At 44.3% G+C, this 72,089-nt stretch overlaps 4 protein-coding genes across 4 annotated transcripts in view; 2 read left to right on the top strand and 2 right to left on the bottom strand.

Moving 5' to 3' along the window:
• The window catches only part of LOC106600547 (solute carrier family 17 member 9), a 41,077-nt gene extending 36,527 nt beyond the window's left edge, over positions 1–4,550 (bottom strand). Inside the window, exons 1-2 of the mRNA XM_014191981.2 lie at positions 3,885–4,550; positions 2,874–3,071 (exon numbers count right to left, since the gene is read on the bottom strand). Of these exons, the coding sequence (XP_014047456.1) occupies positions 2,874–3,071; positions 3,885–4,018 (332 nt within the window). The 5' untranslated portion in view covers positions 4,019–4,550. The remainder of the gene's footprint in view (positions 1–2,873; positions 3,072–3,884) is intronic.
• Positions 4,551–11,480: 6,930 nt separating this feature from the next.
• On the bottom strand, positions 11,481–14,030 carry ct011 (CT011 protein). The gene is given in 5 exon segments (NM_001140653.1): positions 11,481–12,391; positions 12,556–12,753; positions 12,921–13,117; positions 13,349–13,477; positions 14,021–14,030. Coding segments are annotated over 4 exon segments (690 nt in total). The 5' UTR covers positions 13,470–13,477; positions 14,021–14,030; the 3' UTR covers positions 11,481–12,217.
• Positions 14,031–35,483: 21,453 nt separating this feature from the next.
• LOC106600548 (V-type proton ATPase subunit S1) lies at positions 35,484–56,343 on the top strand. Its single transcript, XM_045714896.1, has 6 exons — positions 35,484–35,713; positions 49,083–49,138; positions 49,350–49,426; positions 52,912–53,162; positions 54,559–54,853; positions 54,952–56,343. The coding sequence occupies exons 1-6, from the start codon at positions 35,613–35,615 to the stop codon at positions 55,216–55,218; spliced, it is 1,047 nt and encodes a 348-aa protein (XP_045570852.1). The 5' UTR covers positions 35,484–35,612; the 3' UTR covers positions 55,219–56,343.
• A 7,631-nt stretch (positions 56,344–63,974) lies between these two features.
• LOC106600550 (la-related protein 6) lies at positions 63,975–70,206 on the top strand. The gene is made up of 4 exons (XM_014191985.2): positions 63,975–67,064; positions 67,224–67,425; positions 68,539–68,888; positions 69,126–70,206. The coding sequence occupies exons 1-4, from the start codon at positions 66,940–66,942 to the stop codon at positions 69,916–69,918; spliced, it is 1,470 nt and encodes a 489-aa protein (XP_014047460.1). The 5' UTR covers positions 63,975–66,939; the 3' UTR covers positions 69,919–70,206.
• The last annotated feature ends 1,883 nt before the right edge of the window (positions 70,207–72,089 follow it).

Raw genomic sequence — 72,089 nt, 5'->3', positions numbered from 1 at the left:
GAAGCAACACTGATTGACAATACATTTCACATGCTGTTGTGCAAATGTAATAGACAACAGGTGGAAATTATAGGCAATTAGCAAGACACCGCCAATAAAGGAGTGGTTCTGCAGGTGGTGACCACAGACCACTTCTCAGTTCCTATGCTTCCTGGCTGATGTTTTGGTCACTTTTGAATGCTGGCGGTGCTTTCACTGTAGTGGTAGCATGAGACGGAGTCTACAACCCACACAAGTGGCTCAGGTAGTGCAGCTCATCCAGGATGGCACATCAATGCGAGCTGTGGCAAGAAGGTTTGCTGTGTCTGTCAGCGTAGTGTCCAGAGCATGGAGGCGCTACCAGGAGACAGGCCAGTACATCAGGAGACGTGGACGAGGCCAACAACCCAGCAGCAGGACCGCTACCTCCGCCTTTGTGGAAGGAGGAGCAGGAGGAGCACTGCCAGAGCCCTGCAAAATGACCTCCAGCAGGCCACAAATGTGCATGTGTCTGCTCAAACGGTCAGAAACAGACTCCATGAGGGCCCGACATCCACAGGTGGGGGTTGTGCTTACAGCCCAACACCGTGCAGGACGTTTGGCATTTGCCAGACAACACCAAGATTGGCAAATTCGCCACTGGCACCCTGTGCTCTTCACAGATGAAAGCAGGTTCACACTGAGCACGTGACAGACGTGACAGAGTCTGGAGACGCCGTGGAGAACGTTCTGCTGCCTGCAACATCCTCCAGCATGACCGGTTTGGCGGTGGGTCAGTCATGGTGTGGGATGGCATTTCTTTGGGGGGCCGCACAGCCCTCCATGTTCTCGCCAGAGGTAGCCTGACTGCCATTAGGTACCGAGATGAGATCCTCAGACCCCTTGTGAGACCATATGCTGGTGCGGTTGGCCCTGGGTTCCTCCTAATGCAAGACCTCATGTGGCTGGAGTGTGTCAGCAGTTCCTGCAAGAGGAAGACATTGATGCTATGGACTGGCCCGCCCGTTCCCCAGACCTGAATCCAATTGAGCACATCTGGGACATCATGTCTCGCTCCATCCACCAACGCCACGTTGCACCACAGACCATCCGCCACCTCATCAGGAGCATGCCCAGGCGTTGTAGGGAGGTCATACAGGCACGCGGAGGCCACACACACTACTGACCCTCATTTTGACTTGTTTTAAGGACATTACAAAGTTGGATCAGCCTGTAGTGTGGTTTTCCACTTTAATTTTGAGTGTGACTCTAAATCCAGACCTCCATGGGTTGATAAATTGGATTTCCATTGATTATTTTTGTGTGATTCTGTTGTCAGCACATTCAACTATGTAAAGAAAAAAGTATTTAATAAGATTATTTCATTCATTCAGATCTAAGATGTGTTATTTTAGTGTTCCCTTTATTTTTTTGAGCAGTGTATAATACATAGGAAAGTTGTGCTGGACTATGGTAGAAGAAGAATCAATATATATTTTTACACTGTTAAGAGAATTTATCTGGTCAATATGTCAGTGTATTATGTCTGTTTGTAACATTGTGTTATATGTGATCGTATTATAAATTGTATTTTAATGTTTAAGGACTCTTGGAAGATTAGTCCAAATGAGGACTAAAAGAGATTCTAATCAAATCAATGAGTGACCATGGGGTTCTTGGTCACCTCCCTGACCAAGTCCCTTCTCCCCCAATTGCTCAGTTTTGCCGGGCGGCCAGCTCTAGGATGGTTCTTGGTGGTTCCAAACTTCTTCCATTTAACAATGATGGATGCCATTATGTTCTTGGGGACCTTCAATGCTGCAGAAATAGTTTGGTACCCTTCCCCAGATCTGTACATCGACAAAATCCTGTCTCGGAGCTCCATGGACAATTCCTTCGACCTCATGGCTTGGTTTCTGCTCTGACATGCACTTTCAACTGTGGGACCTTATATAGACAGGTGTGTGCCTTTCCAAAGCATGTCCAATCAATTGAATTTACCACAGGTGGATTCCAATAAAGAATGATCAATGGAAACAGGATGCACCTGAACTCAATTTCAAGTCTCATAGCAAAGGGTCTGAATACTTATGTAAATAAGGTATTTCTGATTTTTATTTTTTATAAATTAGCAAAAATGTCTAACAACCTGTTTTCGCTTTGTCATTATGGGGTATTGTGTGTAGATTGATGAGGAATTGTAAATGAGAACTTGTTCTCAACTGGCCTACCTGGTTAAATAAAAGGTGAAATAAAATAACATTTGTTTCAATTTTAGAGTAAGGCTGAAACATAACTAAATCTTGAAAAAGTCAAGGGGTCTGAATACTTTCCGAATGCACTGTATTTATACATGCAAATAAGTGCTAAATAAGGGGCTGTTTGAAAGGGGGCCATATAAACACGGCCTTATAATTTTTTAAGGTCAAATACCCCATCTTTTGTCTGAAATGGGTATTGGCTTCTCAAGCTCCCTGAACTACACTCCCTTTATACTCTGTAGCATGTACAGTAGTATCTCTGCACCATGACATTCTATCACCATCCCCTCAGGTGTTCTTTTGCTTTTTGGGCTAATGGGTAATAGCATTGTAATGGGTGTTTTGAAATTAATATGAGTTTTATAAAATGTATTGTTTTATAGTCTATTGTACCAACGGAGCAGCTGTATGACGTAAAACAAATGTACGTGTAAAACAGACAAAGTATTAGGCTATTTCATTCTCAAATCGCAGGTCTCATATCATCCAATTGTCCATCTGTGTTTAAAGGTGAATAAATGTAATGCTATGTACACTGTTTATTCTAGCTATTGTGTGAAGTGAGCGCAGCTGCAGGTTGTGCAAACAGGCAATTTATGTGCAAATTTATGAGCAAACAGACAATAACTATAATCATCTCCTCTCGTTGCCCACCTGTCGCTGACGTAGCCTCCAAGGACCTGTGTGAAGCAGTAGCCCCAGAAGAAGCTGCCCAGCACCATGCCCTGTTCCCTCTTGGTCCAGTTAAACTTCTCGGCCATGCTGACAGCACAGATTGGCATGGCCACGCGGGCACAGTACAGCAGACATGTCCCCAGCAGTAGCACCACCGTCCATACCCGCGCCAGGGGTCTGCGTAGCGGGTACAGGGAATGATTGTGTAGCAAAAACAATGGTGTGTTTGTAAGCGAGAGTGGGTGTGATATTCTCAGTAAAACCAACATATGTACATTTAGTTTGTTTTTCTACATTTTAAAACGGCAAATGGAGCTCATAAGACATGTAGAATGTTAAACTTAACCAACTAGGCTTTTTCACTTTACTTAAAATGTATAAATTGTAACTAGCTAGGTTAAGCCTACATCTCATGGTATAAGTATTGGCTGAATCCTTAGTTAAGACAACGATAAGACTATGATGGATGTTAAGAAAATTATATTAAACACCTGACTATCAGACTTCCTAGTAGCTTGGAAGGTCCCAAAAGCTGTGTGTGCAGCTTAGTAAAATAACCTGGAGACCACCAGCTGACAGGCATCTGATTAAAAGTCAAGTATTTTGGGGGGGATGCCCCTCACAGCAGTGTTAGCTACATTTCATATGGTTACATTATGGCTTCATTTTAGGTCTACACTTTGTATCAACTTTTAGAGAAGACTCAAAAGTATCAAACACAAAGCTACATTTTGTATGAGTCATACTTTTTGTTCGCTTACGTCAAGGGAGAGAAAATATTCTGAAAATTCAATTTGCCAATGCCAATTACTTTCAGTAACCCACAGAAGAGCTCGAATATTAGTTTGCAAAATAAGGAACTAGCTAACACATCTCTCATATAGTGTTCTGTTATTAAAAACATAACAAGAAGACGTCCGTAATTTCAATATGGTAGTTTTAGTCTTTGGGGAAAATGATGGCTACTAAAATGTTCCTTCGTTAACTCACCTGGGCCAGTTCGTGTTATGTTCACTCCAATTCTTCTGGTGACCTCCGGCGTCACCGATTTTGTCTGAGGGGGTTTCTTTGAGGCAGGCCAAATCTGGACCAGAGATCTTTCCATGTTTTTGCAGAATTGCCATTCAACGAGAGATGTTAATGTTTGAGATGTGCTTTCTTCCTGCACGTCGCAGTTCAGTAGGCTATGGAATGAGTGAGGAAAGCCGACAAAAATAAACGCTTGGTCGATGTTCGCGCCGACGTATCATTTCCATTCGTTTAACGGGGATCCATAATTGTATTGCAGTGTGATGAGGTGAAGTGCACGGGAGAATAAGGACAGATAGCCACAGAGGGGCTGTTTTTTTTTTCTTCCGTGGCTCTTGCCTAGAGCTAGAGGAGCAATGATAATCCACGTGTCCGTTTTCTTTTCCAGACACGCAGTTCTTCCTGCTAACGGTATGTTACATCAGGAAGTAAGTTAAAGAAGTTACTCAGTCCCTATGAAAACCAGTTTAAATTTCGTTAGAAAGAAAATGCATTCTCTTTTCCACCCGGGGTATCGCTGCCTAGCATAGCCATCCAATATAGGCGTTCGCGCTCCATAATGACTGTGCAATATTCTTGAAATTCTATGCTACATAACCTGGGTGATAACTATGGAAGCCCGTTCACGCCACCGTCCCCCCAAAAAATCTGACTACGAGTTATGAGATAGTAAATCATAATTATGACATTGTAAATCATAATAAGATAGTAAATCATGATTATGAAATAATTCAAAATTATGAGATAGTAAGCCACAATTATGAGATAGTAAGTCAAACTAATGATATACGAAGTCATAATTAGGAGATATTATACAACGGGTGGGTCTAATCCTGAATGCTGATTGGTTAAACCCGCATTCCAGCAGGTGTCGAATCCAAAAATTACCACCGGTTAAATCTGAGGTTAAAATGCCTATTTACTCTGTTCCAACTGACTGCGCAATCCACTGTCTCATCAGCCCAGCCAGGCAATTTATAAACTTTATCTCCACTATAAAAAGCATCTACACATTTTCTCACATTTCTTTTAGAATAACATTGTTTCAACAGCAGAGATTTGTATAAACCTTGCTCTCTGTCTCTCCGACATTTGCAATATTGTTTCAATATTCAAATTCTCAGCCAGTCGAAATCATGAATCAGCATAATTTTTATGGGTATATAAAGAACTATCAATAAAAAACAGGTAAAATTAAACGAAGTGTAGCTTGTTTGCCTTATTTCCAGCTTCAGTTTGAAGTTATTGTATTAGCTGTGTTTTTGGCTAGCTCCTCTGAGCAACAGTGTCCTGACGAGAGAGCACATTTTCTATGCCAGGCGAAATCACACATCATTAGCTCAATGTTATGGATGTATCCAAATTAATGTCACTCGAAAACAGCTTAAATAAACACAAATGCAGCTACTTTGCTGTTTGTCTTATGTGACTAAGTTAGCTGTAGTTGGCTAGCTAGCAAGCAGGAACATTTAGAACGACTGGATCGCGTCCATAAATGTAGACCAAAAAGATTGAACGACTGGGTCCAGTCTCTGGCAACCAAACCGATAGAACAAACGACCAGCCGGCTTGGGTAGCAACCCTAGATTTGTGTCGAGACTATATCTTGTGGATGGATGAAATTGTATGAATAAATTAATCAAATGAAAGTTAAAAAAATAATGAAAATATGTAAATCATTACGGTTTGCTGGCCCTCGACTAACATTAACCATACCAATATATCCTCCAAACACCGGCTTCTCTGGAATTATCACTTAACTCATAATAATGAGATAGTACGTATGGATCATGGACTAGTTCTGCAGGTTGACCCCTTTTAAAGGGCAATCTGGGATTCAAACAATAATGCATTGTCCCCACCACTTTATTTGGCAAACAGCTGAGGAATGGGGCAGGAGAATTTTGTAACCACTCTCAATTCCATAGACACAGTGTTTGTTTACAATTAGATTATTTACAAACAATGGAGTAAAACGAGCTTATATTTTGGGTTGGAGTAAAACCGTTGTTCATGAGGTATTTCTAGGATACATTCTTCAAGAATCAATGGCTATATATTCATAATTTAAAAAATAAAATAAAAATGAATGTACCATTCCTAGATTGCCCGTTTAATGAATTTAATTGAGTTAATGAATTACCATAAAACTTCTATTAAACGCAGTCTCAAATAGCCACCTGTCTCTTAATAATAGCAGAGCAACAACACACATTTCAGAAAATAAACACTGGGTCTAAATTAATAATTTACAAGGTCAACATAAATTACCATGAATTGTTTACAAGGTTTAATGTTTTAATTTTTATTTTATTTAACCAGGTAGGCTAGTTGAGAACAAGTTCTCATTTACAACTGCGACCTGGCCAAGACAAAGCATAGCAATTACAACTGCGACCTGGCCAAGACAAAGCATAGCAATTCGACACATACAACACATGGAATAAACAAAACATAGTCAATAATACAGTAGAACAAAAGAAAACAAAAAGTATTATATACAGTGAGTGCAAATGAGGTAAGTTAAGGCAATAAATAGGCCATGGTGGCGAAGTAATTACAATATAGCAATTAAACACTGGAATGGTAGATGTGCAGAAGATGAATGTGCAAGTAGACATACTGGGGTGCAAAGGATCAAGATAAATAAATACAGTATGGGGATGAGGTAGGTAGATAGATGGGCTGTTTACAGATGGGCTATGTACAGGTGCAGTGATCTGTGAGCTGCTCTGACAGCTGGTGCTTAAAGCTAGTGAGGGAGATATGAGTCTCCAGCTTCAGAGATTTTTGCAGTTCGTTCCAGTCATTGGCAGCAGAGAACTGGAAGGAAAGACGACCAAAGGCGTTATTGGCTTTGGCGGTGACCAGTGAGATATACCTGCTGGAGCGCGTGCTACGGGTGGGTGTTGCTATGGTGACCAGTGAGCTGAGATAAGGCGGGGCTTTACCTAGCAGAGACTTGTAGATAACCTGTAGCCAGTGGGTTTGGCGACGAGTATGAAGCGAGGGCCAACCAACGAGAGCGTACAGGTCGCAATGGTGGGTAGTGTATGGGGCTTTGGTGACAAAACGGATGGCGCTGTGGTAGACGGCATCCAGTTTGTTGAGTAGAGTGTTGGAGGCTATTTTATAGATGACATCACCGAAGTCGAGGATCGGTAGGATGGTCAGTTTTACGAGGGTATGTTTGGCAGCATGAGTGAAGGATGCTTTGTTGCGAAATAGGAAGCCGATTCTAGATTTAATTTTGGATTGGAGATGCTTAATGTGAGTCTGGAAGGAGAGTTTACAGTCTAACCAGACACCCAGGTATTTGTAGTTGTCCACGTATTCTAAGTCAGAGCCGTCCAGAGTAGTGATGCTGGACGGGCGAGCAGGTGCGGGCAGTGATCGATTGAATAGCATGCATTTAGTTTTACTTGCATTTAAGAGCAGTTGGAGGCCACGGAAGGAGAGTTGTATGGCATTGAAGCTCGTCTGGAGGTTAGTTAACACAGTGTCCAAAGAGGGGCCAGAAGTATACAGAATGGTGTCGCCTGCGTAGAGGTGGATCAGAGAATCACCAGCAGCAAGAGCAACATCATTGATGTATACAGAGAAGAGAGTCGGCCCGAGAATTGAACCCTGTGGCACCCCCATAGAGACTGCCAGAGGTCCGGACAACAGGCCCTCCGATTTGACACACTGAACTCTCTCTGAGAAGTAGTTGGTGAACCAGGCGAGGCAATCATTTGAGAAACCAAGGCTGTCGAGTCTGCCAATAAGAATGTGGTGATTGACAGAGTCGAAAGCCTTGGCCAGGTCGATGAATACGGCTGCACAGTAATGTCTCTTATCAATGGCGGTTATGATGTCGTTTAGGACCTTGAGCGTGGCTGAGGTGCACCCATGACCAGCTCTGAAACCAGATTGCATAGCGGAGAAGGTACGGTGGGATCCGAAATGGTCGGTAATCTGTTTGTTAACTTGGCTTTCGAAGACCTTAGAAAGACAGGGTAGGATAGATATAGGTCTGTAGCAGTTTGGGTCTAGAGTGTCACCCCCTTTGAAGAGGGGGATGACCACGGCAGCTTTCCAATCTTTGGGAATCTCAGACGATACGAAAGAGAGGTTGAACAGGCTAGTAATGGGGGTTGCAACAATTTCAGCAGATCATTTTAGAAAGAGAGGGTCCAGATTGTCTAGCCCGGCTGATTTATATGGGTCCAGATTTTGCAGCTCTTTCAGAACATCAGCTATCTGGATTTGGGTGAAGGAGAAATGGTGGGGGCATTGGCGGGTTGCTGCGGAGGGTGCTGGGCAGTTGACCGCGGTAGGGGTAGCCAGGTGGAAAGCATGGCCAGCCATAGAGAAATGCTTATTGAAATTCTCAATTATAGTGGATTTATCGGTGGTAACAGTGTTTCCTAGCCTCAGAGCAGTGGGCAGCTGGGAGGAGGTGCTCTTATTCTCCATGGACTTTAGTGTCCCAGAACTTTTTTGAGTTAGTACTACAGGATGCAAATTTCTGTTTGAAAAAGCTAGCCGTAGCTTTTCTAACTGCCTGTGTATATTTGTTCCTAACTTCACTGAAAAGTTGCATATCACGGGGGCTATTCAATGCTAATGCAGAACACCACAGGATGTTTTTGTGCTGGTCAAGGGCAGACAGGTCTGGAGTGAACCAAGGACTATATCTATTCCTAGTTCTACATTTTTTGAGTGGGGCATGCTTATTTAAGATGGGGAGGAAGGCACTTTTAAAGAATAGCCAGGCATCATCTACTGACGGGATGAGGTCAATGTCATTCCAGGATACCCCGGCCAGGTCGATTAGAAAGGCCTGCTCGCAGAAGTGTTTTAGGGAGCGTTTCACAGTGATGAGGGGTGGTCGTTTGACCGCAGACCCATTACGGATGCAGGCAATGAGGCAGTGATCGCTGAGATCTTGGTTGAAAACATCAGAGGTGTATTTGGAGGGCGAGTTAGTTAGGATGACACCTACGAGGGTGCACAGTTTAGGATTTGGGGTTGTACCTAGTAGGTTCATTGCTAATTTGTGTGAGATTGAGGGTATCAAGCTTAGATTGTAGGATGGCTGGGGTGTTAAGCATGTCCCAGTTTAGATCACCTAGTAGCACGAGCTCAGAAGATAGATGGGGGGCAATCAATTCACATATGGTATCGAGGGCACAGCTGGGGGCAGAGGGAGGTCAATAGCAAGCGGCAACAGTGAGAGACTTGTTTCTGGAAAGGTGAATTTTTAAGCTCGAATTGTTTGGGTACAGACTTGGATAGTAATACAGAACTCTGCAGGCTATCTTTGCAGTAGATTGCAACACTGCCCCCTTTGGCAGTTCTATCTTGGCGGAAAATGTTATAGTTAGGGATGGAGATTTCAGGGTTTTCCTAAGCCAGGATTCAGACACGGCTAAGACATCCGGGTTGGCAGAGTGTGCTAAAGCAGTGAGTAAGACAAACTTAGGGAGTAGGCTTCTAATGTTAACATGCATGAAACCAAGGCTTTTATGGTTACAGAAGTCAACAAATGAGAGCACCTGGGGAGTGGGAGTGGAGCTAGGCACTGCAGGACCTGGATTAACCTCCACATCACCAGAGGAACAGAGGAGAAGTAGGATAAGGGTACGGCTAAAGGCTATACGAACTGGCTGTCTAGCACGTTTGGAACAGAGAGTAAAAGGAGCAGGTTTCTGGGCACGATAGCATAGATTCAAGGCATAGTGTACAGACAAAGGTGAGTACATTGGAGGTAAACCTAGGCATTGAGTAATGAGAGATATAGTCTCTAGAGACGTTTAAACCAGGTGATGTCATCGCATCGTTTGATTTGTTACATTAAATAATTCAGTAATGATTAAAAAAAATGGCAACCATCCGTTTTATTTACATTTAAGTCATTTAGCAGACGCTCTTATCCAGAGCGACTTACAAAATGGTACATTCACCTTATGATATCCAGTGGAACAACCACTTTACAATAGTGCATCTAAATCTTTTAAGGGGGGGGGTTAGAAGGATTACTTTATCCTATCCTAGGTATTCCTTAAAGAGGTGGGGTTTCAGGTGTCTCCGGAAGGTGGTGATTGACTCCGCTGTCCTGGCGTTGTGAGGGAGCTTGTTCCACCATTGGGGTGCCAGAGCAGCGAACAGTTTTGTTTTATCACCAGTAAGAGAAAGTGCTAGCCATTGGCTGCTAACAGGAGAGAAATCCTAGCAAGTAAAAAAACAGTCAACAATTTTGGGAGTAGAGACCCTAGAAATTGGCCAATCGCCCTCTAGTGGTAGAACTGCTGAAGATGCAGTCAAAGTGGAAAATAATTCTGTCCATGAAGTTTTTCTTACTTTTACAGGCATACTAAGACAAAAGAAACGTGACAGTGTGTAAATAATAACACAGTGCAGGCAATGTAGAAATTGATTAAAATGCTGGAAGTGAATGCTGGAATTAAACAATTAACTATGCAAATTAGCAAATTAGCAAAAGCTGTGTTCAGTGATTTAAGGAAATAAACGCCAGAGCTATTAATTGAAATTTTTACAGAAATTAATTAAATCTGATATCAACCAGATGTCATCATACAGGCACCAACTCACATCAACAAAACTCTCCAATCCATTAATATGGAACATTACCACCACAAACTCTCTCTCACATACACACACACAATGTGTGATTGGCTATAGGATATACATACAGTTATCCTTGAAAGTTGAGGCGGGCCTGATGCAAAGTGCACACTGGATTCATCTGATACAGATCACCTAAATGCATCTGGCTCCCGAGTGGCACAGTGGTCTAAGGCACTGCATCTCAGTGCAAGAGGTGTCACTACAGTCCCTGGTTTGAATCCAGGCTGTTTCACATCCAGCAGTGATTGGGAGTCCCATGGCTGGTGTAGGCTGTCATTGTAAATAAGAATTTGTCTGTAACTGTCTTGCATAGTTAAATAAAAAAGATCATAATGACTTACAATCTCATGACTTACTATTTCATAACACACAGTCAGATATAAAAAATTTTTTTTGGGGGGGGGGGGGACAAGCTTCCATAAGTACCTGACTGGATTGCACAGCAAAACTCAGCAGGGTCCATATGAGAAAACCCCACATCCCAGCCCAATATAGCCAGCTACTGCAGAATGTTAGTCTATAATAGCCATATCATCCTATATTTCGTAGGCCTACCACTTACGGGATGGATGCACTACCCTGCCCTTGGCAAAAGCATGTCTGATGGTCCTCTGTTGTGATGTAGTTGGTGTTGTCATCCTTCATAGGACAGCCAGGGACGCTGCAGAACATCTTCAACAAGTTGGCTCCTCTGCCTAGGCTGGATGACGTACCAAGCATAGGTACCATTATATAACCTGCAATCAGATGGGGAAAAAAGTGAGATTCCTGCACATTGGTGTATAAAACGATATTTCTTACTTGTTCCATCCTGTGAGAAAGTAAGCCATCAGTAACTAGCATACAGATGACAATAACACACACACAATATAATCATTAAATATTTTTTGTTGCAAATATAATGAACAACAACCTAGGCATATCAAGTGTTCCAAAAGAGTATTTTATTCCATACATGTAAATAATCCGATTGCAAAACAGCCACCGTGAACTGAGTGGATGTCTCTGTATGTATTCACATTATGTCTTGTTTGTTCAAGATAACACAGGATTAAAACTAAAGTTGCAATAAAACTCTGACAAAGATACAGGGCATTGGCAGCTTAGAAGCATTCACCATCAGTACCCAGAAGCTTTGGCCCCTCTCCTATAGCATTAAACTGAAATGTGCATGTTTTTGTTCAGAAAAATAAAACAATGTTGACAGTGGACCACAGCAATGGGAACCAATCGTTCTACCCAAACACCACACCTTCATTCCTGTTCTAGGTTGACACATTATAGTCCCGAGAGCCTAATTTAGGCTTTAAACACACCCTCCATATGCAAAGATTGCTAACTTTCCCTGCCAGTAGACAGAAAAAAAATAGTGTAACTGTGAAATATGTAACCATCTATCGGAGACATGAAACAAAAGTCTAATTTTACTTCATTAAAATACAAGGGTTTATATTTCAGATATTGAAGTTTCAGTCAGAAAGTCACTTTAAAAATACAAACCATCCAGTTTGCACAGTCCATGTTATCAAAGTCTCCCAAAAAGCAACCCACACAACAAATTAAAAAGTAGTATGAGTCGGTCTGTGTCGGAGCATAAATAGATAGGAGGAGAGTAGGTGAGTCCATTCAGTTTCCCACGGCACACATAGCCTGGTGTGCGGTCACTTTGGGTCCTCGATCGTGCCCTTGCTGAGGTCTGTCATTTTGGGGTACTTGACTTTCTTTTGGTCAAGTTCGTTCTGAGCCCACAGGAGCAGTTTGAGGAGCTTGGCCAGTTTGGGCGTTGACTCTCTGTTCTCGTAGTCAAGCACAGACTGGTTCACTTCACTCCATACCTTCAGGAAGCACACAGTGGACAGGAAAAACATGAAATCAGCAATAATGTAGTCAAAAGTTCAATTACTGAAGAAATAAAATGAAAAATGAAATAGTAGAAACGTGCAATTACAAAGCAATAAGTTATCCATTTCCAGATTATGATGTGACATTAAAGCCTCACCTTCTGCCTCTGCATCGTGTTGAGGAGGTCTCCGAAAGGCGACTCCTCAGGGTTGTCAAAGGCCAGCAGGGCCAGGGTTCTCTCCATCTCCGTCAGACACTCTCTGCTCTCCTCCCCCTGCTCTGCCAGCTGGGACTGAGCAAACTCTAGTGCTGCCTCAGTCTCTCTCAGACGGATCAGCTCAATCAGGTGCTGCTGCTGCAGAGGGCCAGATCAGTATGAGGGGGAGGTCAGAGGAGGAAGATGAGAGGGAGATGGACAAAAAAAAAGGATAGTGAGAGGAACAGATTGCATGGAATAAAGGGAACACTGCACATAAAATAAGACTGCCAGAAGAATAAAGGGAGAGGCAATCTGCTTTTTACCTGTAGGTGAAAGTACAGGTAGCGGTTTGTGTCGAGCAGTTCTGGGTGCAGGCTGTTGATGAGTGCGATGGCCTCCTGTATCTGTCCCTTCAGGATCATCTCCCGGATCTTTATCCTCTCGTCCAGAGAATCCAGGTCCACACTGGGCTCGATTCCAGACTCCATACGGAACTTCTCAGCTGCCTCCTTAAACCCCTCTGTTAATATCAAAGACATACAATTATCCGTTTAGAGAACCTTTTTGTGTACCTGGTTATTTCTTGGTATGCCTATGTTTGTGTGTGTGCATGGTATACTGTACTGTACCGGTCACCAGGTAGTTCATGGTATGTGTGTTTTTTAATGTACCGGTCACCAGGTAGTTCATGGTATGTGTGTTTTACTGTACCGGTCACCAGGTAGTTCATGGTATGTGTGTTTTACTGTACCTGTCACTAAGTAGTTCATGATGAGCCTGTTCATGTCGGCTCTCTGAATGTGGACATTGTTGAGCTTTTCCATCCACTCCTCTCTCGTTATCTCCTCCGGCTTTTCAGCATAACTCATCATGAATTGTCCTGCAAAAAAGTGTTTTTCCTGATGATCATTGCCATGTTCATTGTAATTTCACTAATAAAACTAAGGCTCGATGTTTAACGTTGCAGTTCGTGGGTGTGTCAGCTGTACTGTAACGTTACAGTGAGTTATTTAATTTAACTAGGCAAGTCAGTTAAGAACAAATTATTATTTACAATCACGGCCGGTTAAATGTATCATAGCACATAGAAGCCAGGTTAAACTAGAATAACTGCCATGCTGTAAAATTGTTGTATGAGATTGCCATGGACGTCATTTTAACGTCAATAACGTATTCGTAAATAAAGTTGGGGAACTGAGTGAGTGTCCTTTTGGTATAAGCCGGAAACGTAATACTGCGGCCTTCGATGAAAACCACAACATTGAAGCCTGGCCGCTATCAAGCAGAACAACGCCATCTATTTGCCCTCAATGAATTTGTATCAGACATAAATAAGCACAGGGTCAGTTTAGGAACGCGAATATCTATTTGTAGGAGTCAACATTGTTTTGGTAAAGAAAATATATTATTTTAAATACTGTACCTGATATTTTCCTCCTACTCTTCAGCGATAGCAATCAAGATCACACAAGAAACCTCGCGAGACTTCGTCATAAAGACCATCAACGTGGGATTTCATTGATTCCCCCAAAATGATTGGTACGGACTGCCATGACGCTTAGGTCATGTGATAACAATCGTGCGTGTGGGTTTTTTTGTATACGGAAGCAGACGCAATGAGTGAGTTGAAAATCACGTTAGAATTAACATTTATTTCATTGATCTAACATGCAAAAACTGCCTGACAATAGTCACAATATAATATGATGTGATCACACGATGCAGAGGTAATGATCTTGTATTTTCATTTACGAAGCCATAGTCGGCAGCACCTGCCACATGTAGCCAGCTGCCAATACTTGGAAATAAATGTATTATATGAGAATGGATAGCTAATGGGTTAGCGATATGCCAGCTTACCAAAGCTCTCTTTCAGAGTTCATGATTTTGTTGTAAGGTGTTCGTTTGGCTGCTGTCCTCTCTTCTTGGCAGCTTATTTCCCGCCACACCTATGTGATGCTGTGAGCACGCCGGATAATAATCATGCAGGCTACAGATTGTACAGTTTAGCTTATACAAAATGCTCACGAATTTTTTTTCCAATCGTTTCGATCTGAACAGAACCACTTTTTTTTCTGTTCCCGAAAAGCAAATAAAGTTCTGAACCGATTCAAAAAAGTCCGTTTATCATTCCTTTCTATTCCTTTTTTAACCTGTGAAATCAACATTCTGTTTACATTTAGCTCATGAAATTACTCCACCAATCAGTGTGGCACGGCTTGCTATAGACCGGGTAAGCAAATTGTTTAAATGCTTGATGTACAGACAAGTGCAGGGCGCAAGGTGCGACTGAAATGTTGCTGGTGGCAAGACAAGGTGCCAAATAAAATGTGATTGGTAACATACCCGTGTTTAGCAGATGTTATTGCGGATGTAGCAACATGCTTGTGTTCCTAGCTCCAACAGTGCATTAATATCTGACAAGTAATATCTAACAATGTCACAACAATAAACACAATACACACAAATCTAAGTAAAAGAATGGAATTAAAAATATATAAATATATGGACACGCAATGTCAGAGCGGCATAGACTAAGATACAGTAGAATATAATAGAATACAGTATATACATATAAGATGAGTAATGCAAAATATGTAAATATTATTAAAGTGACGAGTGTTCCATTTATTAAAGTGGCCAGGGATTTCAAGTCTGTGTGTTGGCAGCAACCTCTCTGTGTTAGATGGCTGTTTAGCAGTCTGATGGCCTTGAGATAGAAGCTGTTTTTCAGTGTCTCTGTCCCAGATTTGATGCACCTGTACTGACCTCGCCTTCTGGATGATAGCGGGGTGAACAGGCAGTGGCGCCGGTGGTTGTTGTCCTTGATGATCTTTTTGGCCTTCCTGTGACATCGGATGCTTTAGGTGTCCTGTAGGGCAGGTAGTTTGCCCCCGATGATGCGTTGGGCAAACCGAACCACCCTCTGGAGAGCCCAGCGGTTGCGGGCGGTGCAGTTGCCATACCAGGCAGTGATACAGCCCGACAGGATGCTTTAAATTGTGCACCTGTAAAAGTTTGAGTGTTTTAGGTGCCAAGACAACCTCAGGAGGCTGAAGAAATTTGAAGAGGCGCTGTTGTGTCTTCTTCACAACACTGTCCGTGTTGCAGGGGTTTCAATGCCATGACAAAGGGTATCACGTCTGCTGCAGACGCAGTTGAGATTTTTTCTCGAGTCTGTTGTTCGAATGGCGCTAGGAGTGTGTTCAAGTTTCAAACATGTTCTTAAATGCCATAGAAATGTCAGTATGAGAACCAGCACATTCTTGAGCATGCAATACGGCTTTCCTCAGTACGAAATCCTCGTCGACCCACTGTGACGTGAACTTATTTAGTTGTTGGAAGTGTGTGCTTAGTTTTTTTACTGCTTTTGTTCTAAGTAGTCACTGAACGTCTGGGGGTGATGCACTTTCAAATTAGGTTTGTGGTATTGAAAGATATCACTTTCTCCCCTCTGGAAATAATAGCAGCACAAATGTTGCATATGGGCTTTTTGTTATCTTCCTTTGAAACTTCAAAATGGATCCACACAGCAGACATTGTCGGCTAGGTTAGGAATGCTGTGTTGCACGTGTAGTGCTGTATTTTTCGTGGCGTCATTACGTCATCTACCTACGTTATATAGGTATGCACGTCAACTTTGATATCGGGTTTGCACATCGGGCCAATGCTGATGTTGGCATTTTGAGCCAATATCGACCGATCCGATATGGTTACCGATATATCGTGCATCCCTAATAGTTCAATCAAATGTATTTATAAAGCCCTTCTTACATCAGCTGATGTTACAAAGTGCTGTACAGAAACCCAGCCTCAAACCCCAAACAGCAAGCAATGCAGGTGTAGAAGCACGGTGGCTAGGAAAAACTCCCTAGCAAGGCCGGAACCTAGGAAGAAACCTAGAGAGGAACCAGGCTATGAAAGGTGGCCAGTCCTCTTCTGGCTGTGCCGGGTGGAGATTATAACAGAACATGCCCAAGATGTTCAAATGTTCATAGATGACCAGCAGGGTCAAATAATAATAATCACAGTGGTTGTAGAGGGTGCAACAGGTCAGCACCTCAGGAGTAAATGTCAGTTGGCTTTTTTTCATAGCCGATCATTCAGAGTACCTCTACCACTCCTGCTGTCTCTAGAGAGTTGAAAACAGCAGGTCTGGGACAGGTAGCACGTCCGGTGAACAGGTCAGGGTTCCATAGCCGCAGGCAGAACAGTTGAAACTGGAGCAGCAGCATGACCAGGTGACTGGAGACAGCAAGGAGTCATCAGGCCAGGTAGTCCTGAGGCATGGTCCTAGGGCTCAGGTCCTCTGAGAGAAAGAAAGAAAGAAAGAGAGAGAGAGAGAGAGAGAGAGAGAGAGAGAATTAAAGAGAGCATACTTCAATTCACACAGGACACCGGATAAGACAGGAGAAATACTCCAGATATAACAGACTGACCCTAGCCCCCTGACACACAAACTATTGCAGCATAAATACTGGAGGATGAGACAGGAGGGGTCGGGAAACACTGTGGCCCCATACGACGATACCCCGGGACAGGGCCAAACAGGCCGGATATAACCCCACCCACTTTGCCAAAGCACAGCCCCCACACCACTAGAGTGATATCTTCAACCACCAACTTACCATCCTTAGACAAGGCAGAGTATAGGCCATGAAGATCTCCCCCAAGGCACAAACCCAAGGGGGGACCAAACCCGGACAGGTAGATCACGTCAGTGACTCAACCCACTCAAGTAACGCACCCTTCCTAGGGACGGTATGGAAAAGCACCAGTAAGCCAGTGACTCAGCCCCTGTAATAGGGTTTAAGGCAGAGAATCCCAGTGGAGAGAGGGGAACCGGCCAGGCAGAGACAGCAAGGGCGGTTTGTTGCTCCAGTGCCTTTCCGTTCACCTTCACACTCCTGGGCCAGACTACACTCAATCATAGGACCTACTGAAGAGATGAGTCTTCAATAAAGACTTAAAGGTTGAGACCAAGTCTGCGTCTCTCACATGGATAGGCAGACCGTTCCATAAAAATGGAGCTCTATGGGAGAAAGCCCTGCCTCCAGCTGTTTGCTTAGAAATTCTAGGGACAGTAAGGAGGCCTGCGTCTTGTGACCATAGTGTACGTGTAGGTATGTACAGCAGGACCAAATCGGAAAGATAGGTAGGAGCAAGCCCATGTAATGTAAGCAGTAAAACCTTGAAATCAGCCCTTGCCTTAACAGAAAGCCAGTGTAGAGAGGCTAGGACTGGAGTAATATGATCGCATTTTTTGGTTCTAGTCAAGATTCTAGCAGCCGTGTTTAGCACTAACTGAAGTTTATTTAGTGCTTTATCCGGGTAGCCGGAAATTAGAGCATTGCAGTGGTCAGAGTTCCCAAGATGGCTTAGCAGTGCAGACGTGTTTTGTTCGTCCTCTCGTGTATTTATGTATTTTTCGTCCTTTTTTGTATATATTTCGATTTTTATTTTCAATCTCTTTCCATTTTAACTCAATTATACCTTCCGGTAACCTGCCTCACCCAATGTGATACAGAACCGCTATTATTTTACATTTTTAGACCTTATAGCAAGAGCCACCTAGCTATCAGAAGCTAACCAGCTAATTTAGCTACAAGCTATTTAGTCATTGTTAGCCACTGCTAGCGGCCTTTACCTTCTGCACAGATACCAGCCCTTTTTTTTTAGCTTGGATAATACTCACCAGCCTACCAGTATCGGACTGTCTCTCCACTACAACGCCGGATTCCTCCTGTAATCCCTGGACCATTACTTCTGATCTTCACAGCTAGCTAGCACCCACCGAGTTACCCAGTACCGAAGCTATCCCTGAGGCCCACCTCCCGGCCTACTCAGTTGTTCACCCGGACTCCACCCAAACACGGCTAGAACCCACTACTCCACCGGATCCTTGCCGTAAGCTCTGGACCTTGGCACCGGATCACCACTGCTACCGAGTGGCTATAGTGGCTAACGCCCCATGCCCTGAAGCTAGCACCAGGTCGCCGTGAGCCAGGCGCATCCCCCGGCTAGCAAACTAAATTACTACATCTACAATACCTCTTTCGCCATCTGGCTTGGATCCTTTGTCGACACGGCGCCCCGCCGCACCACCACGACTGGTCTGCCGACGAATACTCCATCCGCTGTGCCTCCGTCGGACGTCGGAGCAGACGCTGCTACTAGCCCCGGGCTACTAACTTTAAGTGCCGTGTCGCCCGCGTGCTAGCGTAGTAGCGACTACTCCGCGGCCTCCCTGTTCCATCTACCGCTGCCCCCTGGACCCTATGATCACTTGGCTACATAGCTGATGCCTGCTGAACTGTCCATTAATCACGGTACTCCATTCTGTTTATTATTTGTTTATCTGTCGGCCCCAGCCGCGAACTCAGGCCGTGTGTGTAGTTAACCGACCCTCTCTGTCCAGTCATCGCCATTTTACCTGTTGTTGTTGTTGTTGTTTTAGCTGATCAGCTGTTGTCTCACCCGTTGTTGTCTAGCTAGCTAGCTCTCCCAATCAACACCTGTGATTACTTTATGCCTCGCTGTATGTCTCTCTCAAATGTCAATATGCCTTGTATACTGTTGCTTAGGTTAGTTATTGTTTTAGTTTACAATGGAGCCCCTAGTTCCACTCATGATACCTCTGTTACCTCCTTTGTCCCACCTCCCACACATGCGATGACCTCACCCATTATAATCAGCATGTCCAGAGATACAACCTCTCTTATCATCACTCAGTGCCTGGGCTTACCTCCGCTGTACCCGCACCCCACCATACCCCTGTCTGCACATTATGCCCTGAATCTATTCTACCACGCCCAGAAATCCGCTCCTTTTATTCTTTGTCCCCAACGCTCTAGGCGACCAGTTTTGATAGCCTTTAGCCGTACCCTCATCCTACTCCTCCTCTGTTCCTCGGGTGATGTGGAGGTAAACCCAGGCCCTGCATGTCCCCAGGCACCCTCATTTGTTGACTTCTGTGATCAAAAAAGCCTTGGTTTCATGCATGTCAACATCAGAAGCGTCCTCCCTAAGTTTGTTTTACTCACTGCTTTAGCACACTCCGTCAACCCTGATGTCCTTGCCGTGGCTGAATCCTGGCTTAGGAAGGCCACCAAAAATTCGGAGATTTCCATACCCAACTACAACATTTTTTGTCAAGATAGAACTGCCAAAGGGGGAGGAGTTAGCCAGCAAAGTTCAGTCATACTGTCCAGGTCTATACCCAAACAGTTCGAACTTCTAATTTTAAAAATGTATCTCCCCAGAAATAAGTCTCTCACTGTTGCCGCCTGCTATCGACCCCCCCTCCGCTCCCAGCTGTGCCCTGGACACCATTTGTGAATTGATCGCCCCCCATCTAGCCTCAGAGTTCGTTCTGTTAGGTGACCTAAACTGGGATATGCTTAACACCCTGGCAGTCCTACAATTTAAGCTAGATGCCCTCAATCTCACACAAATCATCAAGGAACCCACCAGGTACCACCCCAAATCCGTAAACATGGGCACCCTCATAGACGTTATCCTGACCAACTTGCCCTCCAAATACGCCTCCGCTGTTTTCAATCAGGATCTCAGCGATCACTGCCTCATTGCCTGTATCCGCTATGGGTCCGTGGTCAAACGACCACCCCTCATCACTGTCAATCGCTCCCTAAAACACTTCTGCGAGCAGGCCTTTCTAATCGACCTGGCCCGGATATCCTGGAAGGATATTGACCTCATCCCGTCAGTCGAGGATGCCTGGTCATTCTTTAAAAGTATTTTCCTCACCATCTTAGATAAGCATGCCCCGTTCAAAAAATGCAGAACTAACAACAGATATAGCCCTTGGTTCACTCCAGACCTGACTGCCCTTGACCAGCACCAAAACATCCTGTGGCGGACTGCAATAGCATCGAATAGTCCCCGTGATATGCAACTGTTCAGGGAAGTCAGGAACCAATACACGCAGTCAGTCAGGAAAGCAAAGGCTAACTTTTTCAAGCAGAAATTTGCATCCTGTAGCTCTAACTCCAAAAAGTTTTGGGACACTGTAAAGTCCATGGAGAACAAGAGCACCTCCTCCCAGCTGCCCACTGCACTGAGGCTAGGTAACACGGTCACCACCGATAAATCCATGATAATCGAAAATTTCAATAAGCATTTCTCTACGGCTGGCCATGCTTTCCTCCTGGCTACTCCAACCCCGGCCAACAGCTCCGCCCCCCCTGCAGCTACTCGCCCAAGCCTCCCCAGCTTCTCCTTCACCCAAATCCAGATGGCAGATGTTCTGAAAGAGCTGCAAAACCTGGACCCGTACAAATCAGCTGGGTTAGACAATCTGGACCCTCTCTTTCTAAAACTATCCGCTGCCATTGTTTCAACCCCTATTACCAGTCTGTTCAACCTCTCTTTCGTATTAGAGGTCGACCGATTATGATTTTTCAACGCCGATGCCGATTATTGGCTGGTCAAAAAAGCCGATACCGATTAATCGGCCGATTATTGTTGTGGTTTTTTTATGTATATACACACACACACACACACACACACACACACACACACACACACACACAGCTCTGAAGTTACAACGATACTGAAGAGTCTGCTTAGGAGACAAATACTCTCAACTGTTTGAATAATAAAAATAGAGTTTAAGTTACCTGTGATGAATGCTGAAAACAAAAACTGTAATTTCTATATGCAGGAAATCCTATTTTAATAATGGGCATGGTAAGAATTGACTACCAAAGTGCGAGTCATAATTCCCATGACACCTTCTAGCAAAATCTGAAAAGCGGTTCCTTCATTTATTCCATAGGATATTTTTAGATTAACTTAAAATAAGGTCTGTGTTTGGTTTAGGCTTACACCACCTTGCCAATTTTATAACTGTGTAGATATCCATAGGATATAACTCTGATCAATATAAGCGAAGATACATTTTTTTGTAGAGTGGATTTATGAAAATATGTTGACAAACGTTACCTAGTGAGATTTACACGGGTATCAAAACAGCGAGGCGGTTTAAGCACAAAACACAGACCTTATTTGAAGTAGATCAAGACATTCTCTATGGAAGACATGAACGGTAAAATAACGAAGGAACCCCTTTCAAGTTCAGCCGCAAGTTATTACAGGAATTTTGACGCGTCGACTATTTCTCTCTAAACCATATACCTTTGACTATTACAAGCCTGCTGCTGCCTACCACCGCTCAGTCAGACTGCTCTATCAAATATCAAATCATAGACTTAACTATAATATAATAAACCTTAGGTCATTAATATGGTCAAATCTGGAAACTATCATCTCGAAAACATTATTCTTTCAGTGAGATACGGAACCGTTCCGTATTTTATCTAACGGGTGGCATCCATAAGTCTAAATATTCATGTTACATCGCACAACCTACAATGTTATTTCATAGTTCCGTAAAATTCAGGCAAATTAGTTCGCAACGGGCCAGATTCTGTATACCCTGATTCTGCGTGCAACGAACGCAAGAGAACTGACACAATTTCACCTGGTTAATATTGCCTGCTAACCTGGATTTCTTTTAGCTAAATATGCAGGTTTAAAAATATATACTTCTGTGTATTGATTTTAAGAAAGGCATTGATGTTTTTGGTTAGGTACAGTCGTGCAACGATTGCTTTTTTTCGCAAATGCGCTTTTGTTAAATCATCCCCGTTTGGCGAAGTCTGCTGTCTTTGTTAGGAAGAATAGTCTTCACAGTTCGCAACGAGCCAGGCAGCCCAAACTGCTGCATATACCCTGACTCTGTTTGCAAGAGAAGTGACACATTTTCCCTAGCTAAAATAAATTCTTGTTAGCAGGCAATATTAACTAAATATGCAGGTTTAAAAATATATACTTGTGTATTGATTTTAAGAAAGACATTGATGTTTATGCTTAGGTACACATCAACCATGTGTAGTTAACTAGTGTTTATGATTGATTGATTGTTTTTTTATAAGATAAGTTTAATCCTAGCTAGCAACTTACCTTGGCAACGTAAAGCAGGTAGTTAGAGCGTTGGGCTAGTTAACGTAAGGTTGCATCCCCAAGCTGACAAGGTAAAAATCTGTCGTTCTGCCCCTGAACAAGGCAGTTAACCCACCGTTCCTAGGCCGTCATTGAAAATTAGAATGTGTTCTTTAACTGACTTGCCTAGTTAAATAAAGGTTTAAAAAATATATATATAAAAAAAAGTAATCGGCAAATCGGTGGCCAAAAATACCGATTACCGATTGTTATGAAAACTTGAAATCAGCCCTAATTAATCGGCCATTCCGATGAATCAGTCGACCTCTATTTCGTATCGTTCGAGATCCCTAAAGATTGGAAAGCTGCCGCGGTCATCCCCCTCTTCAAAGGGGGTGACACCCTAGACCCAAACTGTTACAGACCTATTTCCATCCTGCCCTGCCTATCCAAAGTCTTCGAAAGCCAAGTTAATAAACAGATCACTGACCATTTAGAATCCCACCGTACCTTCTCCGCTATGCAATCCGGTTTCCGATCCGGTCACGGGTGCACCTCAGCCACACTCAAGGTACTAAATGATATCATAACCGCCAACAATAAAAGACAGTACTGTGCAGCCGTCTTCATCGACCTGGCCAAGGCTTTCGACTCTGTCAATCACCGTATTCTTATCGGCAGACTCAATAGCCTTGGTTTTTCTAACGACTGCCTCCCCTGGTTCACCAACTACTTTGCAGACAGACTTCAGTGTGTCAAATCGGAGGGCATGTTGACCGGACCTCTGGCAGTCTCTATGGGGGTACCACAGGGTTCAATTCTTGGGCCGACTCTTTTCTCTGTATATATCAATGATGTCGCTCTTGCTGCGGGTGATTCCCTGATCCACCTCTATGCAGACGACACCATTCTGTATACTTCTGGCCCTTCTTTGGACACTGTGTTAACTAACCTCCAGACGAGCTTCAATGCCATACAACTCTCCTTCCGTCGCCTCCGACTGCTCTTAAATGCAAGTAAAACTAAATGCATGCTCTTCAACCGATCACTGCCCGCACCTGCCCGCCCGTCCAGCATCACTACTCTGGACGGTTCTTACTTAGAATATGTGGACAACTACAAATACCTAGGTGTCTGGTTAGACTGTAAACTCTCCTTCCAGACTCACATTAAGCATCTCCAATCCAAAATTAAATCTAGAATCGGCTTCATATTTCGCAAAAAAGCTAATTTCACTCAAGCTGCCAAACATACGCTCATAAAACTGACTATCCTACCAATCCTTGACTTCGGTGATGTCATTTACAAAATAGCCTCCAATACTCTACTCAGAAAATTGGACGCAGTCTATCACAGTGCCATCCGTTTTGTCACCAAAGCCCCATATACTACCCCCCACTGTGTCCTGTATGCTCTTGTTGGCTGGCCCTCGCTTCATATTCGTCGCCAAACCCACTGGCTCCAGGTCATCTTTAAGTCTTTGCTAGGTAAAGCCCCGCCTTATATCAGCTCACTGGTCACCATAGCAGCACCCACCCGTAGCATGCGCTCCAGCAGGTATATTTCTCTGGTCACCCCCAAAGCCAATTCCTCCTTTTGCCGCTTTTCCTTCCAGTTCTCTGCTGCCAATGACTGGAACGAACTGCAAAAATCACTGAAGCTGGAGACTCATATCTCCCTCTCTAACTTTAAGCACCAGTTGTCAGAGCAGCTCACAGATCACTGCACCTGTACATAGCCCATCTGTGCATAGCCCATCCAACTACCTCATTTCCATATATATATTTTTTTTTGCTCCTTTGCACCTCAGTATCGCTACTTGCACATTCATCTTCTGCACATCTATCACTCCAGTGTTTAATTGCTAAATTGTAATTATTTCGCCACTATGGCCTTTTTATTGCCTTACCTCCCTTATCTTACCTCATTTGCACACACAGTATATAGACTTTTCTATTGTGTTATTGATTATGTTTGTTTATTCCATGTGTAACTCTGTGTTGTTTGTGTCGCACTGCTTTGCTTTATCTTGGCCAGGTCACAGTTGTAAATGAGAACTTGTTCTCAACTGGCCTACCTGGTTAAATAAAGGTAAAATAAAAATATTACTGCCACTTTTAGTGAGTTTGGATAGAGAGCTGTTTATTGTGTTCAACATAGGAGGGCCAAACACAGGAAGCAGCTCTTTCAGTAGTTTAGTTGGAATAGGGTCCAGTATGCAGCTTGAAGGTTTAGAGGCCATGATTATTTTCATCAATGTGTCACGAGATATAGTATTAAAAAACTTGAGTGTCTCCCTTGATCCTAGGTCCTGGCAGAGTTGTGCAGACTCAGGACAACTGAACTTTGAAGGAATATGCAGATTTAAAGAGGAGTCCGTAATTTGCTTTCTAATGATCATGATCTTTTCGTCAAAGAAGTTCATGAATTTATCACTGCTGAAGTGAAAGCCTTGTGGAATGCTGCTTTGTGACAGTATCAAAAATACATTTTGGATTGTTCTTATTTTCCTCAATTAAGTTGGAAAAATAGGATGATCGAGCATCAGTGAGGGCTCTTCGGTACTGTCTTTCCAAGACTTACTGTTTGGTGTAGCGCCATTTCCGTTCCAATTTTCTGGAAGCTTGCTTCAGAGCTCGGGTATTTTCTGTATACCAGGGAGCTAGTTTCTCATGACAAATTATTTTTTTTGTGCTTCTTCATCTGCATTGCTTGCTGTTTGGGGTTTTAGGCTGGGTTTCTGTACAGCACTTTGAGATATCAGCTGATGTAAGAAGGGCTATATAAATACATTTGATTTGATTTTGTTTTTAGGGTTGCGACTGCATCTAATGTATTACGCAAGGTTAAATTGAGTTCCTCAGTTAGGTGGTTAACTGATTTTTGTACTCTGACGTCCTTGGGTAGGTGGAGGGAGTCTGGAAGGCCATCTAGGAATTTTTGGGTTGTCCGAGAATTTATAGCACGGCTTTTGATGATCTTTTGATGATCCTTGGTTGGGGTTTGAGCAGATTATTTGTTGCGATTGCAAACGTAATAAAATGGTGGTCCGATAGTCCAGGATTAGAGATCATCACTCCCCCTAACTGGGAGGGGGCCAGAGACAATTACTCGATGCCGACACATCTTTCTAGCTGATTTACACGCTGAAGCTATGTTGTGTTTGGTGACGTCTGACTGTTTCATCCTAACATCGTTGGTGCCGACGTGGATAACAATATCTCTATACTCTCTACACTCGCCAGTTTTAGCCTTAGCCAGCATCATCTTCAGATTATGCTTAAAGACGGTAGCCCTGCCCCCTGGTAAACAGTATATGATCGCTGGATGATTCGTTTTAAGTCTAATACTGCGGGTAGTGGAGTCGCCAATGACTAGGGTTTTCAATTTGTCAGAGCTAACGGTGGGAGGCTTTGGTGTCTCAGACCCCGTAACGGGTGGAGACCAGAGAAGGCTCGTCCTCTGACTCCGACCCGTTGCTTAATGGGGAGAACCGATTGAAAGGTTGAAAGTTTCTGTCGTCTGAATGAGCGACAACGGTTGAGCATTCCTACAGCATTTCCTTCCAGAAGCCGTGAGAAAATTGTCCAGCTGCGGGGACTGTGCTAGGGGATTTATACTACTATCTGTACTTATTGGTGGCACAGACGCTGTTTCATCCTTTCCTACACTTAAATGACCTTGCCTAACGATTGCGTCTGAAGCAGGGCTTGCAGCACAGCTATCCTCGCCATAAGGCGATCGTTCTCCTGTATATTATGAGTACAGTGACTGCGATTAGAAGGCATAATGTTAATATTACTACTTAGTTATCAAATATCTCACATTTATAGCGTATCTATATCTACAGATTATGTCCCAGCTTTTATTATTGTGTGTGACAGAAGGGAGATGGTAAAATATTATACTTGGATATGTTATATTCTGTGCTTGACTTGGACTGAAATATTTGCCGGGCAGCACTTATTTTGAGTGATGGTGCTGTTTATATTATATGCAGGAACTCTGCAATACTTTTGAGCTAATGTTCTGTGGTCCAATCCCAGATCGCCCCCTAAACCCTGCACCCTATGCACTTTAGGAGATCTGAGAGGATTTGACAGGTGTAATCAATCTGGTAATAGTTTCACCATATTGCTTATACCAATCAAATCTTCTCAGTGCATAGGGCTTAGGGAACAATTTGGGATTGGCCCTAAAAGAGGTGCAGGAACTCAAGCAGTTGAACATTTGAGGTGCTGGATTGGTGATACTGTAGTCTGGGTGCCAGTCTGTTTTGTCTAATTAATCAAACTTTTATACCAATACTTGATATATAGTCTGAAACATGACAATGCAAGATTATTGAAGTTTTCCTTACGTGTCAGAACGTTGAATTAAATTACACTTGAATTTACTGTACCGGTTGGTCCTTCAGCCGCTTGAAATTTTCGATAACATATTTTGTCTAATATGCGCACCTGTACAATCATTGAAATGTATCATCAGGCACATGCGCAAAACCATGTAAACACCTGCAGACTTCGGTTACATGCATGTGTTGTGTGCATGTACTTCCATCTAGTGCACGTGCCTTTGGTCACAAAGAAACTAGGCTTGTTTGCCACACACAGACCCGCGTTTTGAAGTTTGGTTTATAACACTTTCCTGTGGATATTTAGTCTAAAATTTAGACCAACTGAAGGACCAACACCACAGACAATCAGCAGAGTTCAAATGAAGTTTATTACATTTATTTATACATTTCAATTTATTACATTCGGACTTCTAAAGGGACCATTTGGATATTTTATTACATACATGTGTGTGGTTTTGCCTACATACAGTGCATTCGGAAAGTATTCAGACACCTTGACTTTTTACACATTTTGTTACGTTACAGCGTTACAGCAATACCTTGCTACACACAATAATCTTGCTTCTCATGGTCAGAGTCCTTTAGGTGCCTTTTGGCAAACTCCAAGCGGGCTGCCATGTGCCTTTCACTGAGGGTATGGCTTCCATCTGGCCACTCTACCATAAAGTCCTGATTGGTGGAATGCTGCAGAGATTGTTGTCCTTCTAGAAGGTTCTCCCATCTCGACAGAGGAACTCTGGAGCTCTGTCTGAGTGACCATCAGGTTCTTGGTCACCTCCCTGACCAAGGCCCTTCTCCCCTCCGAGTCTTGGTGGTTCTAAACTTATTCCATTTAAGAATGATGGAGGCCACTGTTCTTGGGGACCTTCAATGCTGCTGACATTTTTTGGTACCCTTCCCCAGATCTGTGCCTCGACACAATCCTGTCTCTGAGCTCTACGAACAATTTCTTCAACCTCATGGCTTGGTTTTTGCTCTGACATGCACTGTCAACTGTGGGACGTTATATAGACAGGTGTGTGCCTTTCCAATCACGTCCAATCAATTGGATTAACCACAGGTGGACTCCAATCAAGTTGTAGATAAATCGCAATGGAAACAGGATGCACCTTAGCTCAATTTCGAGTCTCATAGCAAAGGGATATTTTTAATAAATTAGCAAAAATCTCAAATCTGTTTTCGCTTTGTCATTATGGGGTATTATATGTATGTGTTTATACAGTACCAGTCAAAAGTTTGGAAACACTCATTCATGGGTTTTTCTTTATTTTTACTATTTTCTACAATGTAGAATAATAGTGAAGACCTCAAAACTATGAAATAACACAATGGAATTATGTAGTAACCAAAAAAGTGTTAAACAAATGAAAATATATTTGAGATACTTCAAAGGAGCCCCCTTTGCCTTGATGACAGCTTTGCACACTTGGCATTCTCTCAACCAGCTTCATGAGGTAGTCACCTGGAACGCATTTCAATTAACATGTGTGCCTTGTTGCATTTGAGCCAATCAGTTGTGTTGTGACAAGGTTGGGGAAGAAGATAGCCCTATTTGGTAAAAGACCAGGTCCATATTATTGCAGGAACAGCTCAAATAAGCAAAGAGAAATGACCATCCATCGTTACTTTAAGACCTTTTAAAGATTCTTCAAGTGCAGTCGCAAAAACCATCAAGCGCTATATAAAAAAATCGGGCTCTCATTAGGGCAACCACAGGAAAGGAAGACCCAGAGGAACTCCTTTAAGACTGTTGGAAAAGCATTCAAGGTGAAGCTGGTTAAGAGAATGCCAAGAATGTGCAAAGCTGTCATCTAGCCAAAGGGTAGCTACTTTGAAGAATCTCAAATCTCAAATATAAAAAACACTTTTTTTGGCTACTACATGATTCCATATGTGTTGTTTCGTAGGTTTGATGTCTTCACTATGATTCTACAATGTAGAAAATAGTAAAAATAAAGAAAAACCCTTGAATGTGTAGGTGTGTCCAAACTTTTGACTGTGTTTACACACACACGGTTGAAGTCAGAAGTTTACATACACTTAGGTTGGAGTCATTAAAACTCGTTTTTCAACCACTCCACAAATCTCTTGTTAACAAACTATAGTTTTGGCAAGTCGGTTAGGACATCTACTTTGTGCATGACACAAGTAATTTTTCCCACAATTCTTTACAAATTATTTCACTTATAATTCACTGTATCACAATTTCAGTGCATCAGAAGTTTACATACACTAAGTTGACTGTGCCTTTAAACAGCTTGGAAAATTCCAGAAAATGATGTCATGGCTTTTGAAGCTTCTGATTGACATCATTTGAGTCAATTGGAGGTGTACCTATGGCTGTATTTCAAGGCGTACCTTCAAACTCAGTGCCTCTTTGCTTGACATCATGGGAAAATCAAAATAAATCTGCCAAGACCTCAAAAAAAAAATGTAGACCTCCACAAGTCTGGTTCATCCTTGAGGGCAATTTCCAAACTCCTTAAGGTACCACGTTCATCTGTACAAATAGTAGAACGCAAGTTTAAAAACCATGGGACCACACAGCCGTCATACCACTCAGGAAGGAGACGCGTTCTGTCTCCTAGAGATGAACGTACTTTGGTACGAAAAGCGCAAATCAATCCCAGAACAACAGCAAACGACATTGTGAAGATGCTGGAAGAAACAAGTACAAAAGTATCTATATCCACAGTAAAACGAGTCCTATATCGACATAACCTGAAAGCCCGCTCAGCAAGGAAGAAGCCACTGCTCCAAAACCGCCATTAAAAAGCCAGACTACGGTTTGCAACTGCACATGGGGACAAAGATCGTACTTTTTGGAGAAATGTCCTCTGGTCTGATGAAACAAAAATAGAACTGTTTGGCCATAATGACCATCGTTATGTTTGGAGGAAAAGGGGGAGGCTTGCAAGCCGAATAACACCATCCCAACCGTGAAGCACGGGGGTGGCAACATCATGTTGTGGGGGTGCTTTGCTGCAGGAGGGACTGGTGTACTTCACAAAATACATGGCATCATAAGAAATTAAAATGATGTAGATATAGTGAACCAACATATCAAGACATCAGTCAGGAAGTTAAAGCTTGGTCGCAAATGGGTCTAACAAATGGACAATGACCCCAAGAATACTTCCAAAGTTGTGGCAAAATGGCTTAAGGACAATGAAGTCAAGGTATTGGAGTGGCCATCACAAAGCACAGACCTCAATCCCATAGAAAATGTGTGGGCAGAACTGAAAAAGTGTGTGCGAGCAAGCAGGCCTACAAACCTGACTCAGTTACACCAGCTCTGTCAGCAGGAATGGGCCAACATTCACCCAACTTATTGTGGGAAGCTTCTGGAAGGCTACCCAAAATGTTTGACCCAAATTAAACAATTTAAAGGCAATGCTAATAAATACTAATTGAGTGTATGTAAACTTCTGAACCACTGGGAATTTGATGAAAGAAATAAAATCTGAAATAAATCATTTTCTCTACCATTATTCTGACATTTCACATTGTTAAAATAAAGTGGTGATCCTAACTGACCTAAAACAAGGATTTTTTACTAGGATTAAATGTCAGGAATTGTGAAAAACTGAGTTTAAATGTATTTGGCTAAGGTGTACGTAAACTAACGTCTTCAACAATATAAACTCAGCAAAAAAAGAAGTGTCCTCTCACTGTCAACTGTGTTTATTTTCAGCAAACTTAACATGTAAATATTTGTATGAACATAAGATTTAACAACTGAGACATAAACTGAACAAGTTCCACAGACATGTAACTAACATAAATGGAATAATGTGTCCCTTAACAAAGGGGTGCTCAACATCAACAGTCAGTATCTGGTGTGGCCACCAGCTGCATTAAGTACTGCAGTGCATCTCCTCCTCGTGGACTGCACCAGATTTGCCATTTCTTGCTGTGAGCTGTTACCTCACTCTTCCACCAAGGCACCTGCAAGTTCCCGGACATTGCTGAGAGGGAATGGCCCCACCCTCCGATCCAACAGGTCCCAGACGTGCTGAATGGGATTGAGATCCAGGCTCTTCGCTGGCCATGGCAGAGCCTGCAGGAAGGATACCACATGAGGGAGGAGGATGTCTTCCCTGTAACGCACAGCATTGAGATTGCCTGCAATGATAACAAGCTCAGTCCGATGATGCTGTGACATACCGCCCCAGACCATGACGGACCCTCCACCTCCAAATAAATCCCGCTCCAGATTACAAGGCCCCGGTGTAACACTCATTCCTTCGACAATAAACACAAATCCGATCATCACTCCTGGTGAGACAAAACCACAAACTCGTCAGTGAAGAGCACTTTTTGCCAGTCCTGTCTGGTTCAGCGACAGTGGGTTTGTGCCCATAGGCGCCATTGTTGCCGGTGATGTCTGGTGAGGACCTGCCTTACAACAGGCCTACAAGCCCTCAGTCCAGCCTCTCTCAGCCTATTGCGGACAGTCTAAGCACTGATGGAGGGATTGTGCGTTCCTGGTGTAACTCGGGCAGTTGTTGTTGCCATCCTGTACCTGTCCCGCAGGTGTGATGTTCGGATGTACCGGTCCTGTGCAGGTGTTGTTATCAGCTGTCCGTCCTGTCTCCCTGTATTACTGTCTTAGGCGTCTCACAGTACGGACATTGCAATTTATTGCCCTGGCCACATCTGCAGTCCTCGTGCCTCCTTGCAGCATGCCTAAGGCACATTCACACAGATGAGCAGGGACCCTGGGCATCTTTCTTTTGGTGTTTTTCATAACTATGACCTTATTTGCCTACTGTCTGTAAGCTGTTAGTGTCTTAACGACCGTTCCACAGGTGCATGTTCATTAATTGTTTATGATTCATTGAACAAGCATGGGAAACAGTGTTTAAACCCTTTACAATGAAGATCTGTGAAGTTATTTGGATTTTTACGAATTATCTTTGAAAGACAGGGTCCTGAAAAAGGAACGTTTCTTTTTTTGCTGAGTTTATATATATATTATTATTTTATCAATTTTAGAATAAGGCTTTAATGTAACAAAATGTGGAAAAAGGAAAGGGGTCTGAATACTTTCCTAAAGCACTGTGACTTGACGTTATCACCATGTTTCGTGCCTACTGTCTTTTTAGCTATCATTCCACTCCTTGCTATGGTAAACATATAGCGTGGAATGTTTGCTAAACAGACTGTACCCAGGCTAATGATGGTTTCTCGAACTGATTGCTTCTATGGTTGTGGCTAGATGAGTATAGCTACGGACCAAAAGTTGCGTGTTTGAGTACATTGGGGACAACTTGCATTTTATCTAAGCCCTAACCCTTTTGCTAATTCTCCTTACCTGCTACTTTAATTCGCCTAACCTGTTCTGACACTTCAGTTCTCCTAACCTGCTAATGTAAAGTCACAACCATAGACACCATCAGTTCCGAGAAACAATCAGTGTCACCACACCGGTAGTTCTGTCTCCTTCCCAAGTCAAGCACTGGTCACATTATGTTGATACTAACAGCTACAATCTGTTGAAACTCAAACAGAATCTTTCTTCTAGTCTACATCTATGTAGGTAGAGTTGTTAAAGTGACTGCATAGATTATAACAGAAAGTAGCAGTGACGTAAAAGAGGGGGGTGGGCAATGCAATTAGTCTGGGTAGCCCTTTGATTAGATGTTCAGGAGTCTTATGGCATGGGGTAGAAGCTGTTTCGAAGCCTCTTGGACCTAGACTTGGTGCTCCGGGACCGCTTGCCGTGCAGTAGCAGAGAAAACAGTCTATGACTAGGGTGGCTGGAGTCTGACAATTTTTAGGGCCTTCCTCTGACACTGCCTGGTATAGAGGTCCTGGATGGCAGGAAGCTTGGTCCCAGTGATGTACTGAGCCGTATGCACTACCCTCTGTAGTGCCTTGCGATCTGAGGCCGAGCAGTTGAGAATGGGGGTGTGCTCGGTCCTCCTTTTCCTGTAGTCCACAATCATCTCCTTTGTCTTGATCACGTTGAGGGGGGAAGTTTTTGTCCTGGCACCACACGACCAGGTCTCTGACCTCCTCCCTATAGGCTGTCTCGTCATTGTCGGTGATCAGGCCTACCACTGTTGTCATTGGCAAACTTAATGATGGTGTTGGAGTCGTGCCTGGCCGACTCCAACCCTAACCCTTTTGTCCAGGTGGGAAAGGGCAGTGTGGAGTTCAATCGAGATTGCATCATCTGTGGATCTGTTACGGCAGTGTGCAAATTGGAGTGGGTCTAGGGTTTCTGGGATAATGATGATGATGTGAGCCATGACCAGCCTTTCAAAGCACTTCATGGCTACAGATGTGAGTGCTATGGGTCGGTAGTCATTTAGGCAGGTTACCTTAGTGTTCTTGGGCACAGGGACTATGGTGGTCTGCTTAAAACATGTTGGTATTACAGATTCGGGCAGGGAGAGGTTAAATATCAGTGAAGACACTTGCCAGTTGGTCAGCGCATGCTCGAAGTACACATCCTGGTAATCCGTCTGGCCCTGCGACCTTGTGAATGTTGACCTGTTTGAAGGTCTTACTCAAATCGGCTGCGGAGAGCATGATCACACAGTCGTCCGGAACAGCTGGTGCTCTCATGCATGTTTTAGTGTTATTTGCCTCGAAGCGAGCATAGAAGTAGTTTAGCTCGTCTGGTAGGCTCGTGTCACTGGGCAGCTCTCGGCTGTGCTTCCCTTTGTAGTCTGTAATGGCCTGCAAGCCCTGCCACATCCGATGAGCATTGGAGCTGGTGTAGTACGATTCGATCTTAGTCCTTTATTGACGCTTTGCCTGTTTGAAGGTTCATCGGAGGGCATAGTGGGATTTCTTATAAACTTCCGGGTTAGAGTCCCGCTCCTTGAAAGCGGCAGCTCTAGCCTTTAGCTCAGTGCGGATGTTGCATGTAATCCATGGCTTCTGGTTGGGGTATGTACAGTCGTGGCCAAAAGTTTTGAGAATAACACAAATATTAATTTTGACAAAGTCTGCTGCCTCAGTTTGTATGATGGCAATTTGCATATACTCCAGAATGTTATGAAGAGTGATCAAATGAATTGCAATTAATTGTAAAGTCCCTCTTTGCCATGCAAATGAACTGAATCCCCCAAAAAACATTTCCACTGCGTTTCAGCCCTGCCACAAAAGGACCAGCTGACATCATGTCAGTGATTGTCTCGTTAACACAGGTGTGAGTGTTGATGAGGACAAGGCTGGGGATCACTCTGTCATGCTGATTGAGTTCAAATAACAGACTGGAAGTTTCAAAAAGAGGGTGGTGCTTGGAATCATTGTTCTTCCTCTGTCAACCATGGTTACCTGCAAGGACACACATGCCGTCATCATTGCTTTGCACAAAAAGGACTTCACAGGCAAGGATATTGCTGGCAGTAAGATTGCACCTAAATCAACCATTTATCGGATCATCAAGAACTTCAAGGAGAGCGGTTCAATTGTTGTGAAGAAGGCTTTAGGGCGCCCAAGAAAGTCCAGCAAGCGCCAGGACCGTCTCCTAAAGTTGATTCAGCTGCAGGATCAGGGCACCACCAGTACAAAGCTTGCTCAGGAATGTCAGCAGGCAGGTGTGAGTGCATCTGCACGCACAGTGAGGCGAAGACTTTTGGAGGATGGCCTGGTGTCAAGAAGGGCAGCAAAGAAGCCACTTCTCTCCAGGAAAAACACTGAGCTCTTCAGTAAGGCCATTTTACTGCCAATGTTTGTCTATGGAGATTGCATGGCGATGTGCTCGATTTTATACACCTGTCAGCAACGTGTGTGGCTGAAATAGCCGAATCCACAAATTTGAAGGGGTGTCCACATACCGTTGTATATATAATGTATTTATATATCTGCTGTTTACTTATTTCACTCACCTCTACATCATCATCGCTTTCAAAGTATCAGAATTCATATCACCAATACAGCCTCTTGCACAGTGAAACCTCTTCATTTGAGTAATGAAATAATGGGTTAAAAAAAAAGGATGGTGGTTGATCGGGGTGGATGGGTAGGCGTATAGCACGAACATCTAGCAACCCAAAAGTTGTGTGTTCAATAGGATTTTTTTTTTGAATATAATATGGTTTACTCTGAGACCAGGTTGGCCAAGTGGGTTAGCTGTTCAGCTGTTTCTATCATACACATATTCAGCCTCAGTGGACAATTTCCTCTGCCCCGGGCCTCCTGTGCTCACAACAACACTTAGATCAAGTGAACAAATGCAGCTATTGTGGCAGCACACTCACTGTGGATCTAGGTCATGCATTCATGGCTTTTTTTCGCTCCCTGTAAAATAATGTCAACATTAATCCAAACTTGATATTCCCATGTGATTTTTTTCTGTGTGTTTGTGTGCGTGCGTGCGTGCGTGCGTGTGTGTGTGGCTTTTGTGTGTTTATATACGTTTTATGTACATTATTGGGCTAGAATAGGTATAATGAGATGAGCGGTGAAAAATAATAAGCCACTGTCTATACTTAGGGTTTGCCTGAAGCTATGCTTACATGAGAGACGGAGAAAGATAGAGGGAGGACGATCAGAGAAGGGAGAAGGGAGGAAGAGGTGGAGGGAGGGGCTGTATGAGTATGATGCAAACTCATCCCCTATTCCACAGTGTGACTGGCTTCTGAGGCTGTCTGTCAGTGAGCTCAGCGGCTGACGATGCAGGGAGAGCAGATTATGAAGGGGAGCTCACCAGCGGCATTCTCCTCTCATTGTCTCAATGGCTGCACACGCATTCCTCTTGCTCTCCTCTGCCTTGCTGTCTGCCCTCAGCCTGCCCACCCTGTCCTTAGATCAAGTGCCTGCACTCCTGGAGAGAAGGTAAATAAATACCCTGTGTGTGTGTGTGTGTGTGTGTGTGTGTGTGTGTGTGTGTGTGTGTGTGTGTGTGTGTGTGTGTGTGTGTGTGTGTGTGTGTGTGTGTGTGTGTGTGTGTGTGTGTGTGTGTGTGTGTTGGTGTCTGTGTGATGGTGGAGAGGAGGGGGGTGTACGAATCCAGGGATGCTGGTAGGCTGATCTCTTTTGCTCTCCCTGGAACTCTCCCTACCTTTCTCTCTATCTCTCTTGCTATCGCTATGTAAATACACAAGGCATCAAATCTGATACAGATGCTCTAAAAAAGTTGGTGAATCTGTGGCCGGGGATTCTATGGTTATCTGTAATTTAGTGTTAATCAGACATTTCTCATTGATCACACAGCTGTTGTCTGTACAGGACAGCACTCGCTCTCTCTGTCTGACAGAGAGCAGGTAAATGAGGCCAGGACAATGGAGTGGAGAAGAGAGGAGGAACAAAATAGAGAGATGGGATAGAGGAGAGGAGGAACAAAATAGAGGGATGGGATGGAGGAGAGGAGGGGAGAAGAGAGGAGGAACAAAATAAAGGGATGGGATAGAGGAGAGGGGGGAGAAGAGAGGAGGAACAAAATAGAGGGATGGGATAGAGGAGAGGAGGGGAGGAATCGGTGCTGGTCTGTTGGGCTCTGTTTACAGATGCAGAGAAAGAGAGAGTGTGAGAGAGAGAGTGTGAGAGAGAGATGGAGAGAGAGAGATCATTGATTGACGAGAAGGATTTTTCATTCTCAGCAACACAAAGTGAGGCAATGTTGAGGCAATGCCTTCCCTGTAGCTCAGTTGGTAGAGCATGGTGTTTGCAACGCATGGTGTTTGCAACGCCAGGGTTGTGGGTTCGATTCCCACGGGGGGCCAGTACGGGAAAAAAAAAATGTATGAAATTAAATGTTTGCATTCACTACTGTAAGTCGCTCTGGATAAGAGCGTCTGCTAAATGACTAAAATGTAAAATGTTGAGGCTTTATACTTGCTCTATGGGAAAGGTACATAATAACTTTACAGTTGTATTCACTATATAACAATTACAGTCAATACTTTTGGTTGTTATGAGGATTCTAGTGGTTTTCTGTTAATTTTCAGATTTCAAAAGCTTGAGACTGCTCTTTCTTCTCTCTGAGCTCACTGACGTGTGAATGTGTTTTCCTTTTCTGCACTCTGAGCTCACTGACGTGAAGAATGTGTTTTCCTTTTCTGCTCTTTGAGCTCACTGACATGTGAATGTGTTTTCCTTTTCTGCTCACTGACGTGTGAATGTGTTTTCTTTTTCTGCTCTCTGAGCTCACTGACATGTGAATGTGTTTTCCTTTTCTGCTCTCTTAACTCACTGACATGTGAATGTGTTTTCCTTTTCTGCTCTCTGAACTCACTGACGTGTGAATGTGTTTTCCTTTTCTGCTCACTGACATGTGAATATGTTTTACTTTTCTTCTCTTTGAGCTCACTGACATGTGAATGTGTTTTCCTTTTCTGCTCACTGACGTGTGAATGTGTTTTCCTTTTCTGCTCTCTGAGCTCACTGACGTGTGAATGTGTTTTCCTTTTCTGCTCTCTGAGCTCACTGACGTGTGAATGTGTTTTCCTTTTCTGCTCTCTGAGCTCACTGACGTGTGAATGTGTTTTCCTTTTCTTCTCTCTGAGCTCACTGACATGTGAATGTGTTTTCCTTTTCTGCTCTCTGAGCTCACTGACGTGTGAATGTGTTTTCCTTTTGTGCTCTCTGAGCTCACTGACGTGTGAATGTGTTTTCCTTTTTTGCTTGGCTCTTCAGGTGCAACTAAAGGATAGTAGAGAGCGATCATACAAAAGGTAGAATGGTAGCTTTTAGAGTTTCAAGAGGAACGATATTAGCTAGAGATTACCTAGGGAAGGGCAAAATCAAATCAACCCTTTATTTAAATGGTATACAGAAGCCATGGATTACAGGCAACATCCGTACTGAGCTAAAGGCTAGAGCTGCCACTTTCAAGGAGCAGGACACTAATCCGGACGCTTATAAGGAGGCAAAGGTAACCTGCCTAAATGATTACTGCCCCGTAGCGCTCACGTTGGTAGCCATGAAGTGCTTTGAAAGGCTGGTCTTGGCTCACATCAACATCATCATGTCGGAAACCCTAGACCCACTCCAATTCGCATACCGCCCCAACAGATCCACAGATGATGCAATCTCTATTGCACTCCACACTGCCCTTTCACACCTGGACAAAAGGAACACCTACGTGAGAATGCAGTTCATTGACTACAGCTCAGCGTTCCACACCATAGTGCCCTCAAAGCTCATCACTAAGCTAAGGACCCTGGGACTAAACACCTCCCGCTGCAACTGGATCCTGGACTTCCTGACAGCCACCCCCAGGTTGTAAGGGTAGGCAACAACACTTCTGTCACACTGAGCCTCTACACTGGGGCCCCTCAGGAGTGCATGCTTAGTCCCCTCCTGTACTCCCTCTTCACCCACAACTGCATGGCCAAGCACAACTCTAACACCATCATTAAGTTTGCTGACGACACAACAGCGGTATGCCTGATCACCGACAACGATGAGACAGCCTGTGGGTCAGTGGTCAGAGACCTGGCAATGTTGTGCCAGAACAACAGCATCTCCCTCAAATGTGAGCAAGACAAAGGAGCTGATCGTGGACTATAGGAAAAGGAGGGCTGAATAGGCCCCCGTTAACATCAATGGAGCTGAAGTGGAGCGGATTGAGAGTTTCAAGTTCCTTGGTGTCAGCATCACCAACAAACTATCATGGTCTAAACACACCAAGACAGTTGTGAAGAGGGCACGAAAACACATTTTTCCCCTCAGGAGACAGAAAAGGTTTGGCATGGGTCTCCAGATCCTCAAAAAGTTCTACAGCTGCACCATCAAGAGTAACCTGACCAGTTGCAGCAACGCCTGGTATGGCAGCAGCTCGGCATCTGAAAGTAAGGCGCTACAGAGGGTAGTGCGTACGGCTCAGTACATTGCTGGGGCCAAGCTTCCTGACATCCAGGACCTATATAATAGGCAGTGTCAGAGGAAGGCCCAAAAAATGGTCAAATTCTCCAGTCACCCAAGTCATAGACTGTTCTCTCTGCTACTGCACGGCAAGCGGTACCGGAGCGCCAAGTCTAGGACCAAAAGGCTCCTTAACAGCTTCTACCTACAAGCCATAAGACTGCTGAACAGTTAATCAAATAGCCACCCGGACTATTTACATTGTTATTTCCACTGTTGCTACTCGCTGTTTATTATCTATGCATAGTCACTTTACAAATTACCTCGACAAACCTGTACCCCATTGACTCGGTACCGGTACCCCCTGTCTATAGCCTTGTTATTGTTATGTAATTTTCTTGTGTTACTTTTAAAAGGTTTAAAAAAATTAACTTTAGTTTATTTAGTAAATATTTTCTTAACTCTATATCTTGAACTGCATTGTTGTAAGTAAGTATTTCACAGTAAGGTCTACACCTGTTGCATTCGACGCATGTGACGATTTGATTTGATTTGAAATTAGATGGGGAGCATGGCTGCACAGATATTTTTAGGTCTCTCCAGAGATGTTAGACCTGGTTGAAGTCCAGGCTCTGGATGGGCCACTCAAGGACAGGTTTTCATCAAGGATCTCTCTGTACTTTTCTCCGTTCATCTTTGCCTCAATCCTGACTAGTCTCCCAGTCCCTGCCACTGAAAAACATCCCCATAGCATGATGCTGCCACCACCATGCTTCACATTAGGGATGCTAGGTTTCCTCTAGATGTGACGCTTGGCGTTCAGTCCAAAGAGTTCAATCTTTGTTTCATCAGACCAGAGAATCTTGTTTCTCATGGTCTGAGAGTCGTTAGGTGCCGTTTGGCAAACTCCAAGCGGCCTTTTATGTGCCTTTTTACTGAGGTGTGGCTTCGGTTTGGCCACTCTACCATAAAAGCCTGATTGGTGGAATGCTGCAGAGACGGTTGTCCTTCTGGAAGGTTCTCCCATCTCCACAGAGGAACTCTGGAGCTCTGTCAGAGTGACCATCAAGTTCTTGGTCACCTCCCTGACCAAGGCCCTTCTCCCACGACTGCTCAATTTGGCCAGGCAGCCAGCTCTAGGAAGAGTCTTGGTGGTTCTAAACTTCTTCCATTTTTAGAATGAAGGAGGATACTGTGTTCTTGGGGACCCTGGACTCCGGACCGTAGATCGCCACAGAAGGTTCCGGACTGGGAACCCCCGTTGGAGGCTCCGGACCGCCGACCGTCGCTGGAGGCTCCGGACCGTCGCTGGAGGATCCGGACCGCCGACCGTCGCTGGAGGCTCCGGACCGTCGCTGGAGGCTCGGGACCGCCTACCGTCGCTGGAGGCTCTGGACTGCCTACCGTCGCTGCAGGCTCCGGGCCGCTGATCGTCGCTGCAGGCTCCGGGCCGTGGACCGTCTCGGGAGTTTCCGGCCCGTGGACCGTCTCGGGAGTTTCCGGCCCGTGGACCGTCTCGGGAGGTTCCGGACCGTGGGCCGTCTCGGGAGGTTCCGGACCGTGGGTCGTCTCGGGAGGCACAATCCGTCCTGGCTGGATGCTCACTTTAGCCCGGCAAGTACGGAGAGTTGGCAAAGGACGTACTGGGCTGTGAAGGCGCACTGGAGACCTGGTGCGCATAGCCGGCCTCATTTGTACCGGAACTTTAACACACTTCTCGGGACGAGTACGGGGAGCTGACTCAGGTGGCATCTGACGGCTAACACGCTCCTCAGGGAAAATGCTGTACATACTACGCCAAACCAACAGCTCTCTCTCATCACCCCCCTCAACTATCTCACAGTACTCCTCGCTCAGTCTCTCCCAATATTCCTCTTCGCTCTCAGACTCACCCCTCGGCTTCGCCGACCAACCCGTGTGCCCCCCCCCCCCCGACCAACCCGTAGTCGCCAACCCTGGCGTCGCAGATTTACCTCCCTCGCTGCTTCCGCCTGCTTCCATGGCTTCCTGCCATTATTTCATCCCAAGTCCAGGATGTCCTCCACTCCTGGCTTTCCTCCCATGCCCAGGATCCCTGCTCCTCCTGGGCACGCTGCTTGGTCCGTGGGTGGGATATTCTGTCACGTACGTTTGTAGAGAAGGACCAAGGCGCAGCGTGAGTATCGTTCCACATCTTTATTAATATGTGAAACTTAGCAAGACATACTATAAACAAAACAACAAACCGTGATGACAGAGGTGCAACATGCACTAACTCAAAATAATATCCCACAAAAACAGGTGGGAAAAACAACTACTTAAATATGATCCCCAATTAGAGACAACGATGACCAGCTGCCTCTAATTGGGAATCATACAAAAAAAACCAACATAGAAACTAGAACCCAACATAGAAATAAATAAACTAGATAAACCCCCCCAGTCACTCCCTGACCTACTCTACCATAGAAAATAAGAGCTCTCTATGGTCAGGACGTGACAAATATAAAACATATTTTGATTTGTTTAACACTTTTTTGGTTATTACCTGATTCCTTATGTGTTTTTCATAGCTTTGATGTCTTCACTATTATTCTACAATGTAGAAAATAGTAAAAATAAAGAAAAACCCTTGAATGAGTAGGTGTCCAAACTTTTGACTGGTACTGTGTGGGCTGCAGTAGGCCTATGTGCAAATAGACCATTGCCATATATGGATCTGTGCCATTCACTTAGAAGTAGACTGTGTTTACAGCATGAGCGGTCATGAGTAGATGTACTTGTTTTGAGATCACAGCGAGAGCTGCATGTAGCCACGTGTTCACATTTGTTCATGTTCTTTGCTAGTTAGTGAGTTATAGATCATTTGTAGTCAGCAATGGGGAAGTGATTGCTTCCTACAAAAGCACAACACGTGTACATTTCTAGACATCTTTTTTGTGTCTAAAAGGGTATTGTATTTTGAAACAGTTTTGAAAAAGCTAAGTAGCCAATAGCCAGCAGCATAATTTGTCGGATTCTCTGTAATAAAATGGTATGGAAATAATAATGCAATTTATTTTGTAAAGTGTTTCTTGCTTCAAATAAAACTTTCAGTCACCTCCTTATCTGAAGGACAAGTGGATCAACAGGTTAATGTCAAGCCCTGCATGTTTGTTTCAGAAGTCTCATGGAATGTAGGCCTACATTGAACACCACACATTGGCTGCTACTGTAGGCTGAATCCATGTTATGAGACACATTTTCTCCATTGTTTTTGATGGTAGGCCTACATTATGATCAAATAGCCACAGAAGCCTACTTGACCACTGTCTGAAACTGTAACTTAAAGTGGATACATCCACAGTGTTCACAGTAAACACGTACTGGAAGTTCCAAATTTTCACAACATTCAAGTTTGCACTCAGAAGACCTAACGTTTGCTCAGTGACAAAACATTTTTGAGGGAACATTGCTGATGGATGGGTTAATGAAATTGTGAGTGTTTACGGTTTCTGTTGGAATCACTTTTATAGATAACTTTGACACCTTTTGGAAACAGAAGATACTCTACAGGAATGACAGAGTCCATCCAAATCATCTTGACTCCTGGACTCTGTCCACGCAATTTCAAGGCTGCGTTAAGACAATGACTTATCAATGACCCAAGACCAGCTCTGTTAATCCATACCATTATGACAATGAGTCGTCATAATGCTGCAGCAAATGTACATTATCCTAGGGACATTGGAAGACACAATGTAAATAACCAAATTTATGTCCCCCTAACTGCCCTGAATGCCTCTGCTGATCCTACAGTTACTGTATGCAGTAATCACGAGCCTATGAACCAGAGTTATACTGTTACCGGGTCACTGAGGTGGTGTGCCCTAGTAGCAAGACCACTTTATGCAGCTCACCCTGCAATATCAGCTCCAATATGAATAACATGAGCAAGTCTACTTCTGATAAGCTTCCCAGTAAATCATTAAAATCAATCAAGAATCACAGAAAAGTGCAAAAAATAGCCCATATTAACATATGTAGCTTAAGAAACAAGGTCCATGAAGTCAATAACTTGCTATTAACAGATGACATTCATATTCTGACTATCTGTGAAACTCACTTAGATAATACCTTACTTAGATGATACAGTGGTAGCAATACATGGTTATAACATCTACCGAAAAGACAGAAATGCCAACGGAGGCGGCGTTGCGGTCTATATTCAGAACCACATTCCTGTAAAGCTTAGAGACGATCTAATGTTAAATACTGTTGAAGTAATATAGCTACAGGTTCATCTGCCTCACCTAAAGCCCATTCTGGTGGGAAGCTGCTACAGACCACCAAGTGCTAACAGCCAGTATCTGGATAATATGTGTGAAATGCTTGATAATGTATGTGATTTCAACAGAGAAGTATATTTTCTGTGTGATTTTCTGTGTGATTTAAACAGACGCTGCACTTGACACATTTATGAAATAGCTTTTTCCAGTTACTAATAATCATGCACCCATTTAAAACAATGACTGTAAAAACTGTTAAACCTCCCTGGATTGATGAGGAACTGAAAAATGGTATGGTTGAGAGGGTTGAGACAAAAGGTATGGCAAATAAATCTGGCAGCCCAACTGATTGGCAAACATTGTGCAAACTGAGAAATCATGTGACTAAATAAAAATAAACTATACTATGAAACAAAAATAAATTATAGAAAGAATGATAGAAAAAGGCAAACTCCGCTCCATCATTCATTGAATCAGGTGGCTCATTCATCACAAAACCAACTGATATAATATAACTACTTGAATGACTTTTTCATTGGCAAGATTAGCAAATTTAGGCATGACATGCCAGCAAAAAAAACACCAAGTATATCTGACCAAATTATGAAAGACAAGCATTGTACTTTTGAATTCCATAAAGTGAGTGTGGAAGAGGTGATTTTTCATTGTTGTTGTCTATTAACAATGACAAGCCACCGGAGTCTGACAATCTGGATAATCTGAATTACTGAGGATAATAGCGGACGTTATTGCCACTCCTATTTGTCATATCTTCAATTTAAGCCTACTAGAAAGTGTGGGGGGGGGGCACCGATCCTGTAGAGGTTAACTTCATCACTACTAGTTTTTGTAAGAAGTGTTGACAAGCTGAAAGTACTGAGCTGTCTGTTTAAACTACTTGCACACAGCTGGGACACCCATGCATACCCCACAAGACATGCCACCAGAGGTCTCTTCAAAGTCCCCAAGTCAAGAACAGACTATGAGAGGCACACAGTACTACATAGAGCCATGACTACATGGATCTCTATTCCACATCAGCAACTGATGCAAGCAGTAGAATCAGATAAAACAAATGTTAAAAATACACCTTATGGATCAGCGGGCACTGTGAAGAGAAACACACAAAGGTACAGACACATGTATACGCATACATTGTAATATTGTTGTATGGTGGTATTATACATCTTGTTTTGTAGATATGTAGTGGTGTAATAATGTTATATGATGTACTGTTTTATCTTTTGCTTTATATGTAACGTAAGTGCTTTAATGTGTTTGGACCCCAGGAAGATTAGCTGCCGCATTGGCACCAGCTAACGGGGATCCCTAATAAATACAAATGATTAGTTTCCCGTTTATTCTTGGGCTAGCTAGCCTACGGGCAGCGGAGACATCGCATTTGTAAAATTATACATGGTTGCACAGGTTGTAGAGGTAGACATGTAGGTTTATATAACCCCCAACTGTTGCAAACCAAATAGTAGCATGGAAAAATTATCTGTATATGCTTTTCTTCCCACAGGGAGATTAAGTTGATGAATTTCCTGCCCAGGCTTTAGGACAGTGGAATTATTACATTAACACGCATATCAACCAATCAGCATCCAGGATCCAAACAACCCATTTTATATAAATGATCAATTCAAAAGGCACTCGCACATCTAAGCTATCTTTGGTAACAGTTGAAAAAGATGAGAAAAAAGAAGAAACCCACACACTGCTCTTTAATAAGGTTTACGTATCGGCCTCAAGGCCTTCATAAGAGCTTTTGTGAGTAAAAAAAAAAAAATAGCACTCTTATGTAGACATAGCTCCACCCACATCCATTTGAGGGAAAACAAGTGTTACCAAATATAACAATGTAACAATGTGCAACTCTCTGTTGTTTCCTGAATTCCACAATCATCTCCTTTGTTTTGTTGACGTTGAGTGTGAGGTTATTTTCCTGACACCACACTCTGAGGGCCCTCACCTCCTCCCTGTAGGCCGTCTCTTTGTTGTTGGTAATCAAGCCTACCACTGTAGTGTCGTCTGCAAACATGATGATTTAGTTGGAAGTGTGCATGGCCACGCAGTCATGGGTGAACAGGGAGTACAGGAGAGGGCTGAGAACGCACCCTTGTGTGGCCCCAGTGTTGAGGAGATGTTGTTTCCTACCTTCACCACCTGGGGGCGGCGCATCAGAAAGTCCAGGACCGAGTTTCACAGGGCGGGGTCGAGACCCAGGGTCTCGAGCTTAATGACGAGTTTGGAGGGTACTATGGTATTAAATGCTGAGCTGTAATCGATGAACAACATTCTTACATAGGTATTCCTCTTGTCCAGATGGGATAGGGCGGTGTGCAGTGTGATGGCGATTGCATTGTCAGTGGACCTATTGGGGCGGTATGCAAATTGAAGTGGGTCTAGGGTGTCAGGTAGGGTGGAGGTGATATGATCCTTGACTAGTCTCTCAAAGCCCTTCATGATGACAGAAGTGGGTACAACGGGGCGATAGCCATTTAGTTCAGTTACCTTTGCCTTCTTGGGTACAGGAACAATGGTGGCCATCTCGAAGCAGGTGGGGACAGCAGACTAGGATAGGGAGAGATTGAATATGTCCGTAAACACACCAGCCAGCTGGTCTGCGCATGCTCTGAGGACGCGGCTAGGGATGCTGTCTGGGCCGTCAGCCTTGCGAGGGTTAACACGTTTAAACATTAAAGCACTTACATTACATATAAAACAAAATATAAAACAGTACATCATATAACATTATTACACCGCTCCATATCTACAATACAAGATGTATAATACCACCATACAACAATATTACAATGTAAGTGTGTGCATGTGTCTGTACCTTTGTGTGTCTCTTCACAGTGCCCGCTGTTCCATAAGCTGTATTATATAAATAATACAATTGTGTAACATTGAGGTTATAGAAAATTACAATGAAGTGCTTGAAAAAGTCCCTGAAAGTCCTTGAATTTGACTTGACATTGTCTGTATGAACCCTGCTTAAAGGATGTATAGTCCTAGTCCTATGCTGTTTTGTAGGTGGAGTTATGGGTCAATTTGCATATATTCTCATTTATTCCTTTAAATACACATGTGGAACTGCCTGAAAATCATTTTTATTTTTGTTTCAAACCATTTTGAAATGTTGATCCCAATGCCACACACTGGCCCCATAATTTATAGAAAAACCGATGTATCCTCTGGTTTCTGTCCCTTTGTGTGGGTGCGTTTGTGCTAATTTTTTATTTCTCCTTTATTTAACCAGGTAGGCCAGTTGAGAACAAGTTCTCATTTACAACTGTGACCTGGCCAAGATAAAGCAAAGCAGTGCAACAAAAACAAGACAGAGTTACACATGAGATAAACAAATGTACAGTCAATAACACAATAGAAAAGAAAAATAGAAAGATCTACGTACAGTGTGTGCAAATGTAGAAGAGTAGGGAGGAAGGGCAATAAATAGGCCATAGAAGCAAAAATAATTACAATTTAGCATTAGTACTGGAATTATAGATGTGCAGATGATGAATGTGCAAGTAGAGATACTGGGGTGTAAAAAAGCAAGAGGGTAAGTAATAATATGGGGATGATGTAGTCGGGTGTGCTATTTACAGATTGGCTGTGTACAGGTACAGTGAGTAAGCTGCTCTGACAGCTGATGCTTAAAATTGGAGAGGGAGATATGAGATTTTTGCAATTCGTTCCAGTCATTGGCAGCAGATAACTGGAAGGAAAAACAGCCTAAGTAAGTGTTGGCTTTCGGGATGACCAGTGCAATATACCTGCTGGAGCGCGTGCTATGGGTGGGTGTTGCTATGGTGACCAGTGAGCTGAGATAACGTGGTGTTTTACCTAGCAACGACTTATAGATGACCTGGAGCCAGTGGGTTTGGCGACGGATATGTAGTGCGGGCCAGCCAACGAGAGCATACAGGTCACAGTGGTGGGTAGTATATTGGGCTTTGGTGATAAAACTGATGACACTGTGATAGACTACATCCAATTTGCTGAGTAGAGTGTTGGAGGCTATTTTGTAAATGACATCGCCGAAGTCAAGGATCGGTAGGATAGTCAGTTTTACGAGGGTATGTTTGGCGGCATGAGTGAAGGAGGCTTTGTTGCGAAATAGGAAGCCGATTCTAGATTTCATTTTAGATTGGAGATGCTTAATGTGAGTCTGGAAGGAGAGTTTACAGTCTAACCAGACACCTAGGTATTTGTAGTTGTCCCAATATTCTAGGTCAGAACTGTCCAGAGTAGTGATGCTAGTCGGGCGGGATGGTGCGGGCAGCAATCGGTTGAAGAGCATGCACTTAGTTTAACTAGCATTTAAAAGCAGTTGGAGGCCACAGAAGGAGTGTTGTATGGCGTTGAAGCTTGTTTGGAGGTTTGTTAGCACAGTGTCCAAAGAAGGGCCAGATGTATACAGAATGGTGTCGTCTGCGTAGAGGTGGAGCAGAGAATCACCAGCAGCAAGAGCAACATCATTGATACATACAGAGAAAAGAGTAATGTACATGTGTGTGTGTCCATTTGTCTTTGTGAGTATGTGAACACGCTTGTGTACATACGTATGTGTCCCTGTGTCTGTCTGTGAGGTGAGCCAAGGATGGCTTTGATTATATAAAGGGACTGTTCAACACCCCGGCCCCATGTGACAGGCTCACCATCCCTGTGTTGCTGACCTCGCTAAACTGGCACAGGAACAAACGGCTGGGCTTAGTGTGCACACAGCCCAGCAATGATCTATGCCAGGCCAAGGCTACCTTAACCTGGGTAGCAGCACCAGAGATAACCGCCCCAGACCCATCAACTACCCCTGAACAACAGTTACTGTTCCAGCTCACTAGGACTAGGGTTGGTGACCACTGAACCATGTGTGCCTCTCTGGCAGTCTCTTTCTGAATCCCAATCCTATGGCCTTGAGCCAGGTGGACAAACACAAATTGGCAGGTTACACTCTGATAACAGCAGGTGAGTACAACACAAAAATGCCCCAGACTGGGGTATTAAATGCCCCAGATGGATACCGACCCCAGAGGAAATAATTAAGATCATTTTTATCAAAGCTAGCTGATCGGGGTATTATCAAACAGCGTGTCTGTCTGATACCTGTTAGGTAGGTGTTAAGACGGGGAATTCTATCAGTGTTGGCCTATATAAATTAACCCACATCCCAGGCACTGCTCCACAATATAAAGTAGGCCTAATTCAAACCACAGATAAAAGCAAACCAAGCAAGTTCACTCACAATGTTTACTTTACGCTGAGTTGTGAACTAGGTTAAAGACAATGCACCCCGTGAGCAATTCCTCTCACAGACATTGTCATTAAATATTGACGCAAAACCACACATGGCATGTGCTTAAAATAAGGGGAAAACCATTACAGTGAATCTGTATAGAGGTTTTTCTTTATCTAGGCCTATATTTCATGGAATTGGGTGCCTTAGTGTGGTTCACCAGCCCGATCAGTTCTCAGAGTGAAGGTGTTCCGACTCATAATGGAACCCAATTCCCACACACACAGAGATACACGCCACTTCTGTAGCATAACTCTCGTGGCTTATCAGATGTAGAGGGATCAGGTGTGTGTGAGGGGAGAGACAGGGTGGAGGTAGTGTAGTGGGTAATATTTGATACATTTCCACCCCTACAATGGTGGGGTTAGTCATAGTCTCAGTAAGCCCATGATGGTGATTTAGATGGTTAAAGGGACCTGGTTGAGATGAACCACAAGGGATCTAAGCTACTAATGCCACAGACAATCTGCATGGTCAGCCTACACAGGACGATATAAGATGACCAGCCACAACTATAGGCCACTGCTTGATAGAAAATAAAGTAAGCTTTGTTTTGTATTGGGGAGATTTACCACCAAGCCCATCCATTACCAATGTGTAGCTGCCACCTGCATGACATCCTTTTGGCGCAGAAAGCTCACCATACATGGGCTATGATGATCTGGTTAGGATCAGAAGGTGAACTGTTGAAAGGATAGTATCGTATGTGGACGTAGAACATATGTTGGCCACTGTTAGTATAGCTTGCCTATATAGACAGATGTGTACTGTTTTGGAACCTGTTCTGGCAACTCTGAGGAAATGACATGTAGCTGCATCTTTTAACCTTTTCCTCTTCTCTCTACAGCACAGAAGAGGACTATGTTACAGAGGTTCCATACCCAGCTGGGAGAATCAGAGCGGGTAAGCAACAAACCATGTCTCACATTTAACATGACTATGGGCCTGATGCAATCAAACCTATTTTAGCCATGTGTATGCAGTATCTTTTTACAAACTACTGCCCACACTTAAAGCTTGAAGAATCAATGTAAAATTTAAATTTAGGGAGTATATTTCTAAGCAAATATATTTGAGCCAAATAGTATCTGACTGTTTTATTTGTGTGTGTCAGGTGGTCTTGATGGAATGAGCTTGGAGACTCAGGGTTATGTGCCCACTAAAGAAACCCCATTCAGAAGATTACTGAAGGTAGATCTCTCTCTCCCTCTCTTCTTGCTCACTTTCTAAATAGCTCTCTCTCTGATCCTGTGCATCTTAGTATCATATCGCCCCCAAGAGGACACTGTTCAGATTCACTAGTCTACAGTTTTTTACGGTAGTCCTATGGTGAATCCCAAACCAGCCTCTCGCTCGCAGGGCCCTCCGTTTTCACGTGTTGCTGACGAAACTCAGGGGGTGGCTTCCAGAGAGTGGCGAGGGGCTCAATAAACCCAACAACTTCCGGACACACTCGTGACTTGAATGATAGATAGATTTATTTGAAAATGTAAAACAATACAACCACACATGTGGACAATGAATTCATCGAATTCATCAGTATTTCATCTGTTACATGCATCAAGTCTTGAAATCAGACAAAATAATACATGTGGCATATATTTATGCACCCCCGCAACAGTGAAATTGACTACTTCTACAGTGCATTCAGAAAGTACACAGACCCCTTCCATTTTTCCACATTTTGTTACATTACAGCCTTATACAAAAAAAATTTAACTCAGAAATCTACACACAATACCCCATAATGACAAAGCGAAAACAGGTTTGTAGAAATGTTTACAAATGTGGTACCTGTGGTAAATTCAATTGATTGGACATGATTTGGAAAGGCACACACCTGTCTATATAAGGTCCCACATTTGACAGTGCATGTCAGAGCAAAAACCAAGCCATGAGGTAGAAGGAATTGTCCGTAGAGCTGCAAGACAGGATTATGTTGAGGTACAGATCTGGGGAGGGGTGCCAAAAAAGTTATTCAGCATTGAAGGTCCCCAAGAATACAGTGGCCTCCATCATTCTTAAAGGGAAGAAGTTTGGAACCACCAAGACTCGCCTGGCCAAACTGAGCAATCAGGGGAGAAGGGCCTTGGTCAAGGAGGTGACCAAGAACCCGATTGTCACTGACATCGGAGTTCCTCTGTTCAGATGGGATAATCTTCCAGAAGGACAACCATCTCTGCAGCACTCCACCAATCAGGCCTTGGTAGAGTGGCCAGACGGAAGCGTCTCCTCAGTAAATGGCAGATGACAGCCAGCTTGGAGTTGGCCAAAAGGCACATCAGACAAGATTCTCTTGTCTGATGAAACCAATATTGAACTATTTCGCCTGAATGCCAAGCATCATGTCTGTAGGAAACCAGGCACCATCTCTAAAGTGAAGCATGGTCGTGGCCGCATCACGCTGTGGCGATTTATTTCAGCGCCAGGGACTGGGAGACTAGTCAGGATCGAGGGAAAGATGAATGGAGCAAATATACAAGAGAGATCCTTGATGAAAACCTGCTCCAGAGCACTCAGGACCTCAGACTTTTTTATTTTTTTATTTCGCCTTTATTTAACCATGTAGGCCAGTTGAGAACAAGTTCTCATTTATAACTGCGACCTGGCAGACTGGGGTGACGGTTCACCTTCCAACAGGACAACGACCCTAAACACACAGTCAAGACAATGCAAGAGTGGCTTTTGGGACAAGTCTCTGAATGTCCTTGAGTGAAATTATTTGAAATTGACAAGTTGAAGCATAGCCGAGATTTAATTAGCAGGCAGCGTGCCTTGGTTTGAGGACAGCGCAGGTTAATTTTTCAATTGCATAACAATCACATTTTGGAACTGTGAGTGAATTTGTAGATCACTCGTATAAATAAACTCATGCTAGTGCGACCGTTAGAGATATTTGGAACTCATGGGTGAAACAGTTAAACGCACTGAAGTCGGAGGTCGAACATTTCCGAGTTGTCTTGAACTAGGTTCTAATTGGAGTTCAACTCACGCAATATTGACTTTAACCCTTTAAATACACATCAAATAGCAAACCCACAAGTGGCCACTAGGTTTCGTAATAAGAAAATAAAGGCAAATTCCAAACCTGTAAAAGCCTTAAGACCCGGATCAGTGAGCATCGCAGCAATATTCGTACAGGTGTAACAAAAAACCCAGTTGCTGTTTATTTTCTACAAGCTGGACATCCTACTACTTCTCTGGGATTCACTGGAATAGAAACACTCAGGGGAGGGGACATTGAGAGGAAACTTCTTCAAAGGGAATCTTTCTGGATCCACAAGCTCAACATACTGTCTCCTCTTGGCCTTAACGAGGAGTTTGACTTAAAACCATTTTTATAGTTCCAAAATGTTCAAATGATTGTATTTTTTATCTTAATTGGATATTGTGTATATGTATTACTGTAAATATTGATCACATTCCTTGTGTATGGTCATATATTTAGATACAATGAATGTTGATATTTTGAACCTATGTTATATATTTTCACCACCTGTTTCAGGAAGTGATTTCACTGAGTACTGCCCATATATATAGGGCCTTCCACCACTACCTGGGATATGGATTTCTGATGAAGACCTAGGGTCAAAACATTGTTATAATAAAATTACCTGGAGCAGCAGTGTGCGGCATTTTCCTTTTTATTTTCCATGAGTTCACCTACAACACCAGCACCTGCAGAAAGTACCTGGACGTGCATATGTTCTTCATCTTTTGTACTGAAATAAAAGATCCCAGAAATGTTCCATAACCACAAAAAGCTTATTTCTCTCAAATTTTGTGTGCAAATTGGTTTACATCCCTATGAGCTTTTCTCCTTTGCTAAAATAATCCATCCACCTGACAGATGTGGCACATCAAGAAGCTGATTGAACAGCGTGATCATTACACAAGTGTATCTTGTCCTAGGGAAATTAAGGCCAATCTAAAATGGGCAGTTTTGTCACACAACACAACGCCACAGATGTTTCAAGTTTTGAGGGAGCGTGCAATTGGAGGGCTCACTGCAGGAATGTTCACCAGAGCTGTTGCCATGGAATTTAATGTTAATAGACTCTACCATAAGCCGCCTCCATCGTCATTTTAGAGAATTTGGCATTACGTCCAACCGGCCTCACAACCGCAGACCACTTGTAACCACGTCAGCGCAGGACCTCCACATCCGGCTTCTTCACCTGCGGTATCGTCTGAGACCAGCCACCTGGCCAGCTGATGAAACCGAGGAGTATTTCTGTCTGTAGTAAAGCCCTTTTGTGGGGAAAAACTTATTCTGATTGGCTGGGCCTTGCTCACCAGTGTGTGGGCCTATGCCCTCCCAGGCCCACTCATAGCTGCCCAGTCATTTGAAATCCGTAGATTAGGGCCTAATGAATTTATTTCAATTGACTGATGAACTGTAACTCAGTAAAATCATTGAAATTGTTGCATGTTGTGTTTTTATTTTTGTTCAGTATCGGCTATTAAATTGACCAAAATAAGTTATATTCGTTTAACAATTACTATCTGGATAACAGGATATACAGACAGCCCAATTCTGATATTTTGCCCAATTAAAGACCAATTAGTGAAAAAATATCTGAATTAGGCTGCTTCTGTAGGCACAGTCAAAGTTTGTGACATTTCCAATCAATTATATAATTGATCAATATCCCTTCCATCCTTCCTCTCTGCAGCTGCATGGCTGGCACCACCTCAACCAGCATGGCCATGGCAAGGGCAAGAGAAAGCTACTCCAGTCCCCCATCCACGGGCCCTACTCTCCCATGAGCGTGGCCTACAATGGCAAGACCTGCATCCTTTTCAAGGCCAAGCGTCTGGCCATCCGCTACCAGAACCATACATTCGTAGATCTGACGGAGAAGACCTTTGGACCCAACGCCCCTGTGGACACCAAGGGTTCCATCTGCACCAAGGAGAAGGCTACGTAAGTACTGTAAATCATGTACTTGAGATGTATACGATGTGCAACTGACACGTATATTTTATTTATGTATTCCATTTTATTTATGTATTCATGAAAACGTGGCCATTTAAGATACTGTATATTAAATTATATACGTGTTTCTGGGTGAAATAACATACAATATGCGGTTTTTCAATGTATTTGACGGCCAAGAAAAAGCAAAAAAAGCCAAAAAGTTACATCTGTTTCAGTAGAACTACACACATGAACTACAAATATTTTCACAGCTCGCCGGTCTACAAACGAACTATTTTCTCCATTTAAAAAAAGTACTAGGCTCTGTCACAGCCGGCCGCGACCGGGAGGCCCATGGGGTGGCGCACAATTGGCCCAGCGTTGTCCGGGTTAGGGAGGGTTTGCCCGGCAGGGATATCCTTGTCTCATTGCGCACTAGCGACTCCTGTGGCGGGCCGGGTGCAGTGCACGCTGACCAGGTCACCAGGTGAGCGGTGTTTCCTCCGACACATTGGTGCGGCTGGCTTCCGGGTTGGATGCGCGCTGTGTTAAGAAGCAGTGCGGCTAGGTAGGGATGTGTTTCGGAGGACGCATGGCTCTCGACTTTCGCCTCTCCCGAGTCCGTGCGGGAGTTGTAGCGATGAGACAAGACAGTAACTACTAACAATTGGATACCACGAAATTGGGGAGAAAAAGGGGGTAAAAAAAAAGTACTGGCTGGCAACTTTCAGTAGAAAACCCCACAGCATAATCTAACATAAACACATCAAACGGCTTGTAACTAACAGGTTCTTACCATCCTGCAAGTCCTCAACTCAAGCAGACACACTGATTTGTAGTCCAAATTACATTTTTCTAACTTTCAACAATGTGTCTTAGTTCTTGAGCGTCAAATATTTTAATAAAAGGCATTGGGTATACTAAATCAATACACAATTACGAATATAAGTTTATAACTCTAATTACCTTATTTTCTGGAATTTTACATTTAAGTCTTGAAGTCTAGTCAGGTGATTTTGGGCGCATTCCTCTGCCCAGGTGTTGCTGATACATGCCAGATCTTACAACGCCTGGCTGGGTATTTTATGTATCAGCTTACCACGTCGTATGATATAGCAATCTGGTGCCCGATGGCACAGTCTATGGCATGGCATGCAACCATTGGTTGATGCATGCAACATCTGAGCAGGGGAACACAACCTATGGGACATGATACGGAAGTATGATGTAGGAATGCGTCACTTTCATGGGGTGTTGTATGTAGTTATCAAAGAACTTGAATTATATATATTTTTTTACATTCAATTCATGGAGAAGAATATTGTTACAATGAGATGAGCACTGCATCTACCCACTAAAGGCCCGGTCCTTTTCAATCAACATACTCTGTGTTTGTACACAGCCTCTCGCTAAAGTTTGGAGATGTGGAGGATCTCAGGGGACTTGTTATCAGGCTGCAGATGTCCAACACATTCTACGAGTCAGCAGGGAAGAACTGGTTCACCTTAGACAGCGTCCACATCCACTACAACTGGACCCATGAAGCTACGTTCAACACCAGCGAGGTGTACGCCCCCGCCACCTCCTCCTACCACTGCCAGCATGTCAGCAGTCAGCACAAATATGACACCCTCCTGGTGCCCAGCTCACACACCGACACCTCAGCTAACTGGCACATCACGTTCACTGACTTCCAGGTATGGGCCATTTCTATTGACTGATTGATGGATTTATTTAGCTATCTATTTGTTTTACTTCAGCTTGTAATATTCCCTCTTTCCTCGCCATGCCGCAGATCCAGGCGTTCAACGTCATGTCTGGTAAGTTTGCGTCTGCCAGCGACTGTGCCAACTTCCTGACCCCAGCCATCCTGATGGGCCTGGTGACCTCTCTGATCCTACTGTTGGTCCTGGCCTACGCTCTGCACATGGTGGTCCACCTCAAACACATCGACCGCTACGAGGAACACAAAGCTATGGTGTACTTCCCACGCAGGCTGAGCAAAGCTCTAGAGTGCAGAGCCTCACAGCAGTGTGAGTTACCTGACAAGAACTGCCTGTGAGAGATGGAGGAAGAAAGAGTGAGAAGATGAAGAGGGGGGATGCTGCCAAATGCAAGAGTGAGAAAGTATCACCCACACGGTTTTCCACGCTTCCAAATGTTTGTTTACTAGTGACAACTCTTTTGACCTGTTGGCTTTTGTCATTTCTCCATATCTAAGATCAACACATTTGACATGTTATCACTTCTAAGCTATCACATTTTTTGGAGCATTAAAACAGTTTTTTTTACCATACTTCATTTTTTTAAATTGACCTGAACACACATTAATATCCTACGTAAAGTTTATTGGATGTTAAACCCTCTTGACGGTGGGGTTAGAGGTCAGGAAGAGACCAGGGGCCCAGTATGGCCACAGTGTCCCCAGGCTTTCACTTGCGCGCCTGATTAAACAGTTAACGACTGCAGCTAACCCTGCCGGTGTCCAAGCCTGCAAAGCGGCCTTCACTATTTGGCATAACTAGACTTTGGTATGTTGAGTCCCCACTCTCCATCGCTAGCCTTGACACATTGCCATATTCACTATCTCATCTTCAATACGAACACGAGGAATCTTTTTAAGTTGAATTAGATGGTTTAGTACAGTATTTATAAAGTGGTGTGTGTGAGGATCCACTGGTAGATCACTGACAAATCTTACTGGGTTAAGATGGTACTTGAGCTGGAAACTTGTTTGGAATAACTGGAGGGGATCTCAAGAATTCTAAAGGGCTTTGGTGAGTCATGGAACAAAACCATTTGGGAACCACTGGTCTGGCACCTGGCTTGTATGAACTGAATTGGTCACTGTGGACCACTGAACCTCTGGGGCGTAGACTTTTTGGACTTACTGTGAAACGGCCTTGAACGGACCAGCAGCCAGTCTGAGGGGTTAGCTTTGCAGGCATCAATGGCTTACTTTCAACACTAAAGACAAAACATTGAAGTAAGCTGCACAAGACTGCCCTTCTGAAGTGAAGCTAAAAGATTTGCCATTACACATGGTGAAGGACAGACTGTGGCAATGTGAAGATGAGAAGTACAGTTACAATGTATAAGACAAACAAAAAAACACTCAAATGTACAGATGTATCTCTCAGCTGTCTTTTTTTACAGTTTAATCAATAAATCCTGTTATGTACAGGAAGGCTATTCTACTCTATAATCACAAAAACATACAGTTCTGGTCTGTATATGATCATAGCTGTTTACTATTTTCAGATAGTAAAGACTTGCTTAGGTACCAGTTAAACATTGTGCTATGAGGATGAATGAAAGTGTCAATACATATGAGTTGTTTTCTACAGTATTACCATATTACACTGTCTGTCTTAAATTTGTCTTGAACTGGGCACGTCATGACGCTCTAGAAATACAGTCCAGTTTAAAGGTAGACTCAGCAATACAACATAATCATCTACAGCTGGGCAGCTTCCTGCTTCACAGACAACAGCGTAAGCCTACAAGAAAGTGTGTGCCCTCAGGACTGGAGGGAAGCAAAATTAATTCTGCTTCCCAAGATCAGCAAAGCACCCTTTGCTGGATCAAACAATTGACCAATCAGCCTGTTACCAACCCTTAGTAAACTTTTGGAAAAAATGGTGTTTGACCAGACACAATGCTAGTTCACAGTAACAAATGAATTAACAGATTTTCGGCACACTTATAGGAAAGGGCATTCAACGTGTGTGACTCTGACACAAATGACTGAATAAGAGAAATGTATAATCAAAATATTGTGGGAGTTGTTTTGTTAGACTTCAGTCCAGATTTGGACATTATCATAATCTGCTGCTGGAGAAACATATGTGTTATGGCTTTACATTCACTGCTATATTGTAGATCAAGAGTTGCCTTTCTAACAGAACATAGAGAGAGTTCTTTAATGAAACCTCTCCAATATAATCTAGGTAGAGTCAGGCATTCCCCAGTGCAGCTGTCTAGGCCCCTTACTCTTTTCAATCTTCAATACCTGCCACTGGCTCTGAGTAAAGCCTGTGTGTCTATGTATGCTGATGACTCAACACTATACACGTCAGCAAGTGAAATCACTGCAACATTTAACAAAGCGCTGCAGTCCAATTCAGAATCGGTGGCAAGAAATAAGTTAGTCCTAAATATTTCCAAAACTAATCATTCACTAAACCTCAACTAAATCTTGTAATGAATAATGTTGAAATTGAGCAAGTTGAGGAGACTAAACTGCTTGGTGTAACTATGAATTATAAACTGTCATGGTCAAAACACATTGACGCAATAGTAGCTAAGATGGGGAGAGGTCTGTCCATAATAAAGTGCTACTCTGCCATCAACAAAACAGGTCCTACAGGACTACTGTCCAGTCGTGTGGTCAGGTGCCACAAAGAGGGATTTAGGAAAATTAAAATTGGCCCAGAACAGGGCACGGCTGGCCCATGAATGTACACAGAGAGCTAATATTAATAATAGGAATGTCAATCTCTTCTGGCTCAAAGTAGAGGAGAGATTTACTTCATCACTACTTGTATTTGTGAGAGGTATTGACATGTTGAATGCAGACACCCATGCATACCCCACAAGACATGCCACCAGAGGTCCCTTCACATTCCCCAAGTCAAGAACAGGCTACGGGAGGCACACAGTACTACATAGAGCCATGACTACATAGATTTCTAACCACATCAAGTAACTCATGCAAGCAGATCAATTAGATTTAAAACACAGATACAAGTACACCTTATGGAACAGCGGGGACTGTGAAGAGACACACACACATGGACACAGACACAGGCATACACACACTTGATAACATACAGTACATTCTGAAAATGTTGAGCCTCATTCACTTTTTCCACAATTTGTTACGTTACAGCCTTATTATAGATCGGATTAAATCGTTTTTTTCCCTCATCAATCTTCACACAATACCCCATAAAAAAACTGAAATATCAGCTCTACATAAGTATTCAGACCTTTATTCAGTACTTTGTTGAAACACCTTTGGCAGCAATTGCAGCCTCAAGTAATTATTGGGAATGATGCTAAGAGCTTGGCAAACCTGTATCTGGAAAGTTTCTCCCATTCTTCTCTGCAGATCCTCTCAAGCTCTGTCAGGTTGGATGGGGAGTGTCGCTGCACAGCTATGTTCAGGTCTCTCCAGAGATGTTTGATTGGGTTCAAGTCCGGGCTCTGGCTGGGCCACACAACAACATTCAGAGACTTGTCCCGAAGCCAATCCTGTGTTGTCTTGGCTGTGTGCTTAGGGTCATTGTCCTGTTGGAAGGTGAACCTTCACCCCAGTCAGAGGTCCTGAGCACTCTGGAGCCGTTTTTTTTAATCAAGGATCTCTCTGTACTTGGCTCCGTTCATCTTTCCCTCGATCCTGACTAGTCTCCCAGTCCCACATCCACACAGCATGATGTTGCCATGCTTCATGATGGTGCCAGGTTTCCTCCAGACATGACGCTTAGCATTCAATCCAAAGAGTTCAATCTTTGTTTCATCAGACAAGAGAATCTTGTTTCTCATGGTCTGAGAGTCCTTTAGGTGCCTTTTGGCAAACTCCATGCGGGCTGTCATGTGCCTTTTACTGCGGAGTGGCTTCCATCTGGCCACTCTAACATAAAGGCCTGATTGGTGGAGTGCTTCAGAGGTGGTTGTCTTTCTGGAAGGTTCTCCCATCTCCACAGAGGAACTCTGGAGCTATGTCAGAGTGACCATCGGGTTCTTGGTCACCTCCCTGACCAAGGCCCTTCTCCCCCGATTGCTCAGTTTGGCCGGGCGGCCAGCTCTAGGAAGAGTCTTGGTGGTTCCAAACTTCTTCCATTTAAGAATGATGGAGGCCACTGTGTTGTTGGGGACCTTCAATGCTGCAGGAATGTTTTGGTATTCTTCCCCAGATCTGTGCCTCAACACAATCCTGTCCTCGAGCTCTTCGGACAATTCCTTCGAGCTCATGGCTTGGTTTTTGTTCTGACATGCACTGTCAAATGTGGAACATTATATAGACAGCTGTGAGCCTTTCCAAATCATGTCCAATCAGTTGAATTTACCATAGGTGGACTCCAAGTTGTAGAAACATCTCAAGGATGATCAATGGAAACAGGATGCACCTGAGTTCAATTTCGAGTCTCATAGCAATAAAGTATGTAAATAAAGTATTTCTGTTTTTTATTTTTAATACATTTGAAAAAATGTCTAAAAACCTGTTTTTGCTTTGTCATTATGGGGTATTGTGTGTAGATTGATCAGGAAATGTTTTTATTTAATCAATTTTAGAATAAGGCTGTAACGTAACAAAATATGGATACAGTCATGGGGCCTGAATACTTTCCAAATGCACTGTATGCACTATTCACACATGTACACATGGGTTTTATGTTGTAGATATGTGGTCGTAAAGTATTGGCCTGAGGGCACACACTAATTTGGAACCAGAATGTATTTTGAAGTCTGTTGTGAAATGTATTGCAATGTTTTACAATGTATTTCCTACATTTTGCTGGACCCCAGGAAGAGTAGCTGCTGCCTTAGCCCTAACCCTAACCCCACCCCAAACCTAACCCTAACCTCACCCCAACCCTTACCCTAACCCTCCACCGAAATAACGGACGGAACCCACACTTCACGAGGAACCCGCAACTCAACTTATCTTCACACCCAATAGTTCCTCTTAACCATCGCACCCTACAACCAACTTGGTGGAAGCGGACACTGGCAGCTGGCGGGCCGAGCATAGTATGGGCTGGATTACTTGGGCTGCAACAACAGGAACAACACAAGACCCAACTCCAAACCCCTGGGCTGGTTGTGCCCGGACCCCCTGGTGCTCCTGCCCGGCAAGAGGAGTGCCCCTCCCCCTCGGTCTCCGCACAGCTGGAAGGTGCCGGATCGACCTTATTACAATATACCCTAACTTGGCCAGATGCCTGGGTGTTGGGCGCCGGGGGGCCCAGACACAGTCTGCCCCGGCATTACTCTGACACTCGGGCGAGACCTCTACACAACGGATCCCACGGGGTCAGCAGTGGACAGGTGTTGAACAACGGGTACTACAACAACAGACAATGGAAGGAACCACCATCTCCACACAGCAGTCACAGGAACTGCGACAACAGGTGGGTGTTGAACAACGGGTACTACAACAACAACGGCAGGACACACAGTCGGACAAGTGACGCAACATAAGGTGCAACACACAACAACGGGGGGTTCTACGGTGGGCTCAAGGGGTTTGAGGATAACAACCAAGGAAGAGAGGTGAGATGGAGTGAGCTGGGTGCCTGAGATGGAGCCGGCACTCATCATCGTCATACTAGTAACGGTGTCACATGACACCTGAACTACGTGACACAGAGGAGAGGAGACAACTCCTATGCCAACAAGGGAGCCCCAGTTAACACAGAGGTTCTTATGCTCAATGGGGTTGCAGGTTGGGCGCCACAGCATTGTGCCACATACCATCACGAGGCCATCAGGACACTGTGCAATAACCAGGACAAACATGAGGATTCACTCAGGCAAGTATCATCCGAAACAGGAGGATCCACACAGGTAAGTGTCATTTCAACACGTGTGGCACAAAAAGAAGTGTGTCGTGCTCACAGTGGCTACTAAGTGGTGAAGACTAGACACAACGTGGGAGCAACTGGAGGTCAAGGCGCACAACTATGGAGACACCGTGAGGCCACAAAACACCTCACAGAGGCTGTGCTTTGGGTTGGTTAGAACTCCAGGCGGGGGCACAACTGCCTCCAACACTCCCCGAGTCTGTCGCTACAACACAACGGTAGTAGGATCCAGAAGAACAAAGCAGGAGAACATCAATCGCTACATTAAAGTCAATGGGAAAACGGAGGTCAAGGCACGGCACCTATCGGCCGATCACAGTGTCACTGGGCACGTCACCGGAAAGAATTAAAGGTGCCAATCAAACCCCCAGAGGGACACAACAGCGTCCCACACTCCCCGAACCTGTCGCTAATTCACAATGGAAGTCGGAACGGAAACAAAGCAGCAGGCGACCACCTTTGAAATCAAATGCGTCCCTGTGCCCTCACTTGTTCTCCAGAACCCCGTGTCTCCCCACTGTTCACTACTTCGCCAAGGGATGGCTAGAGAACGGATCTCTCGACAAAACCGGCAACAACGACTGAGACTTCAAGACTACCCAGAAAGCCAGCACTGCACCCACACACACACACTTTTTACCATTGGACGGTTAAACTCCTGTACCCATTTCTTTCATTTTTTCTCCTCCTTGCCACCTGAGGAAGCTGAGTAGGCAGAAACACATAGTGGCTGGGACCTTTCTAGACCCGGTGTGTTGCCGTAAGAAAGGCGGGTTCCACCCAGGTGTTGGAAAGGTCTCCTTTTGGCTACTTTTTGCCTTTTTTAATACTTTTCTCTCTCCTTAGTTTGAGTTTTACACAGCACTTGACTATTGCAACGAGGGATGTGACAGCTTGGAGCAGGACTCAAGGCACTTCAATGAGCTATACGCTGCTCCCAACTGACCCCACCACCACCGCCCCAACGACACCAGCGACTCGACCGTCGCTCTCCCATCTGAGACGACGCAACAAGGAAACAACGGATGCTTTTCCCAGTCTACAACCAGCGACTTGACCGTCGAGCTGCCATCTCAGCCAATGCAACATGGGAACACAGGATGCTTTTCCTAGTCTACAACCAGTGACTTGACCGTCGAGCTGCCATCTCAGCTGACGCAACGAGGGATCACCAGAAGTTTTCCCAGTCCACAAACAGAGCAGCACACAGCGACCACCTCCCCGTCCGATCGGCTGGCCTCCGGTGTCAGTGGCTCCCACCTATATCACCTCTCACAACCGTCAACATCGACACAAGACAGGGGATGCTACGCTGAGTAGACCTTCCAACTGGGGTACTACGACACAGAAACGTGTCAGCGAATCCCTCGGGCACAGCGGATAGCGACGGTGGAGCGACACGGAGCAGGCCCTCATGGCTCAAACAGATGCGCAGGCAACGAAGCAGGGAGGAACCGGACTGGGCGGCAGTGTGGCACCAACACAGAGCACCCGACCGATGTGACATCCAGAGCAGATACGACGGGGGACTGCAAGCAGATCAATCTCCGATCCGGTAACGACCCCGACAGCAAATGTGTAACTTCGTTCTTTTTTATCTGTGAACTGTATTTTGAGTGCACATCAATCAGATTACCTACACATATTAACCAGCTCAAATAGACAGAAGCGTGATATATGGCAGACCAATCCGAACTCATCTCTTGGCATGTCCAGCCCACTCATTATCTCAGCCAATCATGGCTAGGGGGAAGGTTGATCACTTTTTCTGTGGCTAAACCAACTAGGCTCATCATTTAACCATTTTATTCATATTTACAGATGGCATACACGTTTGCTATTAAGGCACATGAAAGTTTACATGTTCTAGACGGAGTTCAAATGGGTCTCATGTGAAGTAGTGACCCGCGACATGATCCTTGTTTCCTGAAACGGGTAACATATTTGATTAATTATTTGGATGCAAAGAGACAATGTGCAATCCTGCAGACATAAAACAATCCTGCAGACATAAAAACAACAAAATATAAATGCGACTTGTAGCAATTTCATTTGATTATTGTTTATTGATCAATCGACATCAATTGTTCAGTGGAGAAACGTACTCCACTGGTTTCATAGTTTGTAGGATACATTTATGAACAAAGTATACATTTTACACTGCTACAGACTGACAGAACTGCCAAATTTAATGTAATGTCTACTTACTGTCACGCTGAGTGTTATTCTGTAATAGTGATTGACTGATGTTGTTACTAGTTGCCAGTGTCGTCTCTGTAGTATAATGGCCACTATATGTACCTGTGAACAGACGGCATTCCATAATTATTGTCCCTATGTTAACATTTGCACTGGATTAAAGGTAGACAGCAATATCACATCATCATACACAACAGCGTGACATCTCGCCTAAAGAAATCAACTACAAAATTGTAATCTGCCATTACTTGCCCCTATTGGCTCTTTCCCAGAAATGGAAATGCAAGCCGCCGCACCGAGCAACCACAAGCCCATTTCACCAACACTCCATTGTAGTCACCGTGTTCCGCTAAGCCGTTTCTTGTGCAAAACTCACAGGAGCTATTCTCAACTGAGGCGCAAGCCAACGGTTGAGAGGAGGTTCGCCGGGATGAAGGTGTATTGTTGGCCACTTACCAAGTTCCTCTACCCTTCGGTGAAAGGGTCTGGCAATTACTTTTGATCTAGGAACTCTTATTGCGTAGGGAAACATCACCTTTTTTGGGGCGTCATATCCTGAGCTTCACTCAGAGGGGAACTCCACCTCTAGCCCCTAGTGGCAGCGGGGATGAGGTTTGCATTCCACCGTCTCAAAGATGAGGGGGAGACCATACATCCGTGTCCCACAGGCAACTGGATATACCTTGAATACCGTAGGGTGCCCCCAGCGTTAGGAGCGACTGACATGCCTAAGTTGCTAGGGGTGGCTCAGTGCACAAACAGCACGACTGCGTGGATCGAAGATTGGGGGGGGACGGGTCGGGCGGACCGGCGGATGTTGAAGTGCAGTGTCACTCCCTCGATAGCTGGAGACGTTGAAGGGCCGTGGTTGCGGTTAGCCTAAGTCTCAGCTTGATGTGGATGGGTGTGTTGTGTCGCTCCCTCGGTCGCTGGAGACGTTGGAGGGCCTGTGTTTGCGATAACCCTGAGTCTCAGCTTGTAGATGGATTGGTGGGTAGGCGGGTGGGTGGGCGGGTGGAAAGGTGTTTTGTGTCACTCCCACGGTGGCTGGAGACGTTGGAGGGCCCGTGGTTGCGTTTGCCCTAGGTCTCAGCTTGTTGGTGTGGAGGTGGGTTCTGTCGCTCACTCGATGGTTAGAGATGTTGGAGGGTCCAAGGTTTCAGAAACCCTAAGTCTGTGGCTTGGGCCGAAGACGTTGTGGGCCCGTGGTTCCGGCAACCCTAGGTGTCCAGCATGGGACCTTTGGAGGGCCCGTAGTTGCGGCACACCCTGAGTCCCAGGTCCAAGCCAGAGACGTTGCCGGTCCCATGGTAGTGTCAACACCGAGTCTCATGTTTCCATCGGAAATGTTGCAGGACCTGTGGCGGCATGATGATGTGCTGTGGGTGGTGGTGTTGGTGGGGCTCGAGGGTTTGATGTGTCGCTGTGACTGTCGTCAGAGTGGGTTTCGCTGCTGGAGTCATATTCGACACGTCCCGAGTCATGTATGGGCTCCGAGGCCCTTTTGTTGAGCCCGTTGGGCATGATGGTGCGGCAGATGATGGCTTAAAAGCAGTTGGTGGTGTGCAAGGAAAGGGGCCCGTAGGGGCTGCGCAACCGCAGAACGGTGCTGTGCTTTGCAGCGAACTGATCGAAATCATGTCGCTTGTGGGGTCAGACACGTCGAGGAATCAGTAGAAGCGCGAGGGCCGTAGGGTGCACAGAGAGAACATGGTAGCCTCCCACTCCGCTAGGTAGATGTCGGTGGGGGCGAATCGCTTGCCCATCACCACCCCCTTGATCTGCAGGTAAGAGTCACAATAGCGATAGCGATAGCTCTAACAGCCACAGGAGTCCCTTGTCCGGTCAGCCGGCTTGAGGGTGGCACTCGAGGCAGGCGCCCATCACGGCCAAGCCCAGCTCCACTTCGATGTTGGTGTAGAGGCTGTCCACGTCCATGGTGAACAGGAAGTTGTCGGCGCTCAACCTTGTTGCACCCACCTTGTCCAGAAAGTTGCCCGTGTCCCTGATATAGCTGTTATGCCTCATCGCCAGCAGGTGTAGGTTGGCGTTTATCCATTGGGTCACCCCGTAGGTTTCGCTGCCACAGTCAGAATTGATTGGTCTGCCGGGGGGCACCTCGTGAGGCACTGGCGAAGTAGCCGGGTCCTTGTAGATGTTGGGCAGGAGGTAGAAGCTCCGGGCCTCTCCCCACCAAGTAGTCGACCTTTCGAGGCCGCGGAGTCCCGTCCTCCACCTGCCCTTCGAGCATACCTCTGATGAGTTGGTCTTGTGTGTTCCTTTTGCTGCTCTTGCGTGGTTCCACCGGTCCCATCATTCAGGTCCCATCCCCGCCGGTCAGCCCCTTAAGTCCCTCCTCCTCCCCCCGTTGTCTGAGGGTCAGTGTCGATCATTCCCTCTCGTAGCGTTGTGATAGCAGATGGCGTTTTTCCTTCCTGCAGGGTGACGAGTCAATTCCTGTCACCTGCGGGTGGTGTGGGTGGTGTCCGTGTTGGTGCTTCCAGTGTTGCCTGTGCCTCTTCGTTCGCCACCTCCTCTGTCTCGCTGCCAGTCAGAGCCCGAGTGAGGGGCGGTATGAAAGTGCTGTCGTCATATGTCAGCCAGTTTCCCTGGAGGCTGGGGAAGAATCTTGGCGAGAAGGTGTTCTCGTAGCTGTCCGCTAAGTAGATTTTGCGCCCAGCGACTGCCGAGGTACCAGGCCTCTCGCCAGTTGGTGCACTCTGTCTGTACGATGAGGGTCGCTGTTCCTCTGCCCTGTAGTACCTCTCCATCACCTCGGTTTACCTCTGCTTATTATATTTATTTGACACTGTCAATCAATGAAATACGAATTAATAGAATGGGCTTGGAAGCTCTAACCCTGGTAATTTGACACTCACAATGGCTTCCTGTGATGTAATAATTACCATGGTAATGTAGAACGTTCATTCAAATGATGCTAACTGATGTGGCTCATGCAATGGAATGTATTTTTTTTGTAATGTCATTTGAGTTGATTCAACAAATCACAACACATATTGATGGGTACACTTCCTGCCTTTACTTCCTGCTTTGCGCTTATGGGTACACTCGCATTGGCCGCCAGTCCACCCGTTATGCCATCATTTACTTGAATGGGGACACCTGTTCTATTCATTCTTATGTCTATGGGGTCAATGCTCAATATCTCTGTAAATGTGCCATTACATGAATTACATGAACAAAGGGGGAAAAGAATAGTGGTGGAAAAAGTACCCAATTTTCATACTTCAGTAAAAGTAAAGATATCTTAAAAGAAAATGACTCAAGTAAAAGTCACCAAGTAAAATACTACTTCAGTAAAAGTCTAAAAGTATTTGGTCTTAAATGTACTTATGCATCAAAAGTTAAAGTAGAAATCATTTTAAATGTTTTATATTAAGCAAACCAGACAGCAATTTTCTTTTTTATTTTATTTACGTATAGCCAGGGGCACAGTTCAACACAATTTACCTCGAAACATTTGTGTTAAGTGAGTCTGCCAGAATAGACGCAGTAGGAATGGCCAGGGATGTTCTCTTGATAAGTGTGTGAATTAGACCATTTTACTGTCCTGCTAACCATTCAAAATGTAATGAGTACTATTTGGTGGGAAAATGTAAGGAGTAAAAAGTAGATTCTTTTCTTTAGGAATGTAGTGGAGTAAAAGTTGTAAAAAATATAAATAGTAAAGTACAGATACCCCAAAAACAACTTAAGTAGTACTTAAAAGTATTTTTACTTAAGTACTTTACACCACTGGAAAAGAAGGAGATGTGAGATGGCCATAGAATGTTGCATTGTTGCATCACCAGCTGTGGAATCCCCCATTACTCTAAGCTCTAGATTGCCGATGATTGGAAGTACGGAATCACAGAACTCAAATGTGTCACAATGGACCAGAAGGTATTAAATCCTGTTAAGATGTTCTGTGGCTTCACATTCAGAAGAACCTCCCCTGCTCTTGACCTGGCTTGCTGCTCTCCCTTGCAAGCAGCATGTCCTCAGCAGCCTGTGTTTCGGAGAACCCAAGGCAAAGCCCTTTCACCCCAGGACGCTACCCAGACATACCCATGTCTCCAACTGCCCTCTCTAAAGGCGACACACTGAGTTGCCAGGATGGGTAAGACTTTAGTTGATCAACTCACATAGAAAACATTGTACCTTGTTGATTGATATTGCATAAGTCTGTAGAGAATCAGAATGTCAATGCATAAAGAAATAATGTAGTTTGGATTTGTGTCATATATTGAGATGCCAAGAGAAGCTGATTGTCCCATAGGCTCTTCACTAAACTTGCTAGCCAATCGGCGGAGTCCTCCAGCGTGACATCAGGGTCATGTGACCTGAGCAGGCAGATCATGTCCCAGTTGGAGTGCTACCTGTCCAATGAACACCTGGCAGAGGACGGCTTCCTGCTCAAACACGTCCAGAGGAACAGGATGGGATACGTCAGCCTCAAGCTGCTCACCTCCTTCAAAAAGGTAATGGCAGCTTTATGAGATCAAGATGGTTCCCTCATTTGCTATTTTATTAGGATCCCATTTAGCTGTTGCAAAAGCAGCAGCTACTCTTCCTGTTTCAAAACATGAAACATGACATAATACAAAACATTAATAAACAAGAACAGCTCAAGGATAGAACTACATACATGTATTTTTTTAAAGGCACACATAGCCTACATATCAAAACATACACACAAACTATCTAAGTTAAATAGGGGAGGGGCGTTGTGCCATGAGGTGTTGCTTTATCTGTCTTTTGAAACCAGGTTTGCTGTTTATTTGAGCAATATGAGATGGAATGGAGTTCCACGCAATAATGGCTCTATACAATACTGTACGCTTTCTTGAATTTGTTCTGGATTTGGGGACTGTGAAAAGACCCCTGGTGGCATGTCTGGTGGGGAAAGTGTGTGTGTCAGAGCTGTGTGTAAGTTGACTATGCAAACAATTTTCAACACATTAATGTTTCTTATAAAAAGAAGAAGTGATGCAGTCAGTCTCCTCAACTCTTAGCCAAGAGAGACTGGCATGCATAGTATTTATATCAGCCCTCTGATTACAATGAAGAGGAAGACGTGCCACTCTGTTCATTCACTCCAATGACTCTCAAACTTCTAATTCAAGAATTCCTTACAGCCAATTTACTGTGATGGTGAATATTATGTAAGCCTGGTCTGAAAAATATTGTGCTGTCTTGCCAACTACAATGACCAAAGGAGTTGACAAGACCGTACAAACAGATCTGTGACCAGGCTATGTGGATATTGGTAAGGTTTGAAAACACAACCCAAAGCAAACCTGTTGTACGTACGGCATGTTTAACAAACCAAACCTGGGCCATGTTTAGTAGCCAAATGTTGAACACTGCAGATAGAAATGCCATGAACAGATGCCATGAATAGAACAAACATGCCTCACTGACATGTAGATGTGGAGGATGATGTGATTCTTTATTCTACATGTCAGGCATGTTTGTTCTACATATCATATTTATATCTGAATGTTCCAAAACGTTGCATCTTGCCATTTCGTCATTGTAAATAATAATTTGTACTTGACTGACCTGCCTGGTAAAATACCTGTGTGTCTCAGATGAAGGAGCTGACGAGAGACTGGCGCATCACCCTGGCCGCAGCGCTGTGCTCTGATTCGCTGGAGGTCAACAGGGAACGGACCAAAGTGAGGCGCAGAGAGCCTCTGCCTGATTGGCTGTTGAGTGCCCCCAACAGCAAGCTGCTACTAGCCTGGAACCTGTTTGGGGAAAACACAGGAAGTGACATCACTACCCTCAGCAGCTTGGACCAGCAGGTAGTCCTAGAGAAAGCTCTGAAGCTGTTCAGTGTCCATGCTGCCGTGGCCTCTCTGCGTATCCTCCGTCCTGGGAAAGAGCTTCCTGTGGAGCTGAGACGCCATGCCAGGAGGCATGCCGAGCTGGGCCGCAGGTAAAACCAAAGGCAGCGTTTGTTGACTATTGATCATCAATATTGTCCTCAATTAGGGCAGCCTCTATGAAGTCCCGACATTGCTTCTCACTTTAGATACCTGTTTGTGTAGTTTTACAGGACTGACAGACATGGGCGCTGTCCTATATACATAATTACAAAGAAATGCATTGCAAAACTATTGTGCACTGGGAAAATATGGCAAAATATCTCAACTGTTGTTTTCCATGTTATCAGGACGTGTGCTGTGGTGGAGTTTGAGACCCTGGAGGGGGCCAGGTTGGCCTACCGAGCCCTGCAGAGAGGAGGAACAGAGGGGGCCGTGGTTTGTGTCGCCAGCCTGGGCAGCCCTGGCACGCGCTCACCCCCCTCCTCCTCGTCCCAACCCACCAACCGGCCGGCGAAGAAGGAGGGTGAGGAGGACCCCAAGCCAGATCGAGGCCCCGAGGTGACTAAGGTGTCCCAGAAAAATCCCAAGGTGAAATCTAGATGTTTCACCAACAGCTCCCTGAAGGATCCAGTCCTGTCTAGATGTTTCATAAACAACTCTATGAAGGATCCGGAACTACTGAAGAGCTTAGAGTCTGACCCTGCCCCGGCCAAGGCCACAGTCCCAACCCTGGGTTCAGCCCCAGCCAGGCTTTCATGCAGAAGGATCCAGCGCCGTAAGTCCCTGGACAGCCCCCTGGGCCTGGAGGGTCATTGCCAAACATCACAAAGGGATAGGCTCTCCTCCTCGGACAGCCATGCGTCCCGCGTCCCCCTGGTCCAGTCTAAGCTCCGTGGCTCAAGGTCTGGAGGTGTTGGAAGGAGCAGGTGCTCTGGGGACCATGCACAGGAGAAGGTGGCTTGCCCCTGGGTGCAGCACCAGAAGGTGGCTGCTAGCGCGGCCCTACTCCACCCGGAGACCCCGGGCAAGCTGCGGAGACAGACTCTGCCCCTGAGGGTGGTGCGTCTGCCCCAAGGACCCTACGGTACCAAGGGCTTCTATGGAGGCAGGGGGAGAGGGAAGCTACCTCAGCAGCAGTAATCTGTCTGTCTATTTAACGACAAACCTCTTCTGGATGACACCCTGTCTGTCCCTTTAAATGTTTCGACTGATGAAATTAAATATATTGTAGTGACCATTGTTGCCATGATAACAAAAAAGTTAAGTAATCGAAACGAAAGCGAAATAAAACATTTTTCATATTAAACACACAGTATTTGTTGTGAAATACCTGTAAGAGCTCTCCATGAGAGCATTTGCTGATGTCTGTGCTATTACTCTGTTATTCACTGACACTCTTGATGTTGCACCAGATCTGGAACCAGGGGCACTGTTGTCCTGCTTTATAATACAGAATGAAGATAAATGCATTACACATTTTTTTACAGTCAAATAGCTCTAAATGGCCATTTAGATGTAAAAATGTAATGACCATGTAATGAGCATTGTTACAGTTACCTCAGGGCTCTCCAACCCTGTTCTTGGGGAGCTACCTAGTTGTAACTAACTTCATTCAGCTTATCAACCAGCTAACTATTAAAATCAGGTGCGGTAGATTAGGGATGGAGCGAAAACCTACAGTACAGCTTTATCCCAGACGTTATTACTGTGCCTTACAGATAGTTTGTTTCACCTTAAGCTCAGCGTTCAGTCTGGTTCAACCACCAGGCTATATTACAGATGGCACCTGACTGACAGTGACAAGTTTATAGAAGTAGTGACTGAATACTTCCTCACAATCAACCCCAAACCTAAACAACGTACAATATAAACCTGGTATAAAACCCCAAATGTAAACAAAGGCTTATTCAGTATTAAATCTTAACCAATGCATTGCACAGTATGCTGTGACAGCATGGACCAACCATATGCTGAACATTCCCCACACTCACTACGTGTGTGCCCCAAATGGCAGCCTATTCCCTACGTAGTGCACTACTTTCCACCAGGGCCCAAGTAATGCACTATGTAAGGAATAGGGTGCCATTTGGGATGTATCCCAAACCTCGATGGAAAGGATTCCCCCTGTATTTCCTACTAATTGTTTCCATGATTTTCGATGTTCTGTATATACAATCGCTTTGCTCTCTGCGTAAATCATATTGTATATGTGTTATTTTAGCTGATGTAATCCTAAAGATGTTTGTGAGAGTTCAGAGCAGCATTGAATGAAGCCTTGTAATGTACACTCCTCAGTCGCTCCATAGTTGGATTCAACTTATTGATACTAACAGCTAATGGCAATTCATTCACATTGTGGGTTTTGAGAGCTTATACTTTTAGGGGGAAATAACCTGAATCAACAGTGTATGATACAGATGTCTGTGGACAACATGCATGGTACTTATTAAGTCTTAAAACCAGGAAGTTATAATCTGTTGATATTAACTTTTCAGTGCCAGAAAAAGTGTGTTAACACCTCCAAATAAAACACACTTTGTGTAATATGATATGTGCTAACTTCCTGGTAATATGCATCCATATGTAATAGATATTGAATATTACTGGTTGTTTGTTTGCGCTGATGTACAGTATGTGGCATCTTTAAAGTTGAGCCTTTGTCTCTGTGATATTGTGTCTCTCGGGTCCCAGATCTGTTCGTGCTGTCTTGCCCAATTGAGTGAAACAGCACAAACAGATCTGGGACCAGGCTAGCTGCACCTGTTTGCTGCCCTGGTTGAGAAACAGCAGGTATCTTCTCTGTAGTTTATCTTTGTATGTGTCCCAAATAGAACCCTGTTCCCTATGTAGTGCACTACTTTTGACCAGGGCCCAAAAATGTTGTAATATCCCAAACAGTCAGTTTCACCAAGTACGAATTCCAGCTTTAAAAGATTGTCTACTAGAATTGTAGAACCTTTTTAGGACTGGTGTAAAAAAAAACCTATGCCAACCGTGTGGAATTCTCAGGTGAAGGGCTAGAAGTGTGTGTGTGTTTCTGCGAGCATGGGCATGTGTCTTATCCTTTTCATGATCAACGTAACACTTGCTGAAAAATGTATGTAGGGTTTTTTCCCAGAAGAGAGAGGAAGCTGAAGAGATAAGGTCATACGTTTCGCTTACGTTTCGTGTTATCTACATGAGAAATCTGCACTAATAAAATGTGTGTGTATATATATATATTGTATTTCAAATTGTATTTGTCACGTACCGAATACAACCTTACAGTGAAATGCTTACTTACAAGGCCCTAACCAACAATGCAGTTTAAA

Source organism: Salmo salar, chromosome ssa03 (assembly GCF_905237065.1).
Source record: "Salmo salar chromosome ssa03, Ssal_v3.1, whole genome shotgun sequence".
Lineage (NCBI taxonomy): Eukaryota > Metazoa > Chordata > Actinopteri > Salmoniformes > Salmonidae > Salmo > Salmo salar.
This window is presented reverse-complemented; position numbering and strand designations above follow the sequence as displayed.

Coding starts and splice junctions, on each gene's coding strand:
- LOC106600550 (XM_014191985.2), top strand. CDS start 66,940: ATGTCCTCAGCAGCCTGTGTTTCGGAGAACCCAAGGCAAAGCCCTTTC. Junction 67,426..68,538: donor TGCTCACCTCCTTCAAAAAG/GTAATGGCAGCT, acceptor TGTGTGTCTCAG/ATGAAGGAGCTGACGAGAGA. Junction 68,889..69,125: donor CATGCCGAGCTGGGCCGCAG/GTAAAACCAAAG, acceptor CCATGTTATCAG/GACGTGTGCTGTGGTGGAGT.
- LOC106600548 (XM_045714896.1), top strand. CDS start 35,613: ATGGCTGCACACGCATTCCTCTTGCTCTCCTCTGCCTTGCTGTCTGCC. Junction 35,714..49,082: donor CCTGCACTCCTGGAGAGAAG/GTAAATAAATAC, acceptor TTCTCTCTACAG/CACAGAAGAGGACTATGTTA. Junction 49,427..52,911: donor CATTCAGAAGATTACTGAAG/GTAGATCTCTCT, acceptor TCCTCTCTGCAG/CTGCATGGCTGGCACCACCT.